A 72,089-nucleotide genomic window follows, 5' to 3' on the forward strand; every position below is an offset into this window, starting at 1 on the left:
GCTACCGCACACTAATGATCAGTCACACATCACTCACGAAAGAAATAGGATATTTTCGAAACCCAACCCCTTTACCTATTCTTGTTGTTAATTATCTCTCATTAGATACTCATTATTTTGTAATATTTGCAATCGTCGACAACATAATAAATACATTAAAAATAAATTCATTTGGGTAGACTATCAATTGTGAGTAGGTACCTACGCTTGTATTTGATGTATAATTATTTGTTACAACAGTCAATGCTGTGTGAATTTATATTAATATATTATGACTCTCCATCCCCGGCATTATTAAATCAAATTATTTTTCGTTTTGTTTTTAATAAAATTCAAAAAAAAAATTGCGATTGGCGAGTTCTGGGGCAAGGACCCAATCCGTGAATGTCTAGTGAATATTTAGTTTATTCGTCACTATCAGATTTGGTAAAATCGTGCTTGTGTACAATATAGTTGCTATAATTTGCATAACACTTTATTATACCTACGTAGTGATGAGTAATAAGTATTATATATATCATGCAATTTATTGTGTATAGATGCTTCAGCAGTATAAGCTAGAAAAAAAACAGCCAGCGTGGTTCGGGCCTCACAAAGAAATAGAGTTTTGGAGAAAAATGTGCATTAAGTTTAATCGGGTGTGTTCCCTGTTCAAGAGCAATTTCGTGATGTTCGCTGAAACGGCTATGGAGCGGACTAATTCTAGTTTGCTAAAAGTGAATATTTATTACAAAATAATAATGATATATTATACCTATATATATATATATATATATATATAAACATGTCCTGGCTGACTGATTGATTTCTCACCTCCTAGCCGGAACCTCCGAAACTATGAGTATGAAATTTAGCCATTACTTTCGTTTTATAATGTAAATACCCCACCACTAAGAAAGCATTTCCCAAAATTCTCATTTTAAAAGGTCCTCAAACAAGGATTTTGAGATTCGTGGCGGTAATTTGTTTGTATATAAATGGTTACCATTGGTGACTAGGAAAATAAGGTAAGAACATGTAGGTATCAAATGGTCGAATTCACATATAGCCTTAAAGAAACTGTATTTTAAAACCAGATGTATATTTGTAGCTTTTATAGTATAAACTCAAAAGCTACTCTATTGATTTTGATAAAAATCTCAGATACTATTTTTAGAGATATCATAAAAGTTTAGAGAGGAGTGGCTTAAAAAATATACCAAGTGCTAAATCTAATTCGGGACTTGCAGTTATGCATCTAGCTCGAATTATTCCACAAAGTTAAGTTCTCATGAACTGAGGTAAACTAAAACTGAGATATACCTATACCTATAGCATTGTATTTTATTGTTGTTCATTTTTTCCGGGGGAAGAGTTGGGGCTTACAGCTATCTACCTACTATATAATATCAAAGGTCTAAAACGGATGAACACAATGCAAATCCACAGTTTTTGAGCGATTTTCATAAAATAATCGTCAATAGATGCAGTTAGATTAGATCCACACTAGCAAAGCCAGGTTAATTAATTCAGCTAGAATTGTATAGAATTATTATTTAGGTATGAATGAATAATCGAATCAATGGAGATTAGGTGCGTCCTTGCATACACGTATTTATTTATTTTATTTCATATTATACATATTAATACTGGGCTCCACTGAGTTGACTCGTGTAGATAGCCAGGAGTTCAAAAATATAGTTACAACTTACAAGCACATAATATAAAAATTAAATTACAAAATTAAATAAACATACGACGATCTAAAATGTTTACAATTTGAGTTAGCTTATAATAGTTATACTATTAAATATGTTACAATAACATTATTATAAAATTAATTCGTAAGGAGAATCCAAAAGCCACTGTAGAATGCTTTTTTTAAATGAATTAATTGGGAGGTTTGTTGAATACAATGGTACATTGTTATGTAGTGTGGTACCGATTATTTCAATATGTTTGCTAGGTGTAGTTTTTTAGTTAAAAAATGTTTTTTGCGTACCATGTGTACACAAAATGCATTATTAGTTTTAATAAATTAAGACTTTTTAAAAATACAGCAGTTAATATAAATATATATTTTTAACATGAAGTACATTTAGTTGAGTATGTACATTTATGTTGAGAACATAATATGTTCTTTATTGAGCCACAATCTAATAATTTGAATTTGACAGATTTGGCCTACAGTATTTTTGAAAGTACCCCCTCCCTCCTAGCATATTACACCATATGAGATTATTGACCAATGCTAATAAACCTGACGTAGTTTTGGCAATTCTAGAACTTTATTTAAATTTTTTAATATATAAATCATTTTTCGAAGTTTCTTTCTTAATTGATAAATTTGGTTTTTCCATTTCATATTGCTACTGATTTCAGTACTTAATTATTTGAAATTATATTCAATATAAATATTATGTATAATATAATTAAAATATATTTAATATATTCATATTTATTGATTTACAACAGAAATTGTTGTCTAATAGTGTACAGTGATCATTATGAAATTTTAATTTTGTTTTAGTTGATAATACATTATCTATTAATTCGGCATGAGGGACTGCACATATTTTTTCTAAATTTAGAAGTATATTATTTTCAATTAACCATTATTTTTATTAATTTTAAGACAAATATTATTACATTAAATATCTCATCACAAGAGTCACCTAAACGCAATATAACTGTATCATCTGCATAACAAATCAGTTGACTTTTTAAGGGAAGTGAGTGAATAACATTTAGCTGTATGTTGAAAAGTATGAGAGAGATAACTGTTTTTTGAAAAGAGATTCTCCAACTATGGGTCGCAGTGGCGTATTTACCGTGGGGGAATCATTGGGTTTGATCCCCCCCCCCCCCAAGACTTAAGTTGAGTGTTTTTTTTTTTCAATCTAAAGGTCTATTCACACTACGACGGAACGGAGACGGACCGGAATCCGTCCAGAACCCGTCCGTGCCTGGAAAAAATATTGTTCCTGTATTTTTAAATATAAACGTTCATATTAGTCCGGAGCGACGACAGAACGGGGAAACGGGCCGTGGACGGGCGCTAAAAATATTCTTCGCGACGATTCTTTCATGGGTATCCGTCCGAGTTTTTCTTTGAATCGTTGTAGTGGGAATGTGTGGCCGGGCCGGACATGGATAGAATCACATTTTGTTTTCGCATTTTGCTATAAATATTACTTATTAGTTCAGTTACTACACTACAGTTCAGTTACCAAGTGCAGTACTTCAGTATTACTATCAGTTGTCAGTTTTTCACTATAGTCATAAACTTTAAAATGAACGCTGAAAAATTAATTGAATGTGTGCGAGCACACTCTGGGCTCTACGATCTTAGTAATAAAAAATATAGCGATAGCACTTGGAAAGATCGTACTTGGAAAATTATAGGCGAAGAATTAAACCAACCAGGTATATTTAAAAAAAATTATATAAACAGTTATAATGCATACATAATATACTATACCTATGTCCCATATAGTAATAATTAAGTACCTATTTATTTCATATAACTTAATACCAATACTGTGCTTAAATAACGTATATTATTACAAAATGACATTTTTAAATTTTAAAACAAATTATTAAATTGTTTTCCTTATTTTATTATTAATAACAAACTGTAGTTTTTATAAGACTATAGATTTATAATATATAATAGAATAATATACTTAGGAGGTATCTGCTCAGTTAGTTACCTATATTAAATGTATACATAATAATTAATAATAATAACTACACGTCTTTATTTATATTTAAGAAAAAAATTAAAATTAAATGTACTAATTTTGCCACGAAACTGTTCCACTAGGTGAATTGAAAAAATCTGTAAAAAGCTCCCTCACATGAAATGCTTCTTGACTCGCATTTCCGCCTTGAAATTGTATAGGTAGTATTTAGCGTAATTTCATTTAACGGTGTACCTTCAGTAACGTTCAGACTACACGAAGACTTATCACCGTATATTTGTATAAAGTTATGTAAGACACATGATGCTCTAGCACAATAAGATCGTATCCCCTCCCATGACAAAATCCTAAATACGCCACTGATGGGTCGTGTTTAGTTTTGAAATACATATACTATAATACAGAAATTATATTTATATTTGGCTATATAGTATGTCTATATAATTTTACTCTGGAAAAAATTAACAAACATAGAATAATGCAGTTATGGAGATTAGAGAGTACTAAAAACGCATAATCATTTTTATTAAATAGGTACAAAGAAGTATAAGATAAAAATAGAACATTTATATTTTATTTATAAATTATAATTACGAGTATATGATATGGAATATTTTCCATGCAATTATATTCTACACATGTATTACTTTTCGTTGATATCCGAATTAGGTTTAATCATAGATTTGTTATCCGTGATGATTTTGAGTGTAAAACTGTACAAGTGACGTGTCACCCCGACACTTGATGTTGCCAGATTAAAAGTTATTGCAATATAAATTACCAATGATAAATTAATGAGCAAAAAAAAGGTTGTTCTAGTGGTTGTGGGTTGTTAAAAATTAAAAATATTACAAAATGAGTATCATGAAAAGTTTGGGAACTTCTGGTTTAGGAACGGTAGTAGTAATTTTTAAAATGTTGTCAAGTGAAATGAGTCATAATAGTCACCACTCTCTCGAAAATGTACTCCGAGTTATATCACTTATAATTTATAATATTACATAATATACATATTATACTGTAACGAATGTGATGTTAATAACACGCTTGGTTATGTATCATGTAGTCGTGGATTATCGTGAAACAAAGAACGATGGATTTCTACAGAAAAATAAGGGAAACCGTGATCTATCTAAACTCATTTGAGAGGCTGTTCGAGGATCTATACCAGTCAGACATCAGTCGCCTGAGATCGGCTGTCGAAAACGTTTTTGATGCTATGCCGATTGCACAGTCGTTTTCCAAATACGCGTTTGATAAACGGTCAACGACCAAGGTGTTGTTGACGTGTTTGAACCAGACGGTAATAAGTAGTGTTAATTATCTGACCGACGATTTGACCGTGGTGTTTTGGAGCCAACCCAAATCCTTATTGCTCGAGAAACTCGAACGGTGCATAGAACTCAAGGAACACGTATTCAATTGTCATAACAAATCGGTAAACAAAATAAACGTCGAAGATCGGGAGCCGTTTCGGGTATTATTCATCACGTCGTTCGGAAACTTCGTTGAGTTCGTCAACCGACTCGACAAAGTAAGCACATTCATATGTAGTAACAAAAGCTATAGTATATTATATGAGTATTCCTAATACAAGGTTTTTTTGTCCTTTGCCAAAACCAATGACTTTTGCTAATAAATGTTGCAGGCATCAGATTGAGTAACAAATATACATCATTTTTTTTCAATTACAAGAATTTCTGTAGAACGATCTAAAAATATATTAATTATTTTTACGTATTTTGTCGTATTTTGCGTAGATTTGTAATATCTGATTTGTATATTTTTTTTATAACAGTAACTCATTAAGAAAATATATTTCGCCTAGAAACACAGAAAATATTTCCGAAATTCCAAATTATTAAGCTATTTCTCACATTATCTAAAATTTAGTGTTATTAATTTAATAAACTTTTATTTACTTTTGTATTTAATACCTACAATAATGTACCTAATTTTATTTTTCAGATGAAAAATATGATAAAAACATATCAATCTTATAAAGGTTTGAAAAAATCATCGATTCCAATGGTTCGTAAACTTTATGCTGAGCTAAGAGAAAAGTTCAAAACATTTACGAAAAAAAGAGAAGACCTATTAAAATTAATAGAAGATCGAAAGTTTAAAGCAGACAGTGACCAATTTGATTCAGATGTCGAGGAGTTCAATATTCGGCTGAAAAAACATCTGAAAACCGTGGTCGAAGAAACACCAGACTTCGTAAACAAAGTTGAACTGTTACGGAAATGTGAAACTCTGAAAATAGACGATTTGGATCTTGAAACAGTGTACATTAGTACATTAAAAAATATAAACATTTGTAAATAACGCAGCATGATAGTATTATTACTTTCGAGGATTTTATTGATAAATACTGATGATCTATAAATGTTAATTTTAGACTACAGAAATTTGTACTCAACGTGTAGAGACAACGTGCCATTTACATACCACTTGCCGGTGATTTCTAGTCAAATCATGTGGATAAAAATGATAAACGACAAAATCGAAACGCCGATGAAATTCTTTTTGGTACAAACTATAACACTTATTATTAGAGCAAGGACTTTCATGCACTAAAAAATCATCAAATATGTATTTAGAAACATGCACTTATGCATCAAAAAATTAAAAATATGCGGTTAAATATGCCCTTAAAAAAATTATTTTATTATTATTCACTATAAGTAAACTGATTTGAATTTTTTTTGAATGTCGGATCCCATTCTTTTTCATTATTATCCGTTGAAAATACAGATTCGCCAAACTCGATTACAAAATTACATAAACAATAAGCTTTTGTCGAATTTTTCTTTTGGCATATTACTCACGAACGTTATATACAAATTAAACTCGAGGAACTTACACACACGTGGCAAATCTACTAGAACTAATCTAATTCACCCACTGACTATAATAGTATAATAGATAGTTACTTGATACTATAAAATTTATCTCTATCATCTTTATAAGTTTATAACAAATTGTTGATCTTGATTCATAGAAAATATTCACCAAAGTGCTCGATTTTCGATAAACCATCAAAATATGCACTAAAAGCTTAAAATATGCCCTTTCAATCAAAATTATGCCCCTTAAACCAAAAAATGTCCAAATATGCAAAAATATGCACTAAAAACTTTTAGCTTTTGGCCACAAACGTTGTGAAAGGTATTGTGTACTTACTCTGCATACGTTTAACTAAACCAGAAAAAACATGCAAACGCATGAAAGTCCTTGCTCTACTTATTATATTCCAAAACTAAATACCACATCGTGCATTATTTATACATTTAATATTTGTCGTTTTCACAGAGTAAGAGCCAAAACCTGTGGGGGGGAAATGTGAATACATACAATGCTTTGTGTACAGCGCTTAAAAACCACGAACTAACTCTGCACTCAGATTGGTGTGAACAGATTTCCGAAAAAGTAAGTACAGTCTAAATTGTAAAACTACTTATTTTACTTACCATATAATGTTTGAATTATTTAAAAAATACAAAATCTGTAACAATTTAATCTTTCTCAACAATCGAAAAGGATAATATCTCGAAGACTGGCCCGCTATTGATTAGGGACCAGACAACAAGGAAGTATAGCGTAAATTTTTCGAAGTTCATCACTGAAAAAGTCGACATTGCTCAGCTCATAATGTACCAACGACTCCCCATACCTCGGAGACTACAGTTGAAGGTACAGCGCAAAGACATGATGTATCAGAGATATTTATACGCCGAAGATATTGTAAAACGATACAACCAATTAAGGTATAAAACAACCTTATAAATTAATATTATTAAGATGATGAATGTAATTGAAGTGGTTCATGCCAACAGACAAATAGTACCAGACGTATTCTATAATTTGATCAATTTCGAACTAATGAAAATGGATAAGCTACTGATACCATTACTTAATACAATAAAATGGTCTTCAACCGGGGCCACAAATATAATGCACGACGTGATGAAAAATTTCAATTACAGCGAGGCGTTTATAAAAACGGTATTCGTAGACTTGACATATAATATACATTAAATTTTGTTTCGTTAATACCTTAGGATAAATCCATACGAGTTTGTTTTATACACATGTAATAAATATATACCTATTAACTTAGCTTGCCGACTTCAATTATATTTTACGAAATGAAATCGAAAATATAGCTCAATATTTATTGATCAAGTTACCAGCACAGCCGGTATGGCCCCAGGAATTTAAGGAACTGAACAAGATCCATTTAGAGGATACTCTGAAAGTCATTTCAGACAAATCGATTTTCATAGAAGAGGTGTTCAATTATGTGATTAAGTTAATTATTTACAGAGTGAATGATAAATATTCCTTCAAAGACGAAGATACGATGTATGATTTTTTCAACGTGAATAAAGCGTTGGAGGTTATCAAAGACACTGATGGAGAAGCTAAACGCAATGGTACGAGTTTGTCCAAAATTGGCATATAAAGTCAGCTTGTGATGTTTGCTTGTAATCACAATTTTGTATACAGATGAAAAGTTTCCTGCTGCTGCCCATCCTACAAGTAGACAAGTTGATGACTGGTGTATGGGTGTTTTTAGGTTCTATAACTTTTTTTACACCAAGTCACTTATAAACACAATGCGCTGTACGTTCGATCATATGATAGAAGGGTTGTCTTGCTACCAGTGAGTATCCAGTTGATATTCGCAAGCGAATTGTTTAACAGTAATAATAATATTGTATTAACACAGACGTCTTTTAAATTCGGATCGGTCACCGATGTTGAAAATAAAATTAACTCTGGTTGATTCTAACATTGGAATTGAACCATCATGGAGAATAATTAGTTCAGCTTTGAAGCATGTGACTTCAAACGCACTGAATGCAACGACGACATTAACACGTTTGGGATTTCATCATTTAAAAGTAAATCAAATTTTATTACTCAAGCACTGATAATTTATTCGATATTGCGTAGTGTTGAGGCAATGAGATCTAACTTTCGGTTTGAGTTTACCGTTTGATACAGTTATAAAGAACCATTACACATATGTCGTTTATTTTAAAAGTATTAAAATATTTTACATATTTTCTAAATTGTATCAAATAAGTATTGTTAATATGTTTAGTATTTCAAATACATTACATTTCATTACATTACATTACATTACATTTTTAGCATACATTTATAACAAATCTGTACCTAGTGTATCTAGCTAATATCTTTATCTCTCTGTCTATGTGTCTCTATTAATTGCAATTAATGAGACCATATCGTCAAACATATTCCTCTCCATTAATTTCTATTTTCTGAAGTAAATATTATACCAAAGTATTCTGATTTATGATATGCAGGAAAACGATTATTCCTATAAGAAAACTATATCTAAAAACAAGGACGTGCTTGCTGCTGCCAAAGAAGTAGAAAACGCTACAAGACCATTAAAAATGGAAATAGAAAACGTCGTATCCGTAACGACAAGCCCAATTATTATTAAAATACGTATATTTTTAAGTACTATTTTATTTTCAGCTATACGCTGCAAAATTTCAAGAAATTTGGGTACAATATCATCAAAAAATAGAAAAAATTAATTGGTTGTTAGAAAAACAAACTGAACTGGATTCAATTCGATATGTATTTGATCATATGAAATTTACAATAAATAAGATTTACGATGAACCCTTGAGTATAGAGATTGGACCTTTGGAAATCCAATTAGGTAATTATTGAAATTGGGACTAAATATAATTACATTATAGTATAATTTATTATTTAAGCATTGTTCACTAAAACTGTTTGTATTTTTAGATGAATTCAAAGAATCTCTACACGAAGAAATTAAAGGATGGCAAATATTATTCGCCAATGGTGTGTTAGAATCGTCCAAACTGAAGTACTTGTGTAAATACATAGCAGAGAAATACAGTGTAATTTCGTCACCAATCAATGATTTGGTCGATGCTAGAAAGGTAATAATATGTTTAGAAGAACTGGAAAACAATTTGACAGATTTGGACAACGACATAGAAATAACCGTTGACGTGTACGATTTGTTAAGTGAATACAAAGTCCCGATTAAGCCTGATGATGAGAGACAGTTAAATATACTCACCGAAACTTATAAAAAACTCAAATTGGAGGTGACATTCATAATGATATATCATTCAATATAAGGAGCGAAATTATCATTATTACTAATAATATTAAAATATTTTTGTTATTTTATAGATGTGCAATGTACCACAAAGACTGTTGGATATATACATCCCTTTGAGGACAGAATTGCAAGAAGGTATAGTAAATCTTAAAGCGGATATTTTGGTTTTTGACAAACAGTTCATTGAAAGAGGCCCTATGGTCGATGGTTTAATGCCTTCCGAAGCCGCCGAGAGGTAAAACGGAATTTAACATTCATAATGTTATGAGATGTTCTATTTTTATGGTTTTAAAATTTCTCTCATTTAATGCTTAGAGTTTTACTATTTCAAGATCGTTTCGAAGAGTTAGTCTCATTGATGGAACGTTATCAAGATGGCGAGCGTTTATTCAAAACGCCAGTGACTTCATATCCTACATTGAATGAAACTAGGCGAGTTTTCAACTTACTGAAAAGACTTTATGATTTATACAGTGCAGTTAATCGTTCCATTCAAACCTGGTCGAGTACACTGTGGAATCGTTTAAAAATAGATGATATTATTGACAGTTTAACAGAGTACACTCAAAAGTGTCGTAAACTTCCCAAGGGTCTAAAGGAATGGCCAACGTATGAAGAGTTAAAAAACAACATTGACGAATGGTCCGATAAAATGATTCTAGTAGAAATGATGTTTAAGAATTCACTAAAACCAAGGCATTGGGAAATGATTGAAAAGGCAACTGGTACACTATTTCCCGTAAACGACCACGATTTTGCACTCAAAGATATTATGTCTGCTCCACTATTAAAATATAAAGACGAGCTGGAAGAAATATGCCAAACAGCTATCAAAGAGATCGACATTGAAGCAAAATTGCGACAGATAATACTCGATTGGTCAATTATAAAAATAGAATTGGCTCAGTTTAAAAATAGAGGATTTTTACTTGTAAAAGGACAAGAATTATCGGAAGTCGTAGCCGTACTGGAAGACTCACAAATGGTTATGAGCTCATTAGCGTCCAATAGGTAAAACTTGTAAGCCGTGAACGTTAGTGTGATTTTTTTTTATAATGGTATATTTTTATGCATTTTAATGAAAACGGTTATTTGTTGTAAAACAACATGATATTTATAATTATGAACTGTTTGTAGGTATAATGTCGCTTTCAAGTCAGAAATAACGGATTGGGTTAAGAAATTCGCAGTGACCAGTCAAGTTTTGGAAAATTGGATTCTCGTGCAAAATCTTTGGATGTATTTAGAAGCTGTTTTTATCGGTGGTGACATATCTAAGCAACTACCACAAGAAACAAAACGTTTCACTGTAAATTATTTTATCTATATTTTTATTATTGGTAAATTTCATGGCTTATATTTAGGCTATAGATAAACTGTGGGTAACTTTAATGACCAAAGCACGATTTCTTGAGAACGTTATTGAAATATGCACCGGAGATGGGTCGATGGAAATTTTACTGCCGTACATGCTTGAACAGTTGGAATTGTGTCAAAAGTCATTAGCGGGGTATCACAACCTATCTTAATTGTCTTATAGCTATGTAGCAATTTGTAAAATTCTTGCATGGCTAGACTGTTTGAGACGAGTAATTAATAAATGTGTATTTAAAAATAACGATTAATCAATTAGGTACTTGGACCAAAAGAGAAACATATTTTCGAGGTTTTACTTCATCTCTGACCCAGTGCTATTGGAAATTCTGGGTCAAGCTTCGAACTCGCATAACATTCAACCTCATTTGCTGAGTCTTTTTGATAATACTGCAAGGCTAATATACTTTGAGGCCGAATACGATAAAGTGAAAGATATCGTATCTAAAGAAGGTGAAAAAATCACATTAGAACATCCCGTATTATGCACTGGAGGAGTGGAAAATTGGTTAAACGTTTTGCTTAAAGAATCAAAATTGTCCGTGAATCAAATTATAGCAAATGTGGACAACTACATTATGAAAGACCCTACATTTGGAATTATAACTATGGTTGAAATGTTTCCTGCTCAAGTGCGAATCTCATTTTAAATACGGTAGATTTAGACATCTAGTTTATTTATTCAATTGCACATTAACAGATGGGTCTCATCGGTTTACAACTTCTGTGGACAATTCGTACAGAATATGCTCTTAAAAACTCTATCACCATGAAAAAAATTATGAGAGATACTAATCAAGAATTTATTAAGCTCCTCAATATACTTATTGATGCTACTACTAAGAATCTGACCAAAATTGAAAGATTGAACTACGAGACTTTGATTACGATACATGTCCACCAGAGGTTTCAAAAATATAATGAATATTATTATTAACAGTGATGTCAGAAATTAAAATACTATGTGAATATTTCAGGGACATTTTTGAATCATTATATCACATGAAGATCACGAACTTACTTGATTTTGAATGGTTGAAACAAGAGCGATTTTATTACACAGAAGAATTGGACAGATGTGAAGTTCGAATAACTGACGTATTGTTTGTATACCAGAATGAGTTCTTGGGTTGTTCAGATAGGCTCGTTATCACGCCACTCACAGATCGCTGTTATATTACCCTAGCCCAAGCAGTTGGTAAGATATTCAAAAATAATTTGGAGGATATAACTATATAATAAGGATCTTATCATAATTATATGTAGTTGTTACTCAAGGGTAATAATAGAAAAATCCCAGCATTTTATAATCAAGAACAACTAATAAAAGTTCACAATAAAACGAAAATATTTATACATCATCAGTTCTTATAACTACATTTTTTATCTAATAAATAAACTTCGGTAATACACAGGAATGAATATGGGTGGTGCACCTGCAGGACCAGCAGGCACAGGAAAAACGGAGACGACAAAAGACATGGGCAAGTCACTCGGGAAATACGTAGTTGTTTTCAATTGTTCGGATCAAATGGACTACCGAGGACTCGGTCGTATTTTCAAAGGCTTGGTGCACTCTGGTACGTGGGGTTGCTTTGACGAGTTCAACCGAATCGAACTTCCGGTACTTTCGGTGGCCGCTCAGCAAGTATACACCGTGTTTATGGCCCGAAAAAGCAACAGTAAAACATTCATTTTCAGGTATTTGTTGACTAACAGAGTTTTGAAACTCCGACGTGATGGTTCTCGTCATTATGACTTTAAATGATTTTTCTTTTCTTTAGCGATGGCGATACAGTTCCCATGAATCAAGAATTTGCCATATTCCTGACCATGAATCCTGGATATGCTGGACGTCAAGAACTACCAGAAAATTTAAAAGTCCTTTTTCGGAGTGTAGCCATGATGGTTCCCGACCGATTGGTAATTTATTTGTCAACTAAATTAATTTTATATTTCCATATTATTATTTATACTACTTGAAATGTAATAATTAATAACTATGATCCACTCGTAGAGAAACTTAAGTAAAATCTTCACATTACATTTATATCAAAAACATGTAAAATAAAATTATGATATTATTCAACAAAAATATTAGCCTGTACAAATTAGTTTAAATTTAATTTAATTAATGATAAATTATATGAAAATGATGTGATCATTATAAAAATTAATAAACCACAATGTTTTGCACGTGGTTACAGTGGTCTAGATACCGAAACTTAAACAAAAAAAAAACTTTTACGCAAAAAAATCAATGATAATAATATTATGAAGGTCCAATAACCGTTCAAAAAAAAAAATTAATTAATCCGACCCCGAGTTGAATAACCAATGAAAAAACAGAAATGTTCAACGATATTTTACCATGCATACTTTAATGACTGGTTGTTATGTCTTTGTTTTTAGATAATAATACGCGTAAAATTAGCAGCTTGTGGTTTTAAAAACAACCTGCCCCTATCAAAAAAATTCTTCATACTTTATCAGCTATGTGAAGAACAGTTGAGTAAACAGGTGCACTACGATTTTGGTTTGCGTAATATATTGGCAGTTTTGCGTACCCTCGGTACTCAGAGGAGAAGCAACTCGAGTGAACCCGAAGAAACAATACTCATGAGAGTGTTGAAGGGAATGAACGTTTCAAAGTTAGTCGATCAGGACGAAACTATTTTTTTGTCTCTGATCGAAGATCTATTTGTTGGCATGAAATCGACTTCGTCTGCGTACAAAGACTTGCAAACAGCCATACTGAGCTCGTGTGACGAAAAACGATTGGTCAACCATCCTTCTTGGAATTTAAAAATCATTCAAGTACTAAACCTACCGAATGGTCTATTATATATTATTATTTTGATAATTTACTGTGGCCTGTATATATTTTGTATTTAAGGTATACGAAACTTCTTTGGTGCGTCATGGGCTGATGATACTGGGACCTACTGGGTCTGGTAAGACCACAGCTATTCACTGTCTTTTATCAGCCTTAACCAAAACTGGATTGACGCACTTTGAGTACCGAATGAATCCCAAAGCCATTACAGCATCTCAGATGTTTGGGAGATTGGACGTGGCCACGAATGATTGGACTGATGGTATATTTTCTACACTCTGGAGGAGAACGTTAAAGGTTTGTTTTTATTTTTCGAGACGATAAATTGTATCAGTTTCTTATTATTTTGGTGGATACCATACTATACGTATACAATAATCCCATCCCAGCTTAGTCCAGACGAATACTGTTGGATAGTATTGGATGGTCCTGTGGATGCAGTTTGGATAGAAAATTTAAACTCCGTCTTAGATGACAATAAAACGCTTACATTGGCAAACGGTGATCGAATCGTCATGGCGCCTAATGCCAAACTTTGTTTTGAACCAGACAACGTGGACAATGCTTCTCCGGCCACCATATCAAGAATGGGAATGACTTTTTTCTCGGGTACCGTGTTATCATGGAGAGTGATTTTTGGAGTAAATATATAATATTATGTTACTATTTTTATTTTAAATCATATGATATAATACTTATAGCCGATAGAGTGGTAATCACCTCAAATAACAAGACAATTACGTTTTCGTATAATATTACTCTATCATAAAAATATGGTATTTTTTTAAAAGTGTAATAAGTATCGTAAGACACACCTTATGATCTTGTATTTTTAACCTTAATGTTCGTTGATCAAACCACTGTTAAGTTTTGATTTTTAAGAATTAAAATTAAAATTATTATTGTATTTTGTTAATCTAAAGCAGAATACTTTTCTTAGTTGTTTTTAATTTCATGGTAACTCTATTCCTCTTATCTAAAATATAAATAATTGATCTCTGTTATCACTCCGTATAAATATAAGAGTATGTATGTGAGATTATTTTAACTGTTTATTGTCTGAACTAAAAACATGTATTTTTGCATTATATTCAGATATTCAGTGTCAATATCTTTGTTAATGAATTATTTTGATGCATAAATCTTAGATACATTATATTATATTCTATAAACCATTTTATTTCAGGGATGGGGAAAAACTAAATCTACACATCTATCCAATTGCTTTCAAGATATATTTGATAATTCTTACAGCGAGTTATTAAAAATGCTTCAATCTAGGCTTTTACCCAAGATGGTTTTAATGGAACCCCATTACATTCATCAAACATGTGATATACTTGACGGACTTTTAAGCATGTTCCCTGAAGAACAAGGTATATATCGCTGGATACAGTAGTACATATAATATTAAATAAATAATAGTGATTAAAATTATTGAATAATACATTTTAATAGATTTATCAGTAAAAATATTATCACGTTTATATACATTTGCCATCATGTGGAGTATCGCTGCTGTGTTAGAGTCAGACAACAGACGATTACTGGAAGAGTTCATCATAAAGGACTTGGCAGGAAAAATTCAAATACCAAAACTTAAAGTTCGTTATTTCACAGAAAAGTGACTTCCTTGTGGACAAAAATTATTAAATCGAATCAATATCATGTTTCCATAGGAAGGAGAATCGATTTATGACTACACCATTTCAAAAGACGGTGAATGGAAACACTGGGAAACGTTGATTGAGTCGTACACGTACCCCAGTGATTATATACCAGTGTACGGTGATATATTGGTGCCTAATTTGGATAACGTGCGTACCATGTTTCTGATAACTTTGATTGCAAATCAAGAGAAAAACGTTCTGTTAATCGGCGAACAAGGTACTGCCAAGACGGTAATGATCAAGTGTTACATGCAAGAGTTTGATCCCGAGGTGAGGACGAGCAAAATGCTCAACTTTTCCTCGGCTACCACTCCAAACATGTTTCAAGTGAGAAAAAATCACATCCTTTATGAAAGTAAGCGTTAGCTATAAAAAAAATCATAATTAATCCAACCAATTAGAGTACAGTCGAAGGATATATGGAGAAAAGGTTTGGTACCACCTACGGTCCTCCGGGAAATCGAAAAATGACAATATTTATTGATGACATAAACATGCCGATCATAAATGACTGGGGAGATCAAGTAATTATAAAAATATCAGTGAAGGATTTATGGTACATATAAAACATTAAAAAAAAATAATGATAATATTACCTACATAAACATCATTATGGTTTTAACCCGAACTTGGGTATTTAGTTTGTACTTCAAAAATATTTCTATGAATACCTTTATTATATTCATCGATTATATTTACAAATTTACACTGACCGACATGACTTACTTTGTTACCTCACATACAAATGAAGTTACCCACTCCACTTTCTTCATTTGATCTTAACCTCAAAAAATATAAAACTACCTATAAAGCTATTTCAATATAAGCTACTTGTACGACTCATTTGGTCTTAATACATTCAACTTGAGCTCAGCCTAAAATTTCAATACCAATTATGTACCAATTATCATTTCAAACTCTTCATTCTACGTTCAAAATAAAACACTTCACTCAGATTTCAAAAGACCCACTGCATTACCAAAGCTCCATTATAGGCGCTTCACTAACAAAATAATCAACCCTAATCTATCATTATACTTTAATTTATTCCAATTATTTCTCAATTTAACAAAATTATTTTTTTACGGTGAACCTAAATATTGAACTGTTCTACATATGATCTTTTCGACTCGTATCCGACCAGGTGACGAACGAAATCACACGTCAGCTGCTGGAAAACAAGGGGTTCTACTCTCTGACCAAGCCTGGTGACTATATCAATGTTGTGGGTGTGAACATGTTGGCCGCCATGATCCATCCTGGTGGTGGCCGAAATGATGTGCCATTCCGACTCAAGCGGCAGTTCTGTATATTCAATTGCACGCTACCGTCGGATACTTCTATGGACAAGATATTCGGGGCGCTGGGCTGTGGGTATTTCTGCGAAGAGCGTTTTAACGCCCAGGTCGTCCGTTTCTTGCCCGGTCTAGTGGTACTCACCCGGATCGTGTGGCAGAAGACCAAACAAAAGCTACTACCCACCCCGGCAAACTTCCATTATGTGTTCAACTTGCGCGACCTGTCCCGTATATGGGAAGGCATGCTGCAGGTGTGCTCTGAAGAATGCCAAGACATCCGGATGCTATTGCGATTGTGGTGCCATGAGCTGCAGCGCGTTATCTATGACAAGTTGACCAGTATTCAGGACAAAGACTGGTTCCTGGAAACGGTCCGATCCTCGGCTGAGAAGTTTCTCGGCCACGAGAACTACGTAATGATGCCGGCTGACATGAAATCAATCGTCTTTGTTGACTTTATGCGTGACATGGTTGATCCGACTGGTGACGAGCCCGATGACTTCGAACCCGAGGTTCCCAACATTTACGAAAGTATCGAAGAGTAAATACATAATATTTGAATATTTATATACGTGTTTTAGGTTAAAATATTGTTGACTTTTTAATCTTACTTTTATTGCGCGTTTTGTAGTTTTGAAGTATTAAAAGATAGAATGAAGATGTTTATGGGTCAGATGAAAGATGCGACTCGTGGTTCTGTTGTGGATCTAGTCTTCTTCAGAGACTGTATGGTTCATTTGATTATCATAGCGCGTATACTGAGAATACCTCGTGGAAACGGTCTTCTTGTGGGCGTCGGAGGTTCAGGCCGGAGATCGGTGACCACTTTGGCGTCATTTATTGCTAAATACAAACAACATTCGATCTTTCTAACAAGGTAATAATTGAATACTTACTATTATATTTAAAGTATGTTGTATGATTGTTATTAAGATAACTGTATGCAATAAATCTTCTAATAAATTTTAATTATAAAACTGGTTGTTTTTTTAAAAATGCGTAGGTCATATAATATCAACAACTTCTTGGACGACATCAGAATACTTTATAGATTTGCCGGAATGCAAGATATGAAAACTACATTCGTCTTCACGGATAACGACATTAAAGAAGAGGCTTTTCTCGAGTATATTAACAATATATTGAGTTCCGGGGAAGTGGCTAACTTATTCCCTAAAGATGAGCTAGAAGAAATGTTGAATAACATAACTCCATTGTTTAAAAAGAAATCACCCAAAGGCAATCCATCTATGGACAACTTGTACCAATTTTTCATTAAGCAAGCTATGAACAATCTACATTTAGTTTTATGTTTTTCACCGGTAAGTTTATATCAACTGATGGATACTCTTAATATCAGAGTGCTTTTGCTTATATACTCACATCGACTTTTTAAAATTCAAAAATAGGCAGTTAAATTATATTCCTCTTAAACGATAGAGTTCATTGTAATAATTATCGTTGGAATACGTTAAAATACAATGTTTTAAGATAAAGCAATTTCGATGTTTTAATTTTGAAAGATAGATTCGTGTTTTCATTGTTTATATTCATAAAAACAATTATGATGAAAATAAGTCACCTCCTCTTACAGTCTAAGGAGAAGAAAATTACTTGAATTGTATGTAATTTATTTTTTATATACAGATTGGTGACAGTTTTCGATTGCGTTCATTAAAGTTTCCCGGTATTATATCTGGTTGCATTATCGATTGGTATACCACATGGCCTTCGGATGCACTACTAGCAGTATCTCATCATTTTCTTAACAATTTTCCGGTAGTTGGTACAATAGAAGAAAAGTCATCGTTGATACAATTACTTGGTGTCATACACGATAACGTTGCACAAGACTGTTTAAATTATTTCCAAAGGTGCGTGTCATTGTTTTTTATATATTTCTTTTTATATTAAGTAAGAACTGAAAATTATAATTTAATGCAAAAACAGCTTCTGTTCACGATAAGAAAGCCACTTGTTCGCGCATCTCCCACCTTGCAGCTAGACCTCTGGCGCTGGAATAATGGTGGGAATGCCCAAGAATTGTTCTCTGGTTTAGGGCACCGCTCGATTGCGTTCTAATCGCGAACAGAGTATAGTCGTAAATATATTTGTTTTACGTAATTTATTTATAAATAATATAAATAATAATTAATATAATTATGTACATTCCCCTTTGAAATGGTACAACTACTTTTTTTTAGTTTTAATAATATATTACAATTTTAAATTGAAAAATTACACATAACAATTCACAACGATATTACTTGCAATTATCCATCAATATGTTTACTAAATTTCTCACAAGGTTTCGTCGAAAAATATTTGTAACGCCAAAGTCATTCCTTTCATTTGTGGATGACTATAAGAGTTTGTACTCAAGGAACATACATGAAATTGAGCAGATGAAGAAGCAAAGAATATTGGGATTAGAGAAATTGGCCGATGCGTCAGTACAAGTAGAAGTGTTAAAAGAGGAATTGATAGAAAAAGAAAAGGAAATTGTCATTGCAACGGCAGCCAGTACAGAGGTAAAGTTCTGAAGAATATAAACTGATGTTTTTGATTCGTCATATTTTATAAATCGGCTCTTACAGGTAACTACTAAAGTGAACGTTGTAGTTAAAGCTGCAGAAATAAGTAAAGCCGAAGTTGCCGTTGTAAAAGATAGAGCAGAATTGTTATTAAAGAGCATTTCAAAAGAAAAAAAGACAGCTGAAGTAAAACTTGCTAAGGCTAAACCCGCTTTGGATGCTGCTGAAGCAGCTTTGTTGGTAAAGTTAACAATTATACTTAATTAATTAGCATAAACAATTTTTAAAACTTTATGCGTAGTTATCATTTTTCATGTTTAAAAAATACAAATAAATAGTTCAATTTAAGTATTTCATTTCTATAATAACAAAAAGGAAATGTAATTTCTAGACACTAACAGCAACTGATATAGCAACGGTTCGAAAATTGGGCAAGCCACCTTACTTAATTACGGTGATTATGGATTCCGTACTCATATTTTTTCAACGAAAATTACTGAAAGTCATAATAGATCCAATTAAATTGTTTTTGGAACCCAATTGGAAGGAATCTTTAAAAGTAAATTGTGTACCACAACATCAAAATAACTCTAATATTAATATTTATATGATTATTTTATTTTAGTTAATGTCTGATACCAGATTTCTATTCAACCTTCAAAATTTTCCGAAAAATCAGATCAATGGAGAAACAATTGATCTATTGCAACCATATTTCAATTTTCAAGATTATACATACGCAAAAGCGAAACTGGCATGTGGAAACGTGGCCGGACTTCTCAGTTGGACATTGGCCATGTCCGATTTCTATAATGTCAACAAAGAAGTGCTCCCATTGATAGCTAACTTAGCAAAGCAAGAGGGGAAACATATCCAAGCTAAAGAACAATTGAAAGCCGCGGAGACCATCGCTTATGAAAAGAACAAGGAGTTGTTAGACGCGAGACGAAAGTTAAATGTAGCTTTAAATTCACAGCAAGTCATTCAGACAGAAGCGAATAAATGTAAAAACAAAATGATGTCAGCAACAGCACTTATTGAGGGGTTAGAAGGGGAAAGAAAGAGATGGAAACAGCAGTTAGCTGGTTTTAATATGGAAATCAAATATTCATTAGGAGATATCGTAATACTGACGGCATTTTTAAATTATTCCGGGCCATTCAATCAAGAATTTAGAGCAAACATTTTGCAATCGTGGTATGATCAATTGAACGAGAGGAGCATTCCAAATTCCCCCAATTTGAATGTGACTGAAAAATTAGCTGACCCTCCAACTATTAGCGAATGGAATCTCCAAGGACTGCCAAATGATGATCTATCAATTCAAAACGGTATTATTGTAACAAAAGCATCAAAATACCCAATTATGATTGATCCGCAGAGTCAAGGAATAGCTTGGATCAAAAATAAAGAATCGGTAAATAACATGGTTGTTACTTCCTTTGATGATAAATATTTCAGAAATTATCTTGAAGATAGTATATCGTTGGGAAAACCATTACTGATACAGGATATACTGCAAGATGTCGATCCGGTAATAAACAATGTTCTGGAAAAGAACTATTACGTAAAAGGCAAAATCGTAAATGTATTGTTAGGAGATAAAGAAATTGATGTGAGCAGCGATTTTCGATTATATCTCACTTCAAAACTTGGAAATCCATCTTTTCCTCCAGAGCTCTACGCCAGATGCATCGTCATCGATTTCACTGTAACTATAAAAGGTTTGGAAGATCAACTGTTAAGTAGAGTAATCGAAATCGAGAAAAAAGAATTAGAACAAGAGCGTATTGAATTAATTTCCGAAGTGACTTCTCAAAAACGAAAAATGCAAAAATTAGAACACGACCTTCTGATAAAATTAACTACCGTAAAAGGGTCACTGGTAGACGATGAATCGGTTTTATATACATTGAATAAGACCAAAGATACGGCCACTGATGTTAGTGAAAAAATAGAGGTGGCAAACGAGACACAAGCTTCAATAAGTGTGATGCGTGAACAATATCGTCCGATTGCCACTCGAGGTTCAGTCCTATACTTTTTAATAGTCGAAATGGGCATGGTCAATCCCATGTACCAAAACTCATTACAACAATTCTTAGAACAGTTTGATATCTCTTTATCAAATTCCGATAAAGCTGTTATGCTCGAACGTAGAATAAGCAACATCATTGAATATTTGACTTACGCCGTATATAAATACAAGTGCCGTGGCCTGTACGAAAAGCACAAAATACTTTTTACGATACTTATGACGCTCAAAATAGATCTGGACAGAGGAAAAATCACTAGATCTCAGTTTGAATATTTCATCAAAGGTGGTGCTTCGCTTGATATGAGTTCTATAAAGCCTAAACCATTCGAATGGGTGACGGATATTTGTTGGATGAATTTAGGCTTACTGCAAACCATTTCTCCATTCCAATCAATATTGTCTGTGGTTGAAACGAATGGAAATTCGTGGAAAAAATGGTACGAGAAGAGTAATCCGGAAAAAGAAAAAATGCCAGATGGATTTGACAAACTCAACGTGTTTGAAAGATTATTAATGGTGAGGGCGTGGTGTCCAGACCGGACGTTGGTCCAAGCGTTTTCTTACGTCGAAGAATCGCTGGGGCCTCAGTTCGTGGAAACAGTAATGTTTGACATCGAAGAGATGTACCTCGAATCCAGAAGTACTACGCCGATGATTTGTTTCCTAAACATGGGTTCTGATCCAAGTAGTCTCATTGAAAACACTGCGAAAAAATTAGAAATACCGTTCAATTCTGTGTCGATGGGACAAGGACAAGAAATTCACGCTGAGAGATTAATGAAAGAATGTGCAATCAACGTGAGTATTTTATATAAATATATGGCATAATATAATAAGAGGTCTATTTAATGTAAGACCTATAGTAATATAGGTAATATAGTAATATAATTACCTTTAGTAATTTTAAAAACCAACATTTTCTCAATATCTATAACATGTATGTTTAGGGTGGATGGGTATTACTTCAAAACTGTCATTTGTGTTTGGATTTTATGCAAGAAACGTTTACATATATAAACACAAGTGTTGCCAAGTCTAATCAAGAAAACTTTAGGATATGGATAACCACAGAAGTTCATCCAAAATTCTCGATATCGCTTTTACAAATTTCTATACATTTTACGTATGAGCCACCAGAAGGTAAAAATATTAAAAATAATTTTTCTAAATAACTAACCAGGTAAAATTGTAACAACTTTTTTAAACAGATTATTAATTTTATTTACACTTCACCATTTAGTTCAAATAATTATATCATCCGATTTAAACACAGTGGTGGCTTGTCGGGAGAGTGTTAAACAGTAATATATTATATTGTATTTAATTGCATATTTAGGATTAAGAGCCGGGTTAATGAGAACTTTTATCAATATGGGTGATGACACTTTGATCTACTCCAGCATACCACAATACAAGCCAATATTGTATGTGATTTCCTTCCTCCATTCGGTAGTTCAAGAGCGAAGAAAGTTTGGGCCTGTCGGTTGGAATATACCATACGAATTCAATTCATCAGATTGGTACTCGTCGACTTTATACTTACAAAAAATGGTCGATGAGATGGAACCAACCTCAGAAGTTAACTGGGTTGCATTAAGGTAAAGTACTAAAAGTTATGTTGCAAGAGGGTTAGTATTGTGTAAACAGTTCACCCCTATGAAGTGATACCACAAGAAAAAAAATGATCTTATATGTAACACTCTTAATAATATGATATTATAGTAAAATATCATAAAAAAAACTTATTTGATGATAGATTTGTACATAACTAGATAATGAAAATATTTTACCTGCATGTTTAGTCGTATGTTACTTTACCAATAGTTGTTCTAGAGCGAACCAAAAAAAAATAAATATTATGTTTAAATACTCGCCTTACTTTACTCTTGAGAATTGTTTTAAGATTTAGTTATCTACTACCACTTATATAGATGGTTTACGCGTAAAACCAGTAAAGTGGTTTTGCATAATCTTGGAATAAAATTACTTTAATTTTGAGTAATATTCATTGCAGGTACATGCTGGCCGAAGTGCATTACGGTGGCCGGGTAACCGATGACTATGACCGGCGGTTATTAAACAATTTTACCGAACTTTGGTTCACCGACGAACTGTTTAGCGAACAATTTTGTTTTTACGAAGGTTACAACGTGTTGGTTTTCAATAAACTAACTGAGTATCTATCGGCGATAGAAGAAATGCCTCTAAAAGATCCGCCACAAGCGTGTGGACTTCATCCAAACACCGATATTACGTGAGCATGAAATGTTATCCATACATGATATATATATATATATTATTTAGGTACGGAATAAAATAATATAATATACCATGCAATAACTGGTTTACGCTTTTTAGATACCAAACTAATATGGTGCAAGAGATGTTTAACACTATAACAATGATTCAGCCAAAAGGTTCTGGTGGCGGTAGTGAAGTGACCCGTGAAGAAAAAGTGTACGTTACGAGTTCAGATTTGTTGGAAAAGCTGCCTCTAGCTTTCAACATGTTTACAATCAAAGAAAGGTAATTATAAAGATTATGAATATGTAATAGTAATGATTAACATTAAAAAATGATTGTTTATATAACACACATAAATATTCACGAATTACGATAGGTTAGCATTGATGGGTCCAACGCAGCCTATGAACATATTTTTAGGACAAGAAATCGATCGCATCCAAAGAGTTACAGAAATAGTGAAAAATACTTTAGAAGACCTTTTATTGGCTATTGACGGAATAATCATTATGAACGAAGTAAATCGATAACAATAATTACGAGTGAGATGGTAGTAATGTAGTATACTAGTATACATTAGTATATTTAGTACATACTATGCAACTGCACTTCATAAGTTGTTCACATTTTATCCTCTCTTGAATTTATTTAAATTTGTGTAATATTAGGCCAGTATGTTACAGTGTAAGAATAAAAATAAAAAATATAATAAAAGAGAATAAAAAAGAATAACAATAACACATAAATTACTCTTGGAAAAATTTGTATTGCAATAACAATTTTACTTTCAAAAATAACTATACCCATACTTTTAAATAAAATTCTATTATTATCATTTATCAAGCACTTGTTTCATACAAACGATATTACTTTTATGTATTAATTTAATCCTTACAATTTTAACTAGATTATTTTCATCAAATGATATTTGAAAATTGTTTTTTTTTATCAGTTCCCAGTATTTTCCATTACTTAAATAATTTATAATTATATAACGGATTTGTAATTGCAGGTTTTGTCCGAAACTTTGGATTACTTGTACGACGGCCGCATCCCGGCACACTGGCGGAGAGTTTCTTGGACGTCGTCAACAATCGGATTTTGGTTCAACGAGTTCCTGAACCGGCACAGCCAGATCACGACATGGGTCTTTAAAGAAAAGCCGGCTCAGTTTTGGATGACCGGTTTCTTCAACCCACAGGGGTTCCTGACAGCGATGAAACAGGAAATATCCAGAGCTCACAAGGGCTGGACGTTGGATAACATCGTGCTCGAGAATGAAGTAACGGTGTACCACAGACAAGACATCAAAAAACCACCTCTGGTGAGTGTAAGATATCATGGCTTATAACCATACAGTTGCCTTCACTTGTTAATACCTAGTCGAAATCTCCAGCTCCCCAGCTTTCTACCCATGAATGCATTATGCATGATATCAGTTACCTACTCGTTTTTAATTTTTAGTATATTTGAATTTGAATTTTCACGACATATTATTGACATTTTTCTACAACATTTAATAGGTTTTTTTCTGAGCTAAAATATCATGTCGGGGACAAAAAATAAATAAAAGTAATCAGCCCATTGATCGATTATATTTTTATGTTGTCCGACCCGCAGGAAGGCGTATATGTGTACGGATTGTACTTGGAAGGGGCAAGTTGGAATAGGAGGGAAAAGGAACTGCAGGAATCTCTTCACAAGATCATGTTCACGGAAATGCCAGTCATACACATATTTGCTATAAACACGGTCGGAAATAAGCTGATGCCCGGCTATGAATGTCCCGTTTACAAAAAACCGTCAAGAACGGGACTGACGTACGTGTGTGAACTGCGGCTCAAGTCACCGAGAGGCACGTTGGAGGCCCACTGGGTATCCAGAGGTGTTGCTCTTCTGTGTGATATCAAATAAACCAATCAAAAATATAATTTTAATAAATAAAGAATATCAAACAGTGTAAATTGAGATCAGTGTGTTGATCAACTCATTGACATAACATAATAACATATTATTAAAAATATCACTTCTACTATAGACATTTATTTAAAGTTTGTAGTATTGTAAATCATTTAGATCAGAGGCGTACTAAGGATGTTCTAGAGTGACTATGTACTATCCCCCCCCCTTCTAGTCGCATTAAAAAAAAAATGTTTATTGATTTTATATCAGCAAGTCTGTTACGCGCAATGGGGAATACCGGGCAATGTACACATTGCCCGTTCAATGTGGTCCTGCCCGGGCAATGTAAACCACACATTTTTTTTTAACCAACTAATATTTATTTTTATTATTATTATAAATTATAATCATTACCTATTTATAGTATTGATTTTTTTTTTTAAAATAATCATTATTAATTTTATTCATGTACCATAACATTACGAATATTTTGAAGGAATAACAAAAAAAAATTAACATAGAAGTATCATCATTTTATTATTACCTATTTATTTGAACAAGATTTAGAAGCATGGCACTTGAAATTACATAGTCTGTCTGCTTTTCTACACTTGATTTTAAAATAGGTAGTACGATAAGTTACAAAAATAAGTTTATATAGTGTTTCAAAAAATGCATAGTTTATTGTATTATTATACATGAATAAAATTAGTAATTATTTTTTTTTAATACTTTAAATATTTTATAATAATAAAAAATAATATTAGTTGTTTAAAAAAAAAATGTTTGCTTTACGTTGCCCGGGCATGCGGGACCACATTGCCCGTCATGTCTATACTTCATATACAAGTGCATAATACATGAGTACGTAAGTACTTATGATAATATACATTTTATGATGGTCTCAGCTAGGAAGTTGTATGAGTTTCATATTATATTATATATGATCTTGATTTATAGCAGACTGAATTCCAAATAATGCAATGGTGAGGGTCAAATCGAAAATTTAAAATTCATATTTCATCAATTTTAGGGGAAAAGTGCATAGGTATTTCTAAATTTTCATACGTGTATAATGCATACTTGAATATTTTTTAATGATGACCCTCTTATACCTTAATCTGTGTTTAATAATAATATTGAATATAAAAAGCAATAACATTTATGATGTACCTTCTAAATTTTCGAATATATTGGTTTAAACCATTAATTTTTTCAGTTCAATAAAATGAACAATAAAATGACAAAATGGCAAACAGTTTTCCGCCATATTTGAAATATTGAAAATTTATTTTTCTTTTATATTCCTTTTTATTTCTTTTAGTGAAAATTTATAACATTATAAAATGGTTTTTTTTGGGAATTTTTTATTAGATTTTTTTCATGCTTAATTTATCATTTTTTCGTGCATATTTTTTGTTTTTTAGCTTCTATAACTTCCGAGCCCTACTCCATAGCATTAGAGATTATATTAATTATATTTATTAATATTTTTACCCCCCCCCCCTCTTAGAAATCCTAGCTATGCCGCTGATTTAAATTTAGAATAAGTTACTTCTAGTAACAGCATTGATTTTATAATAGACATGACAAAATTAACAGCAACACCCGGCTTTTGGTATGTATTTGTTCCTACACATTTCCTAAGTAATACTGATCTACATAAGATAATAACTCGTCAATATTCAAGCAATATTATCTGTCACCATTAATGTAAATAACACCTATTATAATTTATATTACGTTAGAAAATACATTAATAAACCAATATATTTTAACATGATCATTTTTTTCACATGGTAAGCAGGTACATTTATGGTAGGTATACATACATATTAAACATTTAGTGATAAAATCTCCTTATATAGGTAAGTTGATACTTTTAACAATTTAATAAATATATAATATAATAATATACTAAAATTAATAAAAAAAATTATCATTTATTGATTACAAATAACTTAACGCTTGCGTGAATGTGCAATGATTAGCATGAAGCAAACATTGCGATTTTTCAAGTTCATTCAATAATGTTAAATCTTTCTCATATAGTTCATCATTATTGTGCGATTGCGGCTGCACAAGTAAATCCGGCACGACGGCGTACGTGGTACGTGTGTGTGCGCGCGCGCGAACCGCGGCCGACACGAAACCCGTCGTGTGTCTGACCGTCTTTTTTGTTGTTCCTGTAATCTTCAGCCTTCAGGGAAAAGTGGACTGTATGCAGAGGAGGGTAGCGATGATGGATGTGAGATTACCCCAACAAAAAGTGTAAAACGACTCTGATTTTAAGTATAGTGATAATGGATCAAAAATGTATTACGTCGTTTCTGCAAATAAGTGATCTTAGGAACTAGGGTTAGTAAAATTACGCCCGATCACAAATCGATAGGCGAAAAACCACAATAAAATAATTATAATTCATCAATCGTACAAACAACGCGCCACATATAGCGACGAATAGTTTAATATAAAAATAAATCGCGTGTACTACCCGATGTTGTCGTTGACTACGGAGTGTAGATTGACTGGTACTGGCAAGCGTTGGGAAGAGGTTGCGGCAACTTCTCTGAGATCAACAACGCCGAACAGCGACTTATTGTGCTCGGACGGCTGTAACGATCGCGAGCTCGACGACGCGGACCGTTAAAAGCGCGGGCGTCCGTTGTCGCGGCACAAACGACAACCCCAATGGTGTTGTGGCCTTTAGTAACTTCGCACGGCGAAAACGACGTCGCGGGCGAACAAGACGCGAATAGCGAAAATGGGGGGGGGGGGTGCTTTACAAAGGTCGCGCTGCAGCGTAGAAAAACGGACGGGCGACGGCACATGCAATAGAAGAAAATCCGAACGCGAACGATCGCGGCCGCGTGCTCGCTTTGCGTAGAACGGGCGGCGACGGCACGAGGAAAGCCAACGAACCGTATTTTGGCAAGCGAACCGAAACAACAACGATCGCGAGCACGGCACGGCGCTTGACGGCGATCGACTCGGACGAGTGCAAGTTCGTAACAATAGGTACAACAAAATGGCGATGTCGCGGCGACTGGACACCGGATCGTGGACCTGCTTCGGCACACGGTCGAATACTCGAATTACGACAGAAGACGTCGGGCGGCGGCCAGCTCGGTCGTGGCGTTATCGTGGGTGCAAGTCGAAATAATGATTTTGTATCCAACAATTAGGTATATCGTCATTTAAGAAATCGAAAATATTAATTTGGTTTGATTTAGTAGATCAGTTCTTATTATGAACAGCCACTAACGAAACATAAATAATATAACAAATTACAATGCACGACATAAAATGTAACCAACTTATAAAGGTACTCTCAGTAACTGTGGTGCTGTCATCCTTAAAATTGCAGTTACTACATGACGTACCTTTTGCCAAAATCATTGTTTCATTGTTTTCGATTGACTTATACGATGAGCTCGGTCTTCAGATTGTGATAATATCTGGAAATTGATTTTTTTTTTTTTATTAGTTTTACATTTCAATGTTGTGATTATTTCTTCTTACAACGAGATTCGACTGATACGAATCATCGAGCACAAGAAGCCTTGCAGCAGTTAGAGTAGGTAATACACAAATACGTATTGTGACGTCTAATACAAATTAATAATATTATACGGGTAAAACTTAAATTTACCTAAATTCAATTACGCCACCGAGAATCAGGAGAAGCTCTAGGCCGCTATCCCTATGGCCGCTGCCATGACCACCACGATCCATGGTAATACTATGATACAGAAAACACCAAGGGGACTTACTCTCGTCTTTTTCCCGGTCAGTTGGTCTTGGTCACCCAGAACAACCAGTCCCCGAATTGTATATACTTTTATTTAAGTGTGCGTGATGTCCATGATCATGGAGTAGGCTAGTAGGCACCACCCATGAACCGCGACCCCGGCGGTCGAGTGTACAGAATCGGTGGACGATGGTGGTGTTTTTTTTTTTTATGTATATTATCATGTTTTGAATAAATAGATCCAGCGGGTTTGTGAGTAATAATCAAAACATTTTTATGACTATGCGTAATGTGCATACCTACCTGGACGTCTTCGAACGATGGTGTCCTCTTGCGAGATTGTCTTAAAAATTATTATTATTATTATCATTGTCACCCAATTATTGTGGTCACTTATTACCATTGTTTCATCAAATAAACCATGTTTTTATGGCTTATATGGTTTATGCGTGTATTTGTGTTATGTCATTTCCCACCTATTATTATTTCAGTCTGAGTTTTATGCCGTTCGCTTTCTCGGCCCTAACTTACAACAATAAAATTACCTCCCGTTTAACCAATGCATACAATTATTTATTTCCTTTTTTCTCTCATTCCTCGGTAAAAAAATCCAAGATATTCCAACTTAAGGGGCCTGCACATAACCCGAAAAATCATACTTTTTATTTTTTACGTGCTGTACTGTTGACGTATGTCCGTGGGTAGATAGCCCGGTACCTTCATACAATCGCACTCACACTAATTACCATGAACGACTAACACTAATGGCATGGGAGGCATAAACAAAAATTATCTAAATATTGACCCTTAAAAAATGCACTAGTAGGCCCCTTAACAAAGTCTCGGCTCGTGGTTGGCGACCTTCCCGAAGGTTCAAGACGACCGTTTGGAGCTGTACGAACAGCGTAGTGTCTCAATATCTTCACTTCACACACACACACACACACACACACACACACACACACACACACACACACACACATTTTCTTTCTTCTGATGATGTTTTAGTCTCTTACCATTAATTCAAATGTAACTAAGCCCCCAACTAGTGAAAAACAATAAAAATTAAATGTCTAAACATAAAGCATTAACATATTGTATCATATTATGTGGTTTTACTCACTAAGTTTCATTGTTCTTTGAGAGTCTAAGACATCACATATTAGGTAGTTACTTTTTGATGATGAGCAAATACTAAAAATGTCTTTGCTTCTTTAAGAAAATTCAGAATTTAATTTATAAATAACAAAATAATGTGTTTTTAAAAAAAAATGTGAGCACCTGTGTACACTATACCTATAAGTAGGTATTTGAAATAAGTCTTCGATTTTCAACTTCGATATCTTTTTCAGTTTAAAAATGAATCTATAGTTGGTGCATTTGGAAGGTCAAAATTTAAAATTCCTAGTAGTTTTCAAAAGAGCATAAAAAAAATTAAGATAAAACGGGAATTTTTACACAAAAATGATTTTCGACAAAATCAATTTTGGTTTTTGATGTAACTGTAAGAAAAATTACCGTTGATACCTGATATTTTCACTGAATGTTTATGATAGCATTTTTTATACAAACAACATTTTCAAAATATTTTGACTTATATTGAGCCACTTATCAATAGACGTATGGAATTCTCGATTATTATCAGTTTTTTTAAATTAATGTCGTTAACTGGAGAGTCAAATTTAATTTTTATGAGCATTGAAAGTCTTAACTTTAACAACATTGGTAGTTATAAAACAGACATTTTCAACTTTCAATTTTTTTTAGTTTTTTTTTCTATAAACGTCAATAAAATATTCATTAATTTGTTAGAAAAGGCTTAAAATCAAATAAAACGTATATATTTTCACAATAGCAATTCAAAAATATTGAAAACACATAGTCACGATTTTTTTTTTTTTCAAATAAAGTTCCAATTTTGACAACATTTTTTAAATTCAGAACACCCAAATTATTCTATAGTTAACAATTTATAAAATATTCAATTTTTATAGCTAAAGATTGAAAATTTAAAACAATATTACCCGTCAATAGTTGATCATGTAGGTAATCAAAATATTCTTAAAAATTCATTTACATCATTTTTTATAGTTATTTTTAGTTCAAATTTGAACAACATTACATGTTTTAAGGTTTTAACCAAGAATAACGATTTTAGTTATTTTACAGTAATTTAAAAATTCTATTCGTGGATAGTTGAAACTTTTAGACTACGTATACTATTATATTTTATGCACATAATTACATTTTCATATGCAATTTTTTCGACAAAAATGAATTTAATCTACTAAGTATATTATAGGTACCTACTAATACCTATTATATATTAAAATAAAAATGTGATTTTATTAGATTTAGATGTACAAAATTGGTTGATTTATATTTATTTATTTATTTTTATTATACAAATATTTACCTGTATTTTATGTATACCTATGAAATACATTTCAAAAACCCATACAAATATTAAAATAATAACGGTACCAATCTTCCTCCAGATGTTTCGAGAATTCTCAGGGTCATATATTATTATATTCGTGAGTTTAATCATTACACGGTTCAGATCAATGGTATGTAAAATATGTATTGGTACAATGTAATATAATATGACTTAATATCCATGGGTCGTAGCTGCATTTTGACTAATCATTGAAATTTCATCTTTTTGGGTGTTCTAATAATACTCAGAAGTCAGAATCTTACCGAAATTAAATTTTCCAATTTATAAAATCAAATGATAAATAATAAATGTATATAATCACATACATATAAAATGTTATCGTTGTTGCGAAAAAAAAAACAGATACTAAAAAGTAGAAACTGCATCGTGCATTCATGCATTTACTATTCAAACTTGGCTCATTCATTATTGGCGATGTGTAATTTTAAAAAAAGAAACCAAAGAGACTGAACTTAACAAATAGGTACTTACGAAACGGCCATTCAAAAAGGTACCGATAACATTTAGTACACTTAAGTACATCGTCGTGAACTGAGATAAATGGTCAATCCCGTTTAGTCAACGCTCCTAACATACTAGCAGTAGATACCTGTTCCAGAAGATGTAATAACACTTGTGTAATATAAATATATTTATCAAAAAACTAGAAAGATCGTTTTATATAACCTATCTTAAAAAATGACAGTTTCTGTCCTTCCTTCGTTATTTTCTTGCACGTTTCTGATTGTAATCAACTTGCATATAGAACTAAAAAATAACTATAGAAATGTTCACATATAAAACTTAATCTATACTTGGCAGTTGACACTGATAATCGAATACTTATCGTCATGAGTTTTCATGATATTTTGAAAATCAAGGCTAGGCATTGTAACCTAACGTGTTAATTTTTTTCTGTCATGAAGTCATTTATAAGTTATTTAATTTTGTTGTCACGTTAAGTTAATTTTTTTCCTAAAACCACAGATTGGGCTCAGAATTAAAAAACACTAACTGTACACATTTACAATATAGCATTTTAAAATTGTATGTCCTAGATTTTTTTTGGTGGGAGAAGGGTCCCTCTTGTCCCTCTTTTGGGGTTAGGCTACAGCTAAGTTAGCATTGCTCGCAGGCTTGAAGAACCGATCGGAATTTTTTTTCAATGATGGCTCTGGGGACCTTTTTTGTTTTCACCGTCAATGCCAGACTCCAGTTTAATGTCTTGGCGGGATTGAAGTCTTGCCGTCAGTTTCAATTGAGTTTGGTGTGATCTCTGGCATTTGGAGTCGCACTTAATAGCGATGGCATTACAGTGCTTGTAATGGGAGTTCATCGAAATTAAAAGGTAGGTATGTAACTCAAGGTATTCCACTGTATTTTTTAGTTTATTATCAGTAATATTTTAGTTGGTACCTACTTGCATAATTACATGTTGGTATGTGACCGACTTACTACATGATACATCATTTCAAACAGACAGGAATAGCTTGTTATAATAGTTCTGTTTATTGTGCAATTTACCTACTATATAATACAATATATATATATGTTCATAAGTTTATAACAATATATTATAATAATTTTAAAATGTTTTGACATGGTTTTAAATTTTACTATTACCAATAATTTTAAGAAGAACTTTAGTTAAATATTTTTTATAGGAAATAGGTACAATCACATAAAATCAGATGAAACCATAAATCAAAAAATTGGCAATAAAAAACCTTTAAACGATGAATATTAAATTATGTTGTTTATAGAAAAAATATTAATTTTATTAGTTTTCTAATTTTTCAAAAGTTTTTACTAATTATAATAATAGTATGTGCTTTTTACTAACGTTTAATAATATAATATGCTATTAGCTATCATATTGACATAAATAATAAAATATTAATTTAAAACTACCTAAATACATATGTAACTTAATTACACTTTTACAAACTAAAATTCTTGAATTAAGTATGTATTTAAATGTATGTATGAGAAAAAATATAATATATATTTATGGTTGAGTTACATACTTGTACTTGTATAAAAAAAATCAAAATATCAAATACAGAAAATTTAAAAGATTTCTTAAGACCTCATTGGAAAACCTCCAAGAATTAGCAATGTTGAACCACTTGAATTATGTATTTGACCGCGTGAAGAAAATGGTACATCGTCTGATAAAACTAACCTACCTACACTTGAGGAAATATGTGTTTTTAGAGCAGTTTCATATAATCCATAGAATACTGTTGGTGTTAGTGACACATTACAGTCTATCACAAATCTCCAGCCCAAATGACTATTACATTTAAGGCAAAAGATGCTCGTACTCTTATACCTGCAAAAAATTAAGTTATCTATTATTACTGTAAAGAATAATAACAAAAAATTAGTAACTTTTCTATACCCAGGAAAACAGTGGCATTCAAATGACTTTTTTTCCAACTTCAATATGTTTGAACCATCTACTAAATCCGTTACTGTAATCATGCTATGAGTGCTATTTTTCCACCTACAGTTTTGATAACTACCCTGTGGTGGAGCAGGATACATTGCAAACACATTGTTCTTATTGCAAATTGGAACTCCACAACCAATTCTAGCACATACGTATTTTTCCACTATTTTCTAGAATAAAACAATAATAAGTCATCATAGTTACTTTAATTTCCAAAATATCTTACAATTTTATTCAAATACTGTAGTTCACGTTGAAGTCGTAGGTTTGTTGATGTAATACTAAGCAATTTGTTTACTTCTATATCATTGAATAAACCAATTCTTGTTAATTGGAATGACAAGATTTCTGGATCAGATGATATTATTACATTTTCACCTTTAAAATATAATAAATAAAAGTGCTTGAATATCAATTGTAAATTTGTTCAAACAATTATTTCACAAAAGTAGATCACCCGCTCCCATGTAATTTACAAGCAAGATGATTCAATACTTCAATATTCAATGCATATTGTTTACTTCAAAGTAAAATAAATAAATAATTTTAAAATCTAAAATTTAATATAAGAGGTACAACAACTAGTATACTATATGGATTGTAACACATTTAACAATTTAGCCTTACGCAACATTTTAACTTTCTTGAAAATGCAAGATGCCAATTCATGAACATCAAACTGCTTATAAACCCAAGGTGGCCACTGAGTTTGCCAAGCATCTCTGTTACTGCGCCTTACAAAAACATATAGAAATTTAATAATACATTATAATAATATGTTAACTAAACATTATTTATATTTTATTCAATATTGTGTAAATGTATTACATTTTACCAGATCCCAAAACACTTATACTTGGATGTAAGTGCAGATTGTTGTATGGATTAGTTAATGTAATATCCTTTATGATTTTGATTTGAGCGAACGCCATTGTTTGACCAAGTCTACGAAAAAAAAATTATAATTGCATTAAATCATCAAATTTATAATCCAACCCAAATAAAAATGAATTCCTTCACACTTCTCAATTGATTTAGAGTTATGTTAAGTTCTACTCAGATAAGCCTCTGCCAGTCTGCGGCATTATTTATTTATTCTTTGACCAAAATATAGATAAATTCTTTCTTATTTTCAGATAAATATTAAATAAGTAAAAATCAACAATTTCATTATCTCAATCACCATTTTTTTTTATTTAGTTACATTGATGTTAGTCTTTAAATGTTTTTCAACTATAACCTTTTTAGCTAGATCATGTACTAATAATATCCTTTAGCTATAAAATATTTTTGGGTTAACTGTATTGGTTACTTCTAACTGGTGATATAATTTTAGGAATTACTCAAGTTAGTAAGTGAAATTTATTTTCAAATCTATTATAGTATTTAAATATTGTTATTAAAATATATAATACTAATATATATACAAAAAATAAGATGCTTAGTAACACCTTTAACTGTGGTTGTAAACACACTACTTAATATATGAAGTTTAATATTTTTAAATAATACACAAATATTAGTTACCTATGATGATTGACTTTTACAATTTCAAATCGCCGATAGCCCATAACTCTTAATGTAAAAAACGCCAAATTTTTACAAATGATACCAATTGTTCCAAATGTACGGTTATTTCTTTCGTTGCTAATAGAAATTATAATATTAAATTGTTATGTATAAGTAAATAACTAATTTATAATATGATTTACATTTTGTAGCAAACTCCCAAATACAGTGTTTCGGAATTGATATGTTGTCTTACAATACCATATTCTGAAGTATTTAAACGAATTGTAAGAATTTCCTCAGGTATTAATTCTAGACCTAAAAAAAGTAACAGTCCAGCACCTTCATGAAGTTCATCCACCAATTTCTAAAAAATATACTCAATAAATTATAAACAATTTTCAACTCAACATTTTTTAAATATTATATTATACCAATTCTTAAGTTTTACTATTACTGAAGATTGGATGAATTAATTATTAATATTCTTAAATAGGTATATGGTAACTCAATTAATTAAAACACATTTACATGTTGCATCATAAGTAACTATTTTTAAATAACTACGTTAATTGTGTTTCAAATTTATAAGTAGGTATATACTTATAAATGTCCCTATGATGAAAAATGGGAAAATTTTAAATAGTACAATTTGGATAAACATATGAAATTATACCCATAGGAGATGCTAGCACATAAGACATAACTTATATTTTAATTGAAACATGGACCAAGTTATATTATATTGAATACAAGGAACATGACACCAATAATGTTAGTCATTTAGTATTTTAGCAAAAATAGTGAATTATATTAAATTACGCCAATTGCAGATATTTTACACAGTGAACATGAGAAATAGGAAACACTAACTAAAATAATATAAGCATTGATTATGGACTTAGGGATTGTTCTTATAATGTCCAGTTATGCGTAGGTTAACACTAACCGGTCCATAACAGATTTTATTGCCCGCAAAATTCTGGCGGTTAATAGTGTCTGTTTACTTTAACCGAATATTGTAAGAACAACTTAAGTATTTAAAGTCAATGATATTAGTCTTATAATTAGTTTGTATTAGGAAGTAATATTACATAGAAGGTAAACAATAATTAATCACTAGTTTGTGGAGAGTTTGAAACACATATGAAATCTCTGGAAATAATGGCATAGAATGTAGGGTTGTATAATATATATGGTTAGATAATATAGTACCAAATTGTAGTTGTCATACAAATGTGAACACTATTAAAATTTGAACAACTACATAACTTTTTCACCACTTTGCATAACATTAACTAAGTTCAATACTTACCGTCTATCATGCAAAAAGAAATCAAATGAAAAAAATAATAATAATGAAAGTCAAATTACCATCATTGCTGCGGAGTCATTTTTGTCGAGGTTTGTTGCCATTTCAAATTCTGGATCTAAATGGAATCAGTAGTGGGTTATTTTTTACTTTCAAGAAATTTAGATGCATATTAAATTGTAGTCTTGTGTTAAAATAATAATAATATAAATATATATTTTACTTACAGACCAATCTTTCAGGTGCCAAAGATCTCGGGAAAGGTCCTAATCGATCATCAGGATAAAGATTTGGGTTGGAAGTGGATATCGTATCAGACATATTGAAGACGGGCCACGAACAACAAAAAGAAACTACTTATGTACTGCTGGCGTCCGAAAAATTAAAACGTTAACAGGTGTCAGGTAGTCTATTCGGTATTCCGCTTCGTAAAAATAATAATATATTATTATTATTATAGTCGTTATGTAGGTATACCGCTAACGGAGGATATCGACAGACAACAATCTAAATGTATCTATCAATATAACTACAAAAATACAAAGTATTATAATATGCAATACTGATTATGAAAATAATATTATAATATCGAATCATCAGTCAATAAGTAACAACATAGCGCACGGCAAAACAGACTAGATGGAGAAAACTGGAAACGACTAAATAGTAAATGAGCATTGGTATGCTTTTATCAATGTCATGGACTGCGGAGTTGTCGCCAAGTGATTATGGAGAGGTGGTGGGTGGGACAATATTGCCATTCATTGTACAACCAGGTGCAAATAAATCAAAAACCCTATAGAATAAAATTTCCTTTACACATATTTTACAATATCAATTTACGCCGTAAATTTTACGGTTTATTACATATTATTAAAAGTTTGTTTTTTTTAGGTAGGTATCTATGTTTATATTTTACAAATAATAATATAAATGTATATTATGCAGAGTAGTAATATTTCCAAGGTAGATAGCGCTACGTGACATTAGCCGTGTACTAATTTGATAGGGTAGGTACTAGGTACTAAGTGAAAAATTGTACTCGTGGCATATTTTGAGGCCAAGCTCCCCGCACCCCGGCAACTGTATTATTTTCCTTTTTCCAGTTTCCTATCCTCGCCAACGTATAAGTCCATGGTCCTGGAAAAACGTATGTATTCTATAATTCTGAATATTTATTATTTATTTAATAATTACATTTTTGAAATGAATATTTTGTTTATTTCTAGTATAATATTAGGATATAGAAGCTGTTTTTACTATAAATTGCAATAAAATAGTGAACACACTGTATTTCATTGTGCATATTTTTTACATAAACATTTAGCTTTAAAGGATTTTTGTATAGGCAATTTTATTGCAATTAAAAAAATTTTTTTTATACTCCCTCACTAACCTTTGAAAATAATATAAAAATGTTAATCATATTGGCTGACGACTTACGTATAATCATTTTTTATCTTAAAATTTAAACTTTAATTTTGATTTAAAAAAATCGTACATAAAACCCAAATCCTTCAATATACGCACCTCTTCATTAAACCCTCAAAAATCGAAGCAGAAGTGATTCTAGATTATTTTACAGTAAGTTTTAACTCAGTTATTTTGGTGGTAAATAGTGTCTTCAAAATCTGAATTTAAAAAAAAAATTGTGAGGAAATTGTTTTATTGTGAGGACGATATGTCGATATGCTCCATTATTTTAAAATCTACATTTGATCATTAGGTGACACTGCATACAATATGTCATTACTATATAAGGTTCGGTAAGCAATAGTAGGTATAAAACCTTGCATTAAATTTTCGGCTGCAATACGATTGCGCGCGGTCCTTATCAGCGTTACCTTTTTAGGCGTACGATTGCGCGTGCTAAATTATTTTTACTTCTAAGCATTGTTGCCAAATACACAGATTATAGGTGCACGGTAAATATCTGAAAAGCAATCACTACTTTTTAAAATTGAAATATTACACATTGATTTTGAAATTGGTGCTATTGAAACAACAAAAGAAGTTTTTCCGTATGTCAAAATTAAAACTTGACATTTTCACTAGGGACAAGCTTGGTGGCGCAAAGTAAGTTGAATCAATATGAATATTTTTCGAAATAATTAATCAAAATCAATTTTCAGATTAATATTATTTTATTATAACATTTTTTTTGTTATGGATTTAACGAGATATGATTTAACCAAATTATTATTTGTATATAATGTGATTTTGTATCGAAATTGATGATTTTCAATCGTGTACCAATTGTTTTTTTTTTTTTTGAATTTTTTGACCTAAAAATTAAATTTAGAAGATATCACTGGGCTAGTCAAAAATTTGTTTTTTTTTATAATAATAATTATTTTATATTTAAATAATAATTTGGCAACGTCGCGTCCAATTTCATGCGCAATCGTACGCTTTTGAATAGGCAAAAGCATGATTATTTGTTATTCCGGCACCGCGCGCAATCGTACTCCACCGAAATTTTCAAGTTTTTTACCGAGTAATAGATCCAAGTTTCTCAATGATAGTCCACAGACCAGAGAATAAGCGACTGATATCAGCTTATAACCCAACATTTTGTGTGACGATAATCATCATAGAGTTTACCTTCAACTTTATATAATAAGTGTAGGACATAGGTAGGTATATGATAATAAGATGCATATGTAAATAATGGGCTACGGCTTTAGGTCTACAACCATGAAGCCGGTGTATGCATAGATTCCACCGAAATTATCTATTTACCCGTAAGACATTTATTGATTAAAAAAATAAATAACATATATGTAATGGTGCGTCGTTAAGTGCATAGTACCCGTATTTCAGTGCAGTTTTAATGTAAAGACATACCCCAACCACCCAAAATATGATCGCTGCCAAAATACAAGTTCACTGCCATCCGCAGGGGCCGATATCGCTCATGTTGAGAACCACTATAAACATATATAAATAAAAACATACTTAAATTTAATCGGTTATTGAGTCCAAGCATATAATATTATAAATCGATAATTTGGTCACTAACACAAAATATTTATAAATTAGCATTTATCGTATACATGGTACAATTTTCAAAATATTTTTAATTGTTTTGAGTTATAGTCGTTATAGACATGTGAAATGATCAATAATTATCGATGAAAATGATAACTTAATTCAAGGACCCTCATTAGTATTTAGTTGTTATAAATGAAGTTGATAAAAATTAAGCTTAGGTACTTCCACAAAATGTTTTTATGAACGTCTGAAGTTTAATTTTTTACGGAACGATATATTCAATCGGAAAATCACGAATTCTCGTCAAATTATTTTTTTATTTCATTGTTTTTCAAAAACAATTGAGAGAACGTCATACCCGTATGTGTTGTCTCCGTCGTACAAGTGTGTAACATAGCAAATTGTACGCTCAACAGATCACGTTTAGCTCCGTTAGTCTAAAAATTAGAGTGAATTGACCTCTAATAACATTTAAAGGTAAGATTATTATTTAGACGACTTTATCAGTTTTTTATTATATTTTAATTTTGAAGGGAGTTAGAAGTATTTTAAAATTGTAAACTGTTTACACACATTAGGATAATTTTAACTCGCTTCAAAATTAAAATTAATAAAAAGCTCATGAGGCCGTCTAAATAATAATTTTACCTTCAAATTTTATACGAGGTCAACTCGCTTTAATTTTTACGCTAACAGAGCTAAACGCGATCTGCTGAGAGTACGGTTTGCTATGTTCGCATTTGTAAGACGGAGACAACACACACGGGTATGATGTCCTCTTAGCGTATAGACAAGGAAAAGTTTATTCAAATTTAAAAAAAGATTTGATACATTTTTCCATCATGTCTGTTATTTTTCTCGATAACCATGTTACTATTACTGTAACTGAAATAGAGAGTGTAACGCAACGTCATAATGCACCTCGACAATCTTACCGGAACCCCGCACCGATGTCGCGGTCTACTTGCCCGGTGTTGTGTTCTCGCTGCACCGCGGTGTGTACGCGCGGACTTCGGACAGTGCTCCCACCACTGTAGTGTGTATGGCTTCCCAGACACTTGGTATTATGATTACCTAATATATTATATAGTTTTAGTTGTCCAATGTACGCCGGCTAAGACACTTTTGGCCATTACCGGGTGCTTAACTATTTGTTTTTGTTATAATTTTTGTACGCAACAATTATAAAATGGAGTAGTACCACCAGAGGTCCCTCCCGCGGTGAGCTTCACCGACGGGCAAGAGGTGCAGGGAAACGCTGCGTAGGCGCGTATACCTCTTCATTGGGTAATGTACCATTTTGTACTTAATATATGTATGCCTTGGCCGGCCCTTTTTCTTTTCTGTTGTTGCGTGGTATGTTCGCAGACTGTGAATACCTAATCTGTATTATTATTATTATTATCGATATTTTCAAAAAACCTTTACTTATTTATTATATCTTTTTGTGTTAAATTTATTATGATGGAGTTTTACGCCAGGTCGAGCTTTCTCCACGCCCACAATAAATTTCCCCTATAAGTAATTAAGCATCGTTCGTTTTCTTTTTTCATTCCTTCCACTTAGTTTTAAGAAAAATCCTACGGCCTCCTTCACCAGTACGGTGTTTTACGGGTCCTAGGTTGGCGACCTATATACATATGCCGGGCGTCAGTAACTATAACGTTACAAGAGTCTTTTTTAAGTTAACTACCTATATGGGTACCAAAGACTACATCTGCACTGGCTATACTGAAAATACGAAACATAGAAAAGACACCATTGCCTCACAGCCTACAATATTATAATGGTACTATGGTAGGTACGTACAGTAACAAAATATATCAAAACCTTTCCAAAAGTTTAGTAGAAATGATACAAAGTTACGTTACAAGAAAGACTGTAATTTCTTTCATTATATCGAACACAACACAAGAAAAATTGAATACAAATATCATATTGTTTACACCATATTATATCATTACCATAAGATGACACTAATTACACTATGATATACACTATCACGGTGTAGTGTTCAGAAATTAATAGCGTTTTTGATACTTATGACGTATACTTTTTGCATTGAGTACAAAAATATATTCGATTTGACCACGACATGTATTGATATGACATCAGACATAGTGACATCTTGTCTAATACTATCTACGCCGTACATTTGACCAATATTCAGTGAACTGCAGGTGTCTGGTGCACTTGTGCGGATCCAGAAATAGCTCACGGAGGGGGCGCAAAATCGTCTTTATGCTTACGGCTATAAGCTGCCCGAGTCGTATATAATACGTAACAGCAACAAAAAGAACGGAAAAAAAACTGAAATCAGTTTTATTAACGACAACTGTCAACACAAAGTATTGAGTACAACAGTACGTAGTAATGCAGTATGCTTACGTGTTACGTGACTCGTAAAATCACAAACAGAGTACGTCTAGTCCTGCACACTACAAACTGTACACACGAGACATGACCCACTAATGCAATGCTAAATGCACAAATGTCAAATAGGTACCACTATACAAAAATCGGATGATGTGCCACGATTATCGATTGACTGTCGGTTTTCATTGTTATTTGTTTTAATTATTATTTAGGTATTTTATAATGTTCTTTTTACCCGGATATGACAGTGACGGACGACTACGACAAGACACATCGATAATTATATTAATTTAAAACTAAACAATAATAATGATATTTTTTTTGAGTTTCGTCTATTTCAGTGAAACTACCTGTACCTATTATGTATTTTTCTCAGGAAATAATTATCGTAGACGAGTAGACGACCATCAACACAGTAAGTCAGTACCTAACTGATAAAGCTTTGAGCTAGGTATACGTCTATACGACTATTATACACATTGCTATTGATTTATTAAACATACTCGATTTTCATGATTTAATTATAAGAAGTATTAATTAAAACCATTAAGTAGATACTTCGAAAATTGTTTATCATCGACGGCGATCGAATATACAGTAATATGGACGCTGTAGTCACTACGCAATAAATATAAAATGATTTTATTTTATCTTCGTAATTTTAAAAATATTCTATAGTCGATGGTTGTAATGAACTCCGAAAATAATCAAAAAACTCAATATATTATTTATGTACATACTACATAGTACAATCCTATTTTTAGGGTTTTGGGGAGAGCGTCCCCCCCCCCTTGGATCCGCGGCTGCTGGTGGAGTACTTGTCTTCGTATTCAGTTTAATGTCCCCGACAGCTGCCCGTATGCACTTTCAGTACCGTCGATTTTGTGTGCTCGTAGGTACGTACCTACTGTAATAATTTATTGCCAGCTCTATTTCTCCGTTAATGGGTCAAAAATTGTTCGATTCAATAAAAACCGGCGGAAGTGTGCAACACTCGTGGAGTGGTAGAATTAATTGGTACACTCAAAAATCGTCGAATCGACAACGTCATAATACAATAAATCCACCAAATTATACAAAGTATATTATTTTTTAGGTAAAGGTCGATTTCACTAGTCATGTTTAAATATCTACAGATAACAGTTAACCCTTGGTGTACAATTCGCAGTCGTATGTTATAGTTACACGACCTGAATAACAGTTATTTGGCCATGACGGAATGTCAAGTTGAATATTTTCAACAATTACGACTAATTTATTGGTACGCTGTGGCAACTTGTTAACCACACGGTTTACACGGAATACGAACACCAACCTGATATAATTTAGCATTATTTTATATTATCTGTTATCTGTATTGTTTATAATATAATATCGTGGTTTATGTTTATCCTTGGGGCTTATAGGTACTATATAGGTAGGTCTATCGGTCGGCGGCTGGCGAGTGGCGACTGGCGATGCAATTTACACAAATAGGTTTAAGTGTTAAACGTTATTTAGGTATTTCCAGAACGCATTCCCGTAGTTTTGTTGACGTTTTTCAGTACCTACCGGACAACCAGTGGCTTCCGTAGCGTGTCATCAATTGTATTGTATGTTTATACTTGACAATTAGCACGTTTGTATTTTAATTTCAAAATTCACAGTGTAACGGAAAAATACGGAATATGGCTGAGGTAAGAAATACTTTTTTTACAAACTTGATATCTTTTAGCTATACGATTTTAAGGCCAAAATGGACCTATGTATTGACCATTGTAGTAATCTCTGTGCGGGATACCTATCGAGCTGGTTCACATTATATGTAATTGATTAACCGACGTATCACGTTCATTACAACTTTTAGTTGTTTGTGCAAAAGTTATATTTGTTTGTTATAAACTGAACACTAGGTATGTTAATTTATAATAAAACCGAATTAGATTAAGTTCTTAATTAAACATAAAATAGTTAGAAGCTACATACTTATTTAAGCTCTAAGACAGGAAATGGCTAAGTGTGGCAATGTGTCTGTGAAAAAGTCCACAACGATCATTAGTATTAGGTACATTAGATGTTTGCGTGAATAAGTCAGCCTAAAACTATGACTTCTATCTTCTGAAAAATGCTTGATGCTCTACTTTTATTCATAAGTTCTAGCAATAACGTATTGTGGCCTGATATTAATAATATTAAATATTTATCATTATTCCAATATTAAGTAGTTACTATATAGGTAAGTTTCACTGATTATTAACTTTATGCACCCATCAGTGGAAGCAATATATTTAACCTTAAGTGCTGCTTAATATAAGAATTAAATGTTTAGTTTGTACACATACTAAAGCTTAAAGGTATACCTAGCCACCTAGGTATTAGTTTATATGATGCAATTATATATTGAAATAATTTATAAACTGAATTTTGTGTTTATTGTACTGCCATAAGGGTTATAACTATTTAAATATTTTACTTATACTTAGTTATAAAAATAAATATATTTTAGAGTATAATAAATACATGTACTAAAGTAAATATAATTTTACTTTTAGGCATTATTTTTAATTATACTGTGTGGTTTTGGTTAAAGTTGTGGTTGTAATTTAAACATGTAAATTTGTTCAAAATTATTAATTAATTGATCTATTTTACATATTATGGATATAATATAAACTTAAATGACTATCTCAAAATTCCAATGTTTTTAAAATTAATTAAAATGGAATACATTTTGACAATAGATAGTTAATCTAAAACATAACTCTCTAACTATTAAAATCAATATATCCATAAAACTTGGAAGAATGTGAGCAGTGGTGTTGAACACATGGTATATGTTATAATTTGTATATCTCATTAATGTCTACTACTCATGTAATTCTATCAATGAAGATTTAGGCAGAATGTAGATTAATGAATCTGTTCTATCTTTAGTGCCAACAACATAGAAAATAAATATTGCATTAGAACAATTAAAAGGGTGTTGTAAGAAAAGGGCTTAGGCCCAAAACTACTTAAATTTTTTTAGGGGTATTTGGTGAGTAGCATTATTTTACTTGTTGCCCTGAATTAAACTACTTTGGCACTCGGCACCACTGAAAGTGAGTGAGGGGCACCTAATGCACAACCTTCTAGTAACAGTGTCATTTATTATTAGACATTTTAAATAATTAGGTACATTTTTAGAAATTTTTCTCACAATTGCACACTAACTTCTATGTCTTATAATGAGTGAGTCTTTGGGATTGCTCACTACAATTTAATTTGTATTATTTATAATTACTTTTATTATTTAAATATGTTATATTGATTTAGAAAGAGCCTGTTCATCAGTCAGGCAAATCACCAAAAGTTGCAAATAAAGAACTGAATGAAACTGAAGAAGCTATTGCAATAATGCGATTAGATGATAAACATTATTTAGCTAATAAATGGACACTTTGGTTCTATGAAAAAAAGAGTCAATATTGGGAAGAAAATTTACATAAAATGTCTAGTTTTGATACAGTTGAAGATTTTTGGTGGTAAGTTTTCTTTATTAATAAAAAAAAAAATTAAGATTAATACTGTTTATAAATAATAAGTTCATGAATTATAGGTACACTTATAAAGTGCCATCATTTTATTTTGGAACTAAGTAGAGATTTATTTTATGTTTTATGATGTATATTAGTTTAAAAACAAATTTTTGTTTTAAACAAAAATACTTACACTAATACTAGTCATAAACATTTTAGCGTGTTCAATCACATTAAAAGTCCAAGTCAACTTGCAAAGCATAGTCATTACAGCTATTTTAAGTATGGAATCAAACCTAATTGGGATGATGCAAAAAATAGTGCTGGTGGGCGTTGGTTATTACAGTTACCCCCAGTAAAAAAATGCACTCTTGTTGATGAATATTGGAGACAAATAGTGAGGACTACAATTTTTTTCTTATTAATGAAATTAAATCAATTAAATGTATTAATATTTTTACTTTTAGATGATGAGTATAGTTGGTGAAGTGTATGAGAGTTCTGAAATTAATGGCGCTATAGTTAGTGTACATAGCCTAGGAACTAAAATATCAGTATGGACAAACAATGCATCTAAAAAGAATGGGAATAACATTATAGCTATTGGGTATGTTACAAAAATAATTTGGCAATTATCTACTAATTGTTTAGTAAGAAGACGACGTAACTCCAAGTGATGTCTCCGTTTTACTAATGCATAATATATCAAAATGAACTTCGAGCAGTTCCAATTTTATGCTGTTGGTTTAGATATTATAGTGAATTAACCTATTATCGCACTTAAATGTAAGAACGTTATCTGTGTTTTTTCGTTTGTTTTTGGCAATATTTTAAAGTGAATTTTGAGCATTTTCAAATATTAATGTAATATTTAAATAATAGAATATATTTTCAAAGTTTTGTGGTTATTATTGAGGCTCGTGAGTTTTTGTGGCTTTAAGCTAACTTTTTTTAAAAATTTCTTGTATTAAAAACTAGTGAAGATATTTGAGTTAAATTGTAAATCCTTTAGTATTAAAATGAGAAGCATAGACAATAATATAAACATAAATCAAAAAAAATTCAAATGTGTAAATAACACAGAAAGAACAAGAATGTTTTTAATTTATATCATATTATCTAAAAGAGGTAAAATAAAATAAATGTTTTTTTGTCAATAACTGGTTTTTTATTAACTTAATTCACTTTCTTATTATTTCGATCAGTACTTAAAAAGTAAGCATTATCTAATTTTAACCTCAAAGTAACCAAAGTATTAATAGATCTAATTTGCTACTAGAAACCATTTTCATAGTTAAAGATTAAAGCTTTATTTTTTCTTATAAGAAAATCATTGTAAAACCAATAATAAAGTTGTCTTAGTCTAAAAGTTTTTTTAAATACTAACAAAAAATCAATGAGTAATCTGATTTATAAGCTCTTCAAATTTAAGTGTATGAATCAAGTAAAAATTAAAATTTGGTTCCAATTCAAAATTTGTAAGTTTAATACATTTTCTGGTTTAGAAATGGATGATAAAATATCTTGTTACATGTCTTGTCAATACCTTGAAAAAATCTAAGTTTCATTTGAATTTTTAGTTTATTATTATTGACATTTACATTAATATGTTGTTATAAATATGGTTTTACGTAAATTTCAGAAAGAAAATTAAAGAAGTTTTGGGTGCAAGACATAAAAATTTGTATTATGAGGCTCACACAGATACAGCAAACAAACGAGGATCATGTTCAAAACACTTATTTATGATATAAATTTTCTAAGTGGAAAAAGAAATGTTTTAAAATTTTTAAAAATAAAATGCATTTAAACTGAACATTAGTCTTATAGTCATAATATGTCTTATTACCCCATAAATAAAATTTAATTTCTTTTAAAACTGCTTGTACGTGATAAGAGGGTGTCACATTTGCATTTGTTGTCTGTCTTACATGGCAAATTTACTCTCTGCGGTTCACGTTTAGCTTTGTTAGTTTAAAAATTAGAGTGAATCAAGCTATTAAGAAACTTATGGCAAGAACATTATCTGTGTGTCAGTTTTCTATGATAATTAAATTTTTTGAGTTTATAAACTAGCACAATTTAATAATGCTCAATAAATGCTTAATAACTTGCTTAAAAACTGAATTATATACTGATAATTTTCTCACCAGTAAATTTCATAATAGCTCAATTCAGTCTCATTTTTAAAGTATTGAAGCTAAATGTGAATGGTGAGCTTAAAATTGTTATAATACATACTTGTAAGATGAAGACAACAAATGCAGGTGTAGCGTCTTAATAAATGTATGTATAACAACAAATCTTGGTTGGGTTCTCTTGGCTAATGAAGTTAGTTGTGTATGTGGTAAGTTAGAATGTATCTTCATGGTTCGGCTTAAATTTTTTTCAGTGTTCAAGTTGAAAACTACATGACTAAACAGTTAAGATTTAGGTAAATAAGAAGTAGATATTTAATAATAACTGATGGCTAATAAGTGTAGGCTATTGAAAGAAATAATGCTTCTTGGTTATAAATTATTTTCTATGTAATATGCATTTGTTAAAATAATATATAAGATATAATGATATAGTGCAAGTTTCACTATGGACTATACCCTTAATAGTTGATACTAATTTTACTTTAGAAACAGCCTCATTTATTTTAAATTCTGTTAAATATTTGCATCCTCAAATAAAGTCCATTGTATCTTAATATTGAAGCATTTCTCGAGTATCAAATTATGGGTATAACATATTTGAAGATAAATCATTTTATGTTATTCACAGGAACAAATAAGTGTACCAGAAACTTTTAAATAAAATCATGGACAAGATGCAAATATCTCATTCGGATGTTTTTTATAAATCTTAAATCAAAATATATAACGACAATCGACCAAGACACAAACGCAACTTATGTTTGTACATTTGAAATCAGTTAACTAAATAAATGGCTATTATTTAGCTATTAGCTAATATTCCTTAATTATTGATAAAACATAAGGAACTTGTATTAAAACTGAACCCATACAAATTCAATGGAGGGTTTGATAACAATATTTTATTTTTGATAAATTATAAAATTCTTGTAGAAACCCATGATTCTGTATTTCTGTAACATTGGTGAATTAAAATAAATAAATATTTTTTAACTTTTATAATATTCACTCTTAATAATTATCATAAATTATTATATTTTAAAATTTGCATGTACCTATTACACGGAGTTAAGAAAGTTTCAACCTCTCACCACCCAAGACTGACAGACTCTGCTCATAATAGTATATGCATAAAGTTACAAGTGTCATTACTCGTTATATTTCTTTAGGTATACCTATCATAATATTATTGTATGTATCTCCCTAACTATACCGTTAGGTATAACTGTTAATACAGTACTAAGTTTCAACTAACTACACTATCTACATATAGTTCAAAAATAATTTTTATGTTCCCTGTCTAAGTAATTGAAAGAAAATATGTCACAAACAATACTTAGTCAGTTCATCACTAATCGTATAGTGAAACAAAAAATTGAAAAATTAAAACATTTCCCTGCTCCTTGAAAAATGTCTGCGCACACCCTTGAAGGTTCGTACACTTGAAACCTACTAAAGGCAGATATTAGTTCTTTGTCATAGGAAAATATTTTTATGGGGCAACAAAAAATGTAATAGCTTCACTTGCATAATATGTTAAAATTCAACTTGAAACTAAAATATTATTATAAAAATCTAAAACAGCAATTATGTATAATACAATGTGAATAAATCTCATATAACCTAACATAATATTTTTTTAGGTTGTATCGTAACTGTGAATCTAGCTTTATTATGTTTAATTGAAATTATGTCTATCATCAGTGGTTTGGTTGAGAAACAAAATTCAAGTTTACAATTGCCAATTTAATATTAAAGAAAAAGGACTAAACCAAACATGGTTTACATTACTCATAATAAGAGTCCGGACTCAAAAAGGCCAAAATAGTATGCATTTATGCATCAAAAAACTTCAAAATATGCACTTGACATGCTCTTTTTTTTTTAATAATATGCAAAAATATGCTCTTATACCCAAAATTTAATATATTTTTTTTAAATTTCTTCCATAAATAATAATTCAACAAAATTAGATAAACTTAATTTTTTAATTATAGACATTGACTTTAAACATTTATTAAAGAACAGTAAATATTTAAATAAAGAGCAATCCATGTTTATATTAAAGTTGGAATAGTGCTTCGACTTTTCAGCATTTAAAATTTATAAATTGTAATAAAATGAAAATTTTAATTTATAAATTTACGGAACGCGAATTACGAAATGATATATGGGCACTAGTGCACAATTTACTGGCGATAACATACGGAGAATAACATTTATTTCCCAAAAATATGTAATGAACTAATAATTTCAACGATGAAATTGAAACAAAATAACTGGTTTAATAAACTTTTATACAAAATATGCTTGAATATGCAAAAATTTTCAAATATGCATTTATATGCAAAATAAACTTTTTTCTATGCATTATCTGTTACACAAATCGTCCACATTTCTTACTCCCATCGAAATGCATACACTCATTACAAATATGTAAATGCATACAAATCCGGACTCTACTCATAATCAATGATTTAAATGAGACCAAATTAAATCCTTACATTTCTTTTTTAAACCTGGTACATGTTATTGTTTTGAAAGAAAAACAAGGGTTAAAAATGATATGTTATGTTTGTAACTCATAAGTGTTAACAGTTTGCTGTTTAAATAAATAAGTGTCATAAGACATGAATATATTCAAATAATTGTCCGGGCAGTTTATTTTGCATAATAACTTAATATACTTATTATTGTTAAAAGTATTGAATGTAATTATAAAAAATAAACTAAGTATTAATTAAATCTTAATTATGTTCTGAACATGTTTCTAGGTTAATTTTGTTCATCTACCTAAAGCAAAAATTAATAACTGTATACTTGACATTTTCACAAAATATTCATATTCACATTACTAGGCATCTTTTATAATATAATTAGTAATATAATTTTCAAAATATTTTGGCTTTTCATAGATATTTACAAAATTTAGTAAATTATGAAATTAAATTTTGTATTCATAAATATGCATATAAGCCTGTAGTAGAAAGTGTGATTGAAAAAACATTAACTCGATCGTTTTTATACGCATTTTTATTTTTACTTTATCCATTATTTGTTATCATACAATTTATTTTATGAAATCAGTTAAGTCAATTTACTTAAGACACTTTAAAAATATCAAATTTTATTTATCTTATCTAATTAATATTTACAATTAAATTTGTTTATTGGATTATATTTTAAATAGTTGGCAACCGAAATGGTCACTCTATCACAATTAAAATATTTAAAATATAAATCAGTCTCATATAAATGATTAACAAAGTAAATATTTGTTATTTATGAACATGTTGAATAACTAAGTAATTTAACTTATACAGCAACGATTACGTTTTAGTTTCATATTAGACTTTTCAGCAGTTTTATTAGAAGTTGCTATATAATGAGAATACTCATGGTCCAGTCTTTCTGCTCCTTCAAGCTGTAACTTTTTTGCTGGTCCTTCGATTGCAAGCACACACTCTTTTGAACACGCCCAATGTTGAAATGGAACACATGTATTTCCCAAATAAGGAGTTAGAAACGTCACCGTACTATAACCTGTAATTAATAACAGAACATTAGTTTTTCATTATTCATTTCCAAATATTTATTTATAATAACCTGGTTTTGAACAGTCAGTTGCAACATTACAGAAGTTGCATATATTGTAATTGAGGTAAGTTAAAGACATATAATGTTTTAAAGATTCTGGGATTTCTTCATTAAAAAAATTAATTCCACTTGAAAAAATTTTTTCAGCACAAATGTCTAAGAGAGATGATATTGCTGGTCTTGAACCTGCTTCTCCTCTTATCCAATAATTTTTCCAAATCTCTTTACGAGCTCTACAATAAAAAATAAATAAACAATACTATAATATTACAATAACAAAAATTTCTCTGAATGCAACAATTACCTATGATCATAATCGGTGTGATACCATAAAAAAAATGATTTGAAGTAATTACGATTACCCAATCTATAAACTAATTCCAAATGTTTCATGCTAGTTAAAAATCCAGGTAATGCTTCAAGTTGGTTATCGTCAACATATAGTTCCTTCAGATTTACACAAAACTTTAGACTAAAAGGAATTGATTGTACAGTTAATAAGTTGTCAGTGAGTATAAGCACTTCAAGGTTTGATAGTCGACCAATTGCACTTGGTATCTGACGTAGATGGTTGTGTTTGAGGGATAAAATTTTAACATTCGGACATTGGAAAATCTAAAACAAAAATTAATTAATTATTAAAATATAATTGCATAGAAGAAATATACATTTAAAACAATGAAATTACCTCAAATGGAAGCTTGCTGTCATCTACACTTTTTAAAATATTGTCCAAATGCATTTCAACAATATTATATCTCTGTAGATACCTTGACAGTGGTGTGGAATAAGGAATATTTAATGATCGGCGATACTGATTTAATTCAATTTTCAAAAATGTCAGTAAACGTAGTGGATAATTTTCTATTGTTTCTTCGATGTAACTTGGACCATCTAGTAATGGATTACCTAACTACAAACAATATAAATTAAATTCAATTATGAAACTTATTATTGAAAGAAATACTAAGTTACTTAACAAAAACAAATTATAAATAGTGTTTTTAAATAAAAAACAAATAACTTTTTTTAGTTAAGAAACATATATTTTTTTGCTTAAATATCATTAGAACATTGTTTTTGTGATTAATTCTTAATCATCACAGCTTTACTTACATTTAATGGAATATTTGCGCTCACTATATGACCCTCATTACCGCGTATCACAGCCTTTAATTTCCGTTTTATCTGAAAAAGCACATTTTGTATCAAATTAATATACATGGATAGGTAATTGTAGGTACAATTAATGTTTGTGCACTCTTTAAAACTATTATTTTAAAATCCTAATTGTCGTGGTAAGAATTATCTACACAATGCATGTGACATTTGTTATTTTATTTTGAACTACTTCCCTAAATTGAAAATAAAATCATCATTTAACAGAGTAGAGGTGCAATAGGTACATATTTGATATGTATATTTATTACATAGGTATTTTATTCAAAAATAAATTTATTTAAGCTACTAGAACAAAATTCAGCTACTAAATGTTGTCAATTTATTACTATCTAAAATCAATAAGACCGTGTCACTAAATGGTAATCATTGAGACACACATCGCACATAGTTACCTACATTGATAATTAATTAAAAAACTTAAATATTGTAATTTTCAATGGTCTTACATACTGAATTATAAATAGTGTTCTATTAAGGCTGGTTCTTAACGTCTCCGGTTAAAGGTAACGGAAAATAAACCAGCGGTTTTCTGCTAGTAATAAAATCTGTTATCAGTTGTTTAGTGTTAATCGACACTTAACCAGACATTGTAAGAACAGCCCTATAAGCATTAGTGGAATTAACTTATTCGTAAGAACATGAATAGTATGTGAAAAAAAAGTTCAAGAACTTCTAGTAAGGTTAGGTTAGTATTAAATAAAATAAGGGTCTTACCACATAATTTGGTTGTGAGTCAGATGTCACAAGGTTATTATTTTCCCCTGGTGAACATTCAACCTTATAAATTTTGAGGACGCCATCAGGCGACAGTAAATATGTCAATATTTCATGCCATACACTAATCTTGTTGCGTATTTTGATCCTGTCGATGACATTACATCTACTACCATAACACATGGAAGTGAACTTCCTGATCATGTGGTATTCATAACTATTGAACTTGATATCCATTGGAACTGTTCTTTTATTTAGGTCCGCTGTGAATAATATTGATATGTAGTTGTGACACCTTGAAAAAAAGTCAATGTATAAATCAATCGCTTTGTATGAAGATACTACAATCAAATACACCGACATGGCTTATCATCGATCAACGACGACAAGACAAATGGTAGGTACATGTTAGTTATAAATTTGAACAGTTTTTGAACAGGAATCAGTACGTGAAATACTGAGTCTGTGTCTATTTTTGAGCAGTGCTGGTTAAACAACAAATTATAATGTGATATTTAGGTAGGAACGTAGACATTGTCTGCAACGACTTCCCTGTGTTGGCGAGGAAATTTAAACGTGAAGTGAAAAAAAAAATGCAAAACAATGTTACCCAGTGTCTGTCGGTCGTTAAAATCGAAAAACAATGGTTTCGAAAAAAAAACGATGGTTAGGTAGGTAGACAGGTAGGCATACTTACTCGGACGCTATGCGAATGTCGTAAGTCGGAATACTTTGGCCAGCGTCGGTTTGGTGTACAATCGCACTGGTGACAGATAACGAATTATTAAATATCAATCGACACGAAAATAATGGTACACTGTCGGACGGCAATCGTCCATCAAAAGAGTGGAAGTGTTTTCCGCGTGGACCACCTCCGATGCTCCTCCGACAAATAGCGCGCGAACCGAGACGACGACGAGGGGTGTGCGAGGAATCGAACGTGACTCGAGACGGGGAAGAAAAAGATCGGAGCACGTTCGCTGGTCGTAGATCTACTGCCGCCGTGTGGACCGCAGCGGCGGGTTGGTCGTACGTCGGCGGAAAACGGACTTCACAACGGTTTTGCGAAAAAAAAAAAAACAATTACAATATCGTTGTGACCGGTCACTACGATGGAAAATGATAGGCAATCACAATATACACCTAACGACAATTAAAAATATAATATAATTATTACTGACATTAACGCTGATGAGTGTTTATCGCGAAGACGCGGAGTGACTGCAATGCTGCGCCGTTGCGCGCTGGACGCTAAATTGCGCGATACGAATCGCAGACCGCAGTACGAGACGGTGTCCCCGCCGCCGCCGCCGCCGCCACCGATAGTCACACTCGCACTCGCACGACGACGATGACGACGTCGCGACGATGACTATGACAATTTAATCGGCGGCAACGGCGGCGGCTGAATGCTGATAACTGATAAAAGAACAAAAAAATAAATAAATAATCGCAATACGCTACGTCCCTGTATTGTGTAGCTGAGCAATATTCTAATAATTCTTGTTACTGTGTGAGCTGTCCGGCACTCCGATAATATTGTACACACGGTCATATACTCATATACACTCAACGCTGTATTATCTAAGGTCCGATGCTATAATGATATAATGGTTTCGTTTAATGCTTGTTGTTCCTTCCTTGTACTTTGCTTGTACATACACACGATGGAGTCGTCGCGTACATTAATAATTTATCCATAAAGACAGTGCCCTGGCCCAATAATTTTCCAATGGCCCCCGGCGACTCGTGTAAACTTAAACAAAATTTAACTGCACGCTTATTTTAATAATTAGCAAAAAAATAGTTTTATTTTTATTGAAAATTATTGACGAAGCCTTCTTCGATAAACAAATTAATTGAAGGATAATATTGTTGACTAGTAAAATATCTAAGTTTTGTTTTTAAAATACTACCATAATCTCATGTGCATGGAAGTACGGAAATGTAGGTATATAAGAACGTATTTGAATGACATGCACATGGTTTGAATAATCCAGATTTATTGTCATTAGATCAAAAATAATTTTAGTATCCGAGTTGTGACTCTAAATTCATAAATTATTTTGATATATAAAGGTACATTTTCCAATTCGGCTTTTTATGGGCCTTCAAATTTGAAGAATATCCAAGGGCCTCCGCCCTCCAATAATTAACGGGTAACTGGGTGGACCAGACACACATACAATTAAAACCTGCCTACGTAGCCATGTAGGTAAACATTTTTTTACATATATATTAAACATCGATTTTATTTTACCATAATATCTAATGATTAACGCGAAAGTAACCTATATAACCATTCCGCCTTCCAATAATAAATATATAGGTAACATAGGTTACCTACGACGTAGGCCCAGCGTACAGTATAATAGGTTACTATTTGTTGGTAATTACCTATATATGGATTACAAATTACCTTTCGAAATAGTAATTTAATTATTCTTAAGTTAATTTTTTTCTATTTGATTAAGTCTTACATCAATTTTTAGATAAAAAAAAGTAACTTAATATTATATTTAAATAGCTAGTTCCATATTATTTTTTATTTTTAAAAATATATTACCAGAGCGTCCAGAGCTTAATAGATAGGCAGTTTGGTATGCTTATGTTGTCGATACATTAACTAAGCGTCTAAGCATTAAGTAATAATTACAATCAAGTAGGAACCTATTATAATAGTACCTATAAAATTATTTAAAAATTTTTTTCAAGAACCAAAGTTAACAAATATTATTTTATTAATAATATTGTTTATCACGTTATTCTTTATTTTAAATAACATTGCATACTCTAAATTACAACTTAATGAAAATAAAACTTTTTTGTCAAATACAATTTTTTTTTATAGGTAACAAAAATGTTAATTTCAGAAAATTCAAATTTATACGATATACCTATTTACATAATATATACTTACCTATTATCAGTTGGATCTTAAAATGTATATAACAAATAACAATTACCTATGTAAAGAGTAATTTAGTAATTTAATTACAATAACTTAAATTACTGTTACAAATTAGATACCTACCTACTCACAAATTTACAATAAAATGTGATTAAATTACCTTTCATCAATTTTTTTATTAAGTTATTTGTTTACAGTAACTTGTAACTATTAAATTAAGTTACTCCCCCAAACACTGCCTGCACATAATTTTTCTTCTCAGTTGCCCTATTATATATTTACTGCACTAAGTATAGACACCTATGCATTTTGTCTTTTGTCATACCTACCTATGTGCTGACTCCTAGAGTACTTAAATCAGTAAAATATACCTATGTCCTATTTCACTATAATTTTAATCTATCATACCGTCACAACAATCAACATACTACTTATTCAATAATGGTAGTAATATATGAAAATATTTTTACACTATAAGAAAATTACCGACCCAACTGAATTTTTTTGGGGCAATTGCCCCAAAAAAATATGATTGTGAAGCCGCTACTGGTAGTATATAGTAGTATAGTACTATATACACGACGTGGTTAAGTCTTAAATAAGTAGGTAAATAATATATATGGATAAAGAAGATGATAAAGATAACATATAAAATGTTTAATATCTATACATATTATATAGGTCCCATTAAATGTTTAATACTTTATACACACACATTTAGGTATATATATAATATTAATACATAGTTGTATTATCCATTCATATAATATATGAATATATATCTGTACAACAATGTCCATTGTGTGTATCTAAATAGGTACCACGAATATTATAATATTATCTTAATTCATGAAAATCGATTATCGCCATCTGTTATTTAGTATATATAGTCATCATGACGCACAAATATACAAACTAATGATCTAAAATTTAAAAATTTAAACCATAGAAGACTATTTAAGCTTCTCAGAACAAATCTGTATCGAAACTATCGAATCACATTTTAAATAATTATTGTGTGCATAATAGTTACCTTTTACTCACGTGCCAACTGATAGTTGTATATACGCACTACACACTTAAAATGTGAGTTTACATATAGTTTATACTAAGTTTTTCCAGTAAAAATTAAACAAATAGTTTTAAACAAAATTATAATAACAATATTTTGTAAGTTGTAAGTTGTAAGTCAGTAATCATTATTTAAAATGGTGTTACGAACAAACCCTGACATTTATAACTATATAATACCCACTATAATAGGTAATTGGTAATCGGTCAAATTATCTAAATTTAAAAATGTATATTAACGTTTTTATAAACAAACACCCAACACCAGCATTTTGAAATGTAATTTGCTCACTAAATATACTATTAGGTGAATAGGTGATAGGAGTCGTAAGTGCATGTGTGTGTATATACATGTTACCGTAAATGGCCGATCTCTAGGTAAACCTAGGTTTTACTCGTTAATGCTACGTTTTACTGTTTGTACTCAGTAAATGCTAAAATTCTAAATTTTATTCGGGCTTTTACTAAACAATGTATTTCAATATTATTAATTGCAAGTTGCCTTCCTATATGTAGCCGTTACAAGTCACGACTCACTAGTATAGGTAGGTACCGATTAGGTATAATCGCAACGGTTTGTATTAGTTTTTGGCACCGTCATCCTAGGTACTAAGTGCAAAGTGTCCTAGTATAATCGACTATATCTAAATTGTATTGTTATTTGGTTCAACGTATATGTATAACATGTTCTATGCATAGGTACCCTAAATATTATGTATATATATATATAGATGTTAGGTATTATAATTATGATTAATTTGATCTATTCACCTTTCGTCAGAAATAAAATACATAATGATCCTTCGTGCAAAAATGATATAAGTAATATTATTATGATGTTGTAATTGATATTAAAAATTGTAATATTTTATTATTACAACTAAATAATTGTAAAATACACCCTATTATAGGTAATACTCGAGGCTATATATTAGGGCGAAAGTAAGTTCCTACACGACGGGAAAAGGTACGTATGTAAGTTCCTACACGGTAAAAACTAAAAACCTGGTACGTACGTGTGTTTTACTGCGGAAAGGGTTAAATATGTATATTATACATAATTAAATATGTATATACGAATTTAAAAAAACAAATATATTACGATGATTAAAAAATGTAATAAAAATCGTGCATTTTCACAAATAAATATAGTATAATATAATATGGTGATTAAAAAATATAATAAAATAATTTTGTATACGTTTTGCTTTAAATGAAGTATATTAGTAAGCTACGGCTGGACATATTATTATTAACACGATACGTCTGTGTATAATATACATATTAAACCCTTTCCGCAGTGTAGGAACTAACATACGTACCTGGTTTTTACCTTGTAGGAACTTATATAGGTAAGTACCTTCTTCCGTCGTGTAGGAACTTACATACGTACCTGTTTTTTACCGTGTAGGAACTTACATATGTCCGTGTAGGAATTAACGTATGTAACTGCTTACCTGCTACTCTCGTGTAAGAACTTACTATTCCTCATATATTATATGAGTTAAAAAAATAATAATTTTTAGTTTTTTTAGATTAATTAATTTTGAAATTTTATAACAGTGCCCAGTAGGAATGCCACAGATTAATATGGGTTATAATAAACTAATGCCAGATGTATAATAATAAAAATGAATAAAAGTCATAAAACAATTAATAACAATATTTAAAAAATAATTATTATATTATGATATATGTAACAATATAATATCTGTATCAAATATTATTAAATATTTTATAAATTACTGTTTCATATTTTGATAGTTTTGAACGCACGAAATATTATGTTTTTATTATTTAAATATTCCATAAATTCAAATTAATTTTGTAACTGAACAGCTTGGTTTTTTTCTGAGCTACTATATTAAAATGTATAATATTACCTACTTATAAAGTATTTTGTATATAATATTTTAAATTAAACTACCTATACAAGTTATTCAAATACTGCCCGACTCTAATCAGTACATGTACATATGTAATGATTTACAATTTACGTTATTTTTATTTTTAAATGTATTTCAACCACGTACTGTAAAAAATTACATATTTTAATAACTTGAAGTAATAAGATACCTATTATTTTAATAATTTTGACATTATATAATCTTGAATTCGGATAATGATAAATTATATTTCCAACTTTTAAATGAAATTCGTATAACTGTTTACCAATAATTGCAGGGTTTCGCTACACAATAGAGATTTTGGGTGTTTTGTTCTAAAAATAAACACTCCCAAAGGCCCAATACATTTAGTAAAATTATGATTTTTCAGTTTATAGCGAATCATCTAATATTGACACAGATAATATTGGGCTTCACTGGTTATTGCCAGTCTATAGAGTTTAGACCATATACTCAATGGTTGAAGTGGCTCAAAATAAGTGGAGGGATGAAAAATGTGAATTATAAAAAGTGGAGAGATGCCATTCCACTAGCTATTAGGTGCCTATAAAATATCTATGTATAAGATAGCACACATTTACGAATAGTTGTAACAACTAAACTTATTAAGCTATTAGTATCAAAAACATGCAAAGGTCAGTGATAAAAGTGTGGCGAATATGATATTAAATTGATCAAACTATAAACGTGTTGTCGCTATGTCACACGTATCTTCTCAGAAATCCAAGAGAAAAGGATGTGAATCGACCAGAATACCAAATTAACTACGACCCAAATTTCAACTTTTATCAGGGAAGTCGCCGTCACTACTTTTAAGGACAGCATCATATACAAGGGAGACGTTAACAAGAAACAGTCAGACGGTTAGGGATAAGCAAGACACTTGGAAGCAAGTCCTAAAGTAATACTTCGACCACTGCATATACTAGTACGAGTACCTATAGTAGTATACTAGCATATGATCTAAGCTATAGAGTGAGAAGAGTATTTTGCACTAATATTAGTAGGTACTTCAGTACTTGTAATTTGTGCCAACAATAATTGGTACTATTAAATACCGTGTGTGTAAACTGCTTACAAATAAAAAAACCAACATCTAAATTGCGCCACATCTAAATTTTAATTTTTATAATCTGTCCTCCACGACAATATGTTATATTTTGTAATCTGTGTTACACTTTCAGTTATTTCAATTATTTCAATTATTGGGATTTATTTTATAAATTCACCGAGCTCATATCAGTATATATGTATGCCATAAGCCCATAACAAATACAACGTAAATCTGGACTATTAATAGCATGAACTGTATTTATTGGACAATGAATTTATTTTAATAGGTATTCCTGATTTTTTACTTATTGTATTATTAACTGAAATTTTACTTATTCATACACAAAGTAAGGTACATTATACCTACCTATACTTATACAGTTAAAATTACCTTATATTTTTTTTTACACTATAATGTACATTTTAATAAATTTGTTTTTTGATTCATCATCGATTAATAAAATAAAATATAAATAATAAATAAGTATAATAAGTACTAATAATAATAAGTTTAATAAAAATTATTAGTAACTATTTTTAAGGTGGCTCCTAATTACTATTTTGACAAGGTTAAATATGTAGGTAGTATTAATTACAGTTTATACAGCGGTGTTTCGTGTACTTCGATAAATTAAATATAATATAATATTCTACTCGTTGGTAACGGCTTACCGGCCTATTGCTACCTATTAGGAGTAGGTAACTCACAAACGTATTAGCAACGTAAAGTATTTACACACAACTACAAACAACAAGACAAAAAATATTCAATACAACTAATGTTTAAAGGTCGAAGGCCCCTTTGTTATAGTAATATTGCTATACAGACATATTATACAGCTGGCGATGCAGTGCCACAGTGTCAGTGTGTTACACTGTGTATTGTGCTCAAATAATGATATTTAAGATTGAGGTAATTATAATAATTTAATAATTATACATTTGCAATTATTAAAATTATTAATATGCATTCTTTTGTGAATTTATTCGTCGAGCGATCTAATTATTAGGTAACGAAAACAGTATTCTGCTTAATATAATACTATTAGATTTCTCAAAAAGAAAGTCATAGAAAGCCATCCATCTTATAAAAATTAAAAACGTTGACAGCGTATTTAAGCCAAAATATTAAAAAACTCGGTAATAGCTAACTAAGCTTCACATTTTTTCTGTATAGAATTCAGGTCATTAAAGAAACTCGAATCAAAAAGGTGGGCAAGTGGGAATTGCTCTGCTGTGCCCTTCGTGTGGGTCACTGTAATGAATGTGTTAAATGTGAGTTCAATGATAATATATCATAGTTAAGTAAATACGAAAAAAGAGTCTAAGAAAAGGGATTCTATCATCCTACATCATGTTTAATTCATAATATGTTTTTTGATATAGCTATTAAAGTACTCTATTTTTCTATTAGTTTTATAGTATTGGTATGTAGTTTTTTCTGCGAAAATTAAATCAACTAATTTATTATTTTAATTATATTTACTTATTAATTAATATTAATAAATATATTTATATCATATTATATTAGGTATTATTTATTATACATAATGATTATACTACATTTTGACTCGATGACACCTCCACCATAGAACAGGTGTGAATAAGTTCATTGTTTAAATATAGGTAATATCTTAAAAGTGAAAACTAATCTAAATATTTTTAAAATGTCATTAAGCATACTAACATTTTTAATATACACACGAGTTTTAAGTCTCCAAAAATAATATTTTTAAATTACAACGAAATGACTAACATCGTTTTTTTTTTGTTTCAATATGCGAAATTTCACAAAACTTCAAAATAATATGTTTATACAGAAAAATATTATATATTTTTTAGAATTTTTGTTTCACCATGAATTACTTATAACTTATAAGGAAGCTTATATACATTATTCATGTTTTTGGCTAATCAAAAAATGTTTATGAACAACACCTAATTGAAAAAAAATCAAAAAATTCTCATGCCCATTTAAAATTATAGTTATAATTACTAATATTACTAACTATTTAATGAGTAATTATTAAATAGCTATAAAAAAAGTCAAATGTAACATATAATCATGTAAATAATTTAGAGTTAAACTCTATAATGTTGCCAATAGCCATAGTTGCCGAGGCTTAATTCAAATTAAAAAAAAAGTCAAATTATTTGAGAATTTTATAGTTTTATAGAGTGTAGAAAATGATGAAATATACATTTGGTAAACATTTCAAGTATAACTTCGGTTATTCGTTTTTTAATTTTGATGAGATATTAAGAACCAATTGATGAGAATATTGATTTTACTAATAAGAATAAATCCATGTCATAAAAATTAAAACTTCAAACGCTTATAAAAAATTGACTTTCCAATAAACTTTTTTTTTAATTATAAGTTTCAAGACGTATGAGGAATCTTGTACACATATTTAAATCTTGTATATGAAAAGCAAAATGTACATGCATTTTTAACTATATTTTGTCCAAAACTGGTTTTTATTTATTTAGAAAACTACTGGGTAATGACTAAAAGTAAAAACACACAACATTGGAAATCTATTCATTTTGTTTTAATTATTAATTAATTAAAAATTATTATCATTTATTCATTACACATTAAATCGCTATTTCTGTTTTTAAAATAAATTTTCATTTAATGTTAAGAATGAAGAATTTATAAAATGATTTAAATCGATCAATATTTATTTATCATATTATATTATACCTAATCAGACTGTTTTCTGACTTAATTATTTCAAATCTTAGAACAGAATAATTTTTTTTTAAATTTCCTTTATAGTGAAATCGTTGTTGTAAGATAGTTCACTTTAGCTATATAATATATGACAGCAATATAATTGATTAACTATTAGTTTTAATTTCATATGTGTTGATAAATAATAGTTTGGTAATTAGTTGACTACGCCGACAACATCTTTACACATCTCACTAGTCATAGTAAAATCTATAAGCCCACGTTTAAAATAATAACAATTTCTTACTATCAAAAATTATACAATTTAGTTGATCGACGAAATAGTCCCGGTTTTAGTGTCAGACATTCACCCACTACGTCCAACACGATCACACGAGGAGACAGAATTAATAATATCCTTTCAATAAATATTTGATCAACATTTTTGTATTTAAATGCATTAATTACAAATATAAGCAAGATATATATGTATATTGTATCTATAATTCGCATAAGCTTTTATGTGGCAGTTAAATAAATTAATAATATTTAATAATGCTAATATTGTTCGGTAAAAAAAAGCTTTCTATATACACGTGATTATGTAATTAAATTATTAATAATTACATTATTGTATGTAATTATAATAAAATGTTATATACAGGGTGATTAACCAAACATGCTCACTCCCATTTTTCCTTTATTTATGCATTTATTTAAATTTTGAATTTTAGAATTTTCAAATATTATACTCGGACAATTTTTTCAAATTCTTGAATTTTTTTGTACTACCAAGGTTAAAGAGTGTCTTGGGGCAATATTAACTTATGTTTTTCAAATGAGAATCCTACATTTTTACTATAAATTATTTAGTGGATAGTTTTTTTGAAAATTTTGATGTACCTTTTTCAATATTGTAATCAGTAGTTTCTAACTTAATTAGTTATTAAAATGTTTGTTCTAATGATAATAGATGGTCTTAAAAAAGTTATGAAATATTGAAAGTTGTTTGTATTATACGAAATCCAATTTTGAAAATTATTTATGTTGATAAAATTAATATTAATGACTAAATTTTCAAATCAGTATAGAGTATAGCCCCTACATCTTATAAACCCATTACTATGGGCATTTTAGAATACACAGTTAAATAACTCAAAAACTACTCATACGAATTTTGATACGTCAAATTGTTCAAAAAAGTTATCTACTGAATAATTTACAGTTAAAGAGGGGGGAGGGTCACGTATGAAAAACAAGAGTTTGTACCTCTAATGACACTCATTGACACTCATTAGTTAATACAAATAATCTTAAGAATTTGAATATATATAGTCTTTAGGTGTATTAAGAAATTCTAAAAATCAGATTTTAAATAACTGCATTATTAAATAAAAAAGGGGTGAGTACGCTGTGTGGATCACTCTATATTTTAATATATGGTATAAAAATATGAACTTAATTATGATACTATTAAATGTTAATACTTAAATTTGTAGTGTACCTAATCTTACCTATGGCTCGTTTCTAAGATATAATAAGATATGTATCATGTACACCTATGCAAATATATTATATGCGAAGTCAATCTATTGATATTTAATTTTATAAAACAAACCAATAAATCTTATAAATAGAGCCCGGAATTATGTGCACTAAAAATGTACGAAATTTGCATGCATTTATGCACTGATTTTCGCTCAAATATGCCCTTAAAATATGCAAAAATATGTAAACAAAAGTGCATGTTAATTCAATTTATTTAGTTTAAAAATGTGTATAATTCATTCAATAATTAATATGGAACAAACAAATGTATTAAATGCTTAGTTGAAATAATGTAAGTGGGTTTTGTATTATGTATGTTGCATTTTAAACATTCACTCATCTAAATTAAAAGCCATGAATGAAAATCAATTAAAATAAATTTAGTATGTTTTTATAAAATTTCTAAATTACCTAAATACACGAACACACATCACTATCGTGAATCACTGTTGTATAATAACTAAACCGATAAACCCATAATGGTCCTTTAGTCCATTACTATATAATCAATTTTCGTTATTGAGGTCATTATCGACGATAAATTATCGTAGTGGTATCTGAAGCAAGCTTAGTATTAGCATTAATAACTTAATACTATTTTTTTGTAAGTATGCGTCATATTTTAGAAAAATGCTAAAATATGCATACAACATTTCATTTTGCATACCATCGCATTAGTTTAAGATTCAAATTTGTAGCTTATCTAACTACTTTTTGGGCTGTTAAAAAAAATGCAATTGCATATAAATCTACTTATAAAATATTTTTAAAACATCACAATAAAAAAGACGCATCTAAATGCAACATATTATAGGTAGTAAGTAATAGCTATAATGAGTTGTTCAAGACATGTAAATAAATTGACATAGGTAGATATAAAAGTGTACATATACATCGCTAGATATAGCTTTGCTCTTGTTTTTTAGTTATTTTATAAAAGTATGTACCTACTTTATACTTACATATATATATATAACCTAACCTACTATTTAAAATGCTTGATGTAATAATAGTAATAATTGTAATAATAGAATTTATCTATCCAAATTAAAATTAAAATCAGGTATGTATGTTATAATTATTAGCTCAATGTAGGTAAATTTACATAAAATTACAAAAATAAAACTAAACAAGGGGGTAATCAGGTTACTGCTCTCTCGTCATTGGGTAGGCACTGTAGTAATAATGGATGTGTTAAATTTGAAATCAATGATAAATCATTATATTAAATACAATGAAAAAACGATTACGTGTCTAACTTTTTTATTACTTAGATTAGCAAACAATTATTTTAATAATATTTAAATAAATGTTCGTATTTTAGATTCTGAGTGTAGCAAATGATTTTTTTTGGTCTATCTTAAATATTTGAAAAGTGTTGAGCATTTTCAGTTTTGACCTCTTAAAAGTACCAAATAGATTCAATTTGCTACTAGAAACTTCTTACAAAGTTGATGATAAGATCATTTTTTCTGGGTAGGTACTAGAAAAAGGGTCTTCAGGCACAAAAAAATACACTTTGTAAAACCAATACATCCTTGATCCTTCCCTCCGTTCAGAATAAAATATGAAGTATAATTTAATATTAAATTTTACTGTAAATTATATATGAATTTATAGTCAAGAAAAATGAGTGAACATTTTGTGTACGTACTTACTAATACAATACTTAGTCGACGTTATATCGTATTATTGCTATTGTATAATAGGTAGGTATACTTAAATTATACTTAAATGCATGTGGGCATAATATTATTGTTCCAATCATTGGCTTCACATAATATGTATATAAAAGCATTTTTTTTTTTTTTATATTAGCTTATCCAAAACCGCTATTTATCGACGACAGTATAAATTGTAAATACGCTACCGATTACAAAATATAATTATAATCAAAAACATCAATCTAGATTGTTGGAGTAGGAACACATATTTTATTAATGTATGACCTATATTACACATATACGATATATGTGAATGCGATGGGTATATATAATAAATATTAAATAATAAGTTTTAAGTTTATCATAATATGAACCGTGGCGAATGAACTGTGCAAACGAAAAATCATTCATATAGACATTAAATCGATATACGAGTAGGTATATATATATAAATACGACGTGTACCAGCTATCCATCATAAAATTATGTTACCTATTCACCATGAAAATTTATAGAAAATATCAAACACGGAACAGACAACAGTATAGATTTAATAAATATTATATTATAATTATTAGCACACTGTTAACACTGCATTCCTCGTCATTATAGTTTGCGTTTTGTATTTGTATATATCCGTATATAGGTACGCATAACACGATAATTTATTACAATATAATATTATATAGTGTAAGCCGTACAGGCCACGTCATACACAGAGCTTATCGGTAAAAAGTAGGTACCTAGTAACTACAACAATAAATAACAATAATAATAATAATAATAATAGTGATGAATGGCAGCAGTCCAACATTCAGTGATCCTATTACATTAATATATTATTTTATTGTCTGCGTAATCTTATAATTAAATAATGGACCTACTTATCGATTCTCGTCGGTATATTGTTATAGGTAGAAGATAGTCGTTTATTATATTAAGTATATACTAAGCAATAGGCCTACCAGCCAACAGTCGTTTCAATTAAATTCTTTATTTTTTCTACATGAATCATTAAAATAGTATAAAACATTCATCGCGTCTAAATAATAAATACATACTTTTATGCGTACTACGATCCCCGTGTACCTAGGTTACCCATAATATTTCGGTCATGCGTATAAATAATTGCAAAATATGTGCCTATACCTTCCAAAATAGTCCATTTGTATTTCCAGAATATGAAGTCTAGGCTTCTAACCGATACACAGGCTTAACTATAGTATAATATATTATACACTTAAAGCCTTAACACTTTATACAGATTAATACAGTTGCGTCCAAAAGCCACACACTTAGGATTTCCAAAAAGGTCAATAGACAAAAAACCAAACACATAATTGGTTCATTTCAGGTAGGTATCTAGTTCAAAATTGAAAATACCTCACACATAGTTTGGGTTAAACCTGTATACAATTTGTAGTCGACAGACCTGCAAACGTATTGTGAACGTCAAAAACTTTCACCAAGTTTAAAAAAAAGCTTGGTAGAAAGACTACATTTTGTTCAAAATAATTGTGATATCCTTCCAGATTGAAACTATGACTAATGTTTACAAAGAAAATGAAATTTTTATTGTAACATGTACTAAAATAAATTAAATTCGTATGTAATAAATGAATTGAACATTTAGATGGCCGCACATTCTTTTAAATGTTTGTATTTAAATAAACATATACATAATTAATTGTAGGTATACGTATACCTAACGTCTTAGGTACTAAAATTGTAGTACTTTATTGTACTTATATTTTTAAGTACCTAATTATAATTCTGCGATTTTAGATTCAACGCTCATACATATATTATGTAAATGTGTTAACCATGGCTATAGCCATATAGATTTGTGGACTATTTATATTGTGAGACAATCCACATAATATGACATATTTTATATATTTTATTGTATATATCAACACATTTATTCTGTTTAGAGTTCTGAATGAAATTTTACTATTTAACTATTTTTTTATAATTCATTATGGCAGAATATAATATTAAATAGTTTTTAATATATAGGTAATCGATGAAAGTGTTTTTTTGTTGAAAATATCGAATTTTTTTATCAGGTATAAAGGCTTCAACAGCTAGGTCATTAGCCTACAATTATGTTAATATTTACATTAATTTGTATGGATTTGTATGATTTAGTTATTTGCTTACCTTAATTACGATGATTATACCTACATCAAAAAAAAATGTTATTCACATGTTTGCTTGTTATATATTAATTTATTTAATTTTAAATTATTATTATTTATCATTATCGATGGTTTTAAGTAAAGTTGTATATTCAGTAGATAGGTAAGGTGTTGTGTTTTCCCCAGTGACATAGTCAGGATTTTTCAATGAGGAAAGAGGGGTTGAAAATTAATTTTTTAAATATTTAAAATATTTAGTTAGTAATTAAGACTGTTGATTTTGAGCAATTACTTATTGTCAAATATTTAATATAGACTTAAACTTTCAGCATAAAAAATATAGGTACTACCAAAATATTAAGGTTATCCAATTCTTTTAAAATTGTATTCAAAATGTATTATTGATTATTTCTGTATCGTTTATACCTATACTCGTATAGTCGTATGTTAAAATACTTCAAGAAACCGATAATTTAGCACGCTCGCAGAGTGAGCTTCACCAACTTGTTTTGTAATTATTTGAAAAATGACAACGGACAAAGGTTTTAGCACAATGAGTATATCTTATGCGATGACAGAATACAATTTAAAAACAAATTTTAAATAAGACGCCACCCATAGTAACACTTGACTGAGAATTGTTAATATACAATTATATAATATAATAGGATCGATCATATCGATCCGTGTATCGATTCATTATAAATAGTTTACCTATACCACAAGTATATAAATATGAGTATTTTTTTTCATTGGCCATTGTTACGTAGTTGAAAGAATATGGCAAACTGTAAATAATTTATTATTATAGCCAGATTGTTTCTTTTTGAATCGAATATATAATTATTATATTATTGTTCCAATACATTTTCTATTATACATTGTCATTATTATTATTACTATATCTACTTATCTGTGAATGTTCAATTTTAGGAACAAAACTTATATTCCACTAATGGATTTTTCCCAACTGCTATATCAACATAATCAAATTATCAATTTTATCTTTTTGAGAACGGAAGAAGTTGTTCACTTAAGTTATATTCGGATCTATGAGCGTTTTTAAGAGATTTACTGTAGTATATGGACCTGTAGCGCACCAATAGCCAAAATTCTCAGGTGAGGTTCAGTCCCGCAATATGTTTTTGTAAGTATAATACAACCACTTAGGAGAAATTCAGGAAAAATGTATTAGGTATGCTTGAATACATTTAGTATCCACTACACATACATAGATTTCATCATATCTAGGACATTATTTCAGAGGAATTTTATAAATGTTAAGCAAGCGGTTTAAGTGTTTGTGAATACAAACATAAACCGTAATAGGTCCAACATTAATACAATATTTTAATATTGTACGTCACGCGACCTGGAGACAAAGACGACAAAATATAAAAACAAAATTGATTGATGAAAAATTAAGATCACGTTTTTATTGTTAAAAGTCGAATTAAAAGACTACGGAAGGATGAGAATCATTGTTGTGTGAGAGTTTTCAGTAATGGTGTTCGGGCTTTTCGTATTTGCCAGGATAGTATTGGCCATCATCTTCGGAGTGGCTCGAGTGTTCGGCCACGTAAGCTGATGGGACGGAGGCCTTTTCGTATTTGCCGGGATAGTATTGGCCATCATCTTCGGAGTGGCTCGGGTGTCCGACCACGTAAGGTGCTGGGAGGGAGACCTTTTCGTATTTGCCAGGATAGTATTGACCATCGTCTTCATGATGGCTCGGATATCCGGCCACGTAAGGTGCTGGGAGGGAGGCTTTTTCGTATTTGCCGGGATAGTATTGACCGTCGTCTTCGTGATGGCTCGAGTGTCCAGCCACGTAAGGTGCTGGGAGGGAGACCTTTTCGTATTTTCCGGGCCAGTATTGGCCATCGTCTTCGTGGGCGGCATAAGCTGTTGCTGGGTAAGCTGCTGGGTACGCTGCTGGGTAAGCTGCTGGGTACGCTGCTGGGTATGCTGCTGGGTATGCTGAGTATCCATACGAGAACGATCCAGGGGCTGAGGCAGAGTAAGCCAAAACCGCTGTGGAAAAAAAAATTGATTAATGTCACTATTTCGTATTTACTTAGGGACCATTTTAAATTTGTACGGGATTTCATATAGGCACAGGGGTGGATTAAACATGATCTTAAAGCTTTAGGCAAAATTGTTTAAATATTCCATTGTATGGCACTGAAGTTATCTTGAGAAAAATGTTCAACGTATTTTAAAGTTAATTATTTTGTTAGCAGGACCCAACACGAAATACTATCTTTTGTGACCAGACCACCCAAGTATAAATGCTAACAAACTTTAGTATTAAATATTTTATTAAGTTTCGTGATAGTTTAAAATAAACTTCATTTAAACAATAAATAAACCAATAAGTGTATAAGTATGTAATTTGAATTTATTTTTAAAATTTTAAAACATATTTTTAAAAACTTTTTGAGAATTCAATTAATTTAGAGTTTTACTTAAACCAATATTGTATTTAGTACATTATTGTCAATAATTGTTAATAATGCTAAAGAATTCAGTCTTTCTTCGATCATATGGTGGACCTGGGGTCTGTGAACCCACATGCAGTTTTTAACATGTCTAAAAACTGAAAATGTATGTTATCCTGTACAATAAACTAGGCGTATTACTGTTGTACTAGGAAAAAATATAAGGCCGGTTTACACGATGACGGTTGGTACTGTCGTGATAGCACTACAGTGGTAGTAAATGTCAACTATCCAAGGGTGACTAGATAGTGTGATTGTGCAGTCGTACTACCACGACAGCTGCCCATCATCGAATTGTTTACAAGACGACGATTTCAGGACAGTTACTGCCGTGACATTAATTATCACCATTTACTGTCACCTTTAATACCTACAATAAATATTTGGAAAAACACCATCCAGATTTTTTTTTAAAATAGGTTAACATTGTGAAAATAATGTACCAAAATCACTGGTACTCACTATTTAAACCTTGGTATGAAATAGAATATAGGTATTAGCTTGCTGTTTATGGAACTTATCATAACTAATAAATAATAATATAACAATATGAAATATTACCTATGTATCTGAATCACGGATGAAAAGAACAAAGTTACAATAAAAAGTTATTTTTATCCGTGATCTGATTACAAAATTAGCAACTGATAAGCAATCTGCATTTGTATAGCACATTTTAAATTTCGATTACCATTAGGTATCTACGAATAGCTAAAAATAACCTCCCCCGAATATCCAGCCCTAGGTTCAGCTAGGTAAGTGCCTACTTTGCCTATAGGCTAATCCAGAACTGTATAAGTGTATAGATACCTACATAAAAGTTGAAGGGAAAAGTGCGTTATCGTAACATAATTTGTGTTATCGGTGTATACTCACGAGCTGGGGCAGCGGCGATATAGGCGTGTTTCTTAGCTCTCACTC

At 30.6% G+C, this 72,089-nt stretch overlaps 5 protein-coding genes across 6 annotated transcripts in view; 2 read left to right on the forward strand and 3 right to left on the reverse strand.

Annotated features, from left to right (window-relative positions):
• The first annotated feature begins 10,010 nt into the window (after positions 1-10,010).
• Positions 10,011-25,736, forward strand: LOC111027698 (dynein heavy chain 5, axonemal). The gene is made up of 31 exons (XM_022306115.1): positions 10,011-10,063; positions 10,144-10,839; positions 10,966-11,137; positions 11,193-11,338; positions 11,462-11,834; positions 11,903-12,108; positions 12,180-12,400; positions 12,618-12,903; positions 12,987-13,125; positions 13,615-14,019; positions 14,099-14,335; positions 14,428-14,679; positions 15,225-15,414; positions 15,497-15,642; positions 15,718-16,035; positions 16,110-16,232; positions 16,853-17,547; positions 17,638-17,883; positions 18,010-18,328; positions 18,654-18,880; positions 19,315-19,537; positions 19,604-19,780; positions 19,932-20,099; positions 20,166-22,376; positions 22,526-22,718; positions 22,915-23,176; positions 23,593-23,832; positions 23,937-24,104; positions 24,199-24,340; positions 24,835-25,146; positions 25,443-25,736. The coding sequence occupies exons 1-31, from the start codon at positions 10,026-10,028 to the stop codon at positions 25,734-25,736; spliced, it is 9,825 nt and encodes a 3,274-aa protein (XP_022161807.1). The 5' UTR covers positions 10,011-10,025.
• Positions 25,737-33,762: 8,026 nt separating this feature from the next.
• On the reverse strand, positions 33,763-37,876 carry LOC111027696 (protein cereblon-like). The gene is made up of 9 exons (XM_022306113.1): positions 37,419-37,876; positions 37,254-37,309; positions 36,083-36,246; positions 35,898-36,017; positions 35,199-35,315; positions 34,998-35,104; positions 34,597-34,748; positions 34,320-34,540; positions 33,763-34,250 (listed from the first exon to the last, which is right to left on the reverse strand). Exons 1-9 carry the CDS (start codon positions 37,510-37,512, stop codon positions 33,998-34,000), a joined length of 1,284 nt encoding a protein of 427 aa, XP_022161805.1. The 5' UTR covers positions 37,513-37,876; the 3' UTR covers positions 33,763-33,997.
• A 5,540-nt stretch (positions 37,877-43,416) lies between these two features.
• Positions 43,417-47,877, forward strand: LOC111027707 (eukaryotic translation initiation factor 4E-1A-like). Of its 2 annotated transcripts, none has more exons than XM_022306123.1 (6): positions 43,417-43,578; positions 43,658-44,237; positions 45,856-46,064; positions 46,263-46,455; positions 46,526-46,665; positions 47,701-47,877. In XM_022306123.1, the coding sequence occupies exons 2-6, from the start codon at positions 44,229-44,231 to the stop codon at positions 47,810-47,812; spliced, it is 663 nt and encodes a 220-aa protein (XP_022161815.1). In that variant the 5' UTR covers positions 43,417-43,578; positions 43,658-44,228; the 3' UTR covers positions 47,813-47,877. The 2 variants fall into 2 exon arrangements, with proteins under 2 accessions (XP_022161815.1, XP_022161816.1); XM_022306124.1 differs by having other exon boundaries at positions 43,420-43,578; positions 46,278-46,455; positions 47,701-47,874.
• A 3,339-nt stretch (positions 47,878-51,216) lies between these two features.
• Positions 51,217-55,031, reverse strand: LOC111027701. The gene is made up of 7 exons (XM_022306117.1): positions 54,390-55,031; positions 53,693-53,987; positions 52,913-52,984; positions 52,485-52,709; positions 52,101-52,411; positions 51,806-52,029; positions 51,217-51,742 (listed from the first exon to the last, which is right to left on the reverse strand). Exons 2-7 carry the CDS (start codon positions 53,927-53,929, stop codon positions 51,510-51,512), a joined length of 1,302 nt encoding a protein of 433 aa, XP_022161809.1. The 5' UTR covers positions 53,930-53,987; positions 54,390-55,031; the 3' UTR covers positions 51,217-51,509.
• Positions 55,032-70,073: 15,042 nt separating this feature from the next.
• LOC111027692 overlaps positions 70,074-72,089 on the reverse strand; it is a 4,495-nt gene continuing 2,479 nt past the window's right edge. The window contains exons 2-3 of the mRNA XM_022306105.1: positions 72,045-72,089; positions 70,074-70,701 (exon numbers count right to left, since the gene is read on the reverse strand). The exon at positions 72,045-72,089 is cut by the window's right edge and continues 43 nt beyond it. Of these exons, the coding sequence (XP_022161797.1) occupies positions 70,166-70,701; positions 72,045-72,089 (581 nt within the window). The 3' untranslated portion in view covers positions 70,074-70,165. The remainder of the gene's footprint in view (positions 70,702-72,044) is intronic.

Source organism: Myzus persicae, unplaced genomic scaffold, assembly GCF_001856785.1.
Source record: "Myzus persicae strain clone G006 unplaced genomic scaffold, MPER_G0061.0, whole genome shotgun sequence".
Classification (NCBI taxonomy): Eukaryota; Metazoa; Arthropoda; class Insecta; order Hemiptera; family Aphididae; genus Myzus; species Myzus persicae.

Excerpts from the sequence above, each read along its gene's own strand:
- LOC111027696 (XM_022306113.1), bottom strand. The coding sequence starts at position 37,512 with ATGTCTGATACGATATCCACTTCCAACCCAAATCTTTATCCTGATGAT. Across the intron at positions 36,018-36,082 it reads TTGGGAGTTTGCTACAAAAT|CAACGAAAGAAATAACCGTA; the intron begins GTAAATCATATT and ends AATTTCTATTAG. Across the intron at positions 34,749-34,997 it reads CAAGAAAGTTAAAATGTTGC|GTGAAAATGTAATAATATCA; the intron begins GTAAGGCTAAAT and ends TATATTTTAAAG.
- LOC111027707 (XM_022306123.1), top strand. Across the intron at positions 46,456-46,525 it reads ATGAATATTGGAGACAAATA|ATGATGAGTATAGTTGGTGA; the intron begins GTGAGGACTACA and ends TTTTACTTTTAG. Across the intron at positions 46,666-47,700 it reads AATAACATTATAGCTATTGG|AAAGAAAATTAAAGAAGTTT; the intron begins GTATGTTACAAA and ends CGTAAATTTCAG.
- LOC111027701 (XM_022306117.1), bottom strand. The coding sequence starts at position 53,929 with ATGGATATCAAGTTCAATAGTTATGAATACCACATGATCAGGAAGTTC. Across the intron at positions 52,985-53,692 it reads ACTCACAACCAAATTATGTG|ATAAAACGGAAATTAAAGGC; the intron begins GTAAGACCCTTA and ends GTGCTTTTTCAG. Across the intron at positions 52,412-52,484 it reads ACAGCAAGCTTCCATTTGAG|ATTTTCCAATGTCCGAATGT; the intron begins GTAATTTCATTG and ends TTTTTGTTTTAG.
- LOC111027698 (XM_022306115.1), top strand. The coding sequence starts at position 10,026 with ATGGTCGATGGTTTAATGCCTTCCGAAGCCGCCGAGAG. Across the intron at positions 12,401-12,617 it reads TACCCTAGCCCAAGCAGTTG|GAATGAATATGGGTGGTGCA; the intron begins GTAAGATATTCA and ends GGTAATACACAG. Across the intron at positions 19,781-19,931 it reads CTGCTGAAGCAGCTTTGTTG|ACACTAACAGCAACTGATAT; the intron begins GTAAAGTTAACA and ends TGTAATTTCTAG.